Source organism: Lygodium microphyllum, chromosome 13 (assembly GCF_053477565.2).
Source record: "Lygodium microphyllum isolate KBCC chromosome 13, Lygodium_microphyllum_v1.1.10, whole genome shotgun sequence".
NCBI lineage: Eukaryota > Viridiplantae > Streptophyta > Polypodiopsida > Schizaeales > Lygodiaceae > Lygodium > Lygodium microphyllum.
The window spans coordinates 133,750,758-133,822,846 of record NC_141147.1 but is presented as its reverse complement, the minus strand read 5'-3'; positions in this window follow the sequence as shown (position 1 = coordinate 133,822,846).

Below are 72,089 nucleotides of genomic sequence, written 5' to 3'. Positions count from 1 at the left end.
ATTTCTTAAGAAGCAAACAAAAATAATCTAAACTAGGATTGAGAAATGAATCTTCACTAATTTGAAGGAATGCTTAACCATACCAACCAATTCTAAAGGTGCCAAACCTTTCCAAGCAGTTTGAAGACATACCTTTTTGAGTGCATTAGTATTAGGTTGTGTACTTATCCAAGAGGGACATTCCATTGCATAGACCTCCCACAAGATGAAGCCTTAGAAAAGGAACTATGCTACTTATGAGCTGGAACTTTTGGCAGTCATATACATCTTAAAGATATGGTGTAATTATTTTCTAGGAAGGAAATTCACCTTGGTCATCGCAAACCACAAAATTCTAAAGTGGATATTCATCTAGCTTGATCTCAACATGAGGCAGCAAAGGTGGATAAATGTATTTCATGAGTTTGATTTTGAAATCAAATACCATCCAAGAAAGGATAGTATGGTAGTATATGCCCTAACATGAAAGGCATTTCTAAATGAAATTATAAGGAGTATCTTGTGGAAGGAGATTATTTCTACTTTCATAATACACTATGCATTCTTAGAAACATGGAGCTTAAGAAGAAAATTCTTTGAAAATCTTATCACACTTTGATAGTTGGACAACCAAATTATACAAATGTATTGAATGTAGTTTAAAAAAGATACTATTGTCATAACGTGAAGGGTGAAATACAAGAAATCTAGAACCTCTTGATATCCCTCAAACGGAAGTTCATTAACATGGATTTTTTTGTAAGACTTCCTATAATAGAGCTGAAGGGGGATATGACTCCGTTTTAGTCATATTGGACATGCTTACCAAATTTTTTGACATCTGCTAGGGGGATCTACCTTTAAAGCTTCAGACATCACCAAACTATGTCATAAAGGAGATATTTTAACTTCATGTTTTGCCAAAGAGGATAGTGAGTGATCAGGACACTCTATTTATGTCTAGGTTTTGGACAAGCTTAGCTTCGCTTTAGCATGTTATATCATCTCCAAAGCAATAGGTAAATTGAAAGGGTGACTCAGGGAATTGAGGACATACTCAAGAGCTTATTGTGAAGTAGGGAATCTAAGTGGTGGATTGAATACCTATCCTAGTAAATTCTACTTATAACACCTCCTATCAACAAAGCATTGGAATGACTTCTTTCCAAGAACTCTATGGATAAGATCTCCTATCCTCTCTAAATTTATTGGACCCTATGATTGATGTAGAAGTGCCCATGAGAATTTTTAAAGAAATGCAAGAACAAGGAAAGGCAATCCATCCTTATATTAAAAACACTCAAAATTGCGAGAAAGACTATGTAGATCCAAAGAGATCAAATTAGATATTCGAGGGAGGAGATATGGTCTTCTTAAGGGTTTGACCTAAGAAGAGTTTCCTATCACTATAGAAATTTAAGAAGTTGAGCCCAAGATATTGTGGTCCTTATAATATTGTTAAATGTCTAGAAAGGGATGCCTAACCGTAAAATATTAGTGTTTGCAAGCATTTAGAGTAGCATGCATAAGTTATAGACCTTATAACAGAGAGAAACATTTTAAACATAAGTTCAAGGAAAATGAGATAAATATTATAAGTTTTTAAATAAAACAAGACCAAAACCAAGTCATGCCTATCTACAGATATAACTTGATCATATGCTATCAAAACATGTCCGTACTAGAAAGAAGTACATTGAGGATTAGCCCACAACTACTACAAACTGCATTTTCTATCTCCTTTACCACTTCAAATCGATCATAGATAATGTAAACACTCAAACTATTGATCACACTCTTGTACATCACCAACAAAGGAATTTTGGATTGATATAAGGCAAAAAGAATTGAGACTCAGTGTTGTCCATAGTAATATACAATAATAAAAAGTAGTGAGCTAAAGTTTAGAGCAATCTAAACCACTCATAATTGTAGCTAACTTATCCAAATCAATCCTCTAAGAAAAGACAAGCTATAAACTGAAGTAGATAACTAAAAGGAGGGGTTGGCCACCCCTATTTATAAATTGGCAAACCTTGTAGCCATACACAATTGAGTGAATCAAGCTTATGGCATCCTTAGACCAATATCCTACTCTAATTTAGGTTCTATTCTACTTGTATAGCCCCAAATATCTACCAAAACTATCTAAATCATTCCAAATCTTGTGCAACCTCAATACGAGTTTAGTTGTCCTATTTTGGGTCCCTAAGTTTTGTGCCTTTCCTCTATTTCTAGGTAGCTCTATGGTGGGAAATCATCTATTTTCTCAAGTCAATAAAATCAACCCATCGTACTTACATTATACTTGAAACTTATTTTGTCCCCATGGATTGCCTACACTTCTATATTTCTAGCATAAATGATAGTGAAGAGAGCATAAAATTAGTGAGTTTGTTGAGAGTTTTAGTTATTTGAAATAATTTTTGTATGACCTTCTAGACCTAGAAGTACTGGCTACGTGTACTGAGGATTAGCAAGTCTCCTATGACCTGTGGAGTAAATTATCTTATGGGAGCAAATTTGGGAGATTTAAATCACCATGGCCCTGAAGAGGAAAGTGATTGTAGTTGAGAATGTTCCCATGTCAATGAGAGTCAAGCAGAATTTTGCAACTATGATCACAACCTCTCTTCCACCTCCACCTCCAATTCACGAGGTACCTATTTGAGTAGGATTTGACATAACTAAAATGAAATTAGTTAATGAGTAATAAAAGAAAGTATCAACAGACTTTTTCTTTAAGATCATAGGTCATTAGAAAATCTTAAAAATGAAGATGGAAAGTCAAATTATAACATATTGAGGGATTTATGGATTGGTAATAAATATTGCAAAACTAAACATAATTGCAAAAAACCTTGGAGGGAGCATCCCATACTCCTAGAGTGATAAGCCAATTGATCTAAGGACCTATTGAAGAGTCTTTCATACTCCATTATTTATGTCTAGGCACTTGTGAAACAAACCTTGTATATTCACTAACCAACTAAGGTGGATCAGGAACAAGGGAAGGTGAAAGAGGAAGGGGCACAAGAGTCAATGGATGAAGTAGTGGGATAAGAAAAATCATAAAAGGAAGAAAGTGATAAGGAAAGAGAATTTCACAAATGAACAAAGTGGGATAGGAATGTGTTTAGAAAATAGGATGGAAAGATGGAAAGGAATAAGGTAGGAGATGTATGAAAATGATAATATCATATAATTATTGTTTCAAAGTGTACTTGAAAAATTAACTAGGATAGTAAATTCAAAGAGACGCTAGAAGTTTAGATTGCAATAGTTAAATGAAATAAAATTTTAGTCAAATTTATATGTTTACTGCATTGGCATAGCTTGGAGCTACAAGGCCAAAATGAACAAGCTATGTGAGTGACAATTGTTGACCTAGATAGGATACAACTTAATGATGCAATGTGCCAGGTCAAGTACGGTAAGGTCATCAAACAACTCAAGACACAATTCAAAGATAGATCCTATAAAATGCTCACTATTGTAAACCTTGTGATTTGAGTGGGATTCTTTTAGTCACCTATTCTTATATAATTGGACAAAGAAGGATGGGGTACTAATCACAAAGGAGACTATATATATACATTCTTGCAATGTCCATCCTTAGTCTTACAAGATTCTTACTTTAGTCATTGATGCTCTTTATTTTCATTTAAAAAACCTTATGAATAGAATTAATTCTCTGATGATTGCAAGAAAAAGGAAATTATGCACATGCTAATTACTGGAAAGACTTGAGATACTATAGCTTTGGTGGCAACAAGAGGATGGTCGCATAGGTTCACAAGGAGATGTATTGGGAGCACATATTGGAGACATGTGAGGCCCTTATATTGTTGTTCTCATACAATTGGATAAAGAAGGGTGTGATACTAATCACAAAGTAGAAGTTATACATTTTTCCAATATCCATGCTTAGTCCTACTAGGTACTTTCTTTAGTTATTCATGCACATTACTTTCATAGTAAAATCCTTAGAAATAGAACTAATTCTTTGATACTTGTAGGAAAAAGGAGATTTTATCTATTCCAATTACTATCAAGTCTTGAGATACTATAGTTCAAGCTAAGTTTGGTGTATATAGGAGACATGTAAGGGCCTTGTGGAGGAGTTGCAAATATCTAACTTCAAGTTACCTACTAATTTATCTTTAAAGTTTTACAAGCACTAGAGAGAAGCTCAAGGAGCATGTATCCAAAGTTGTCGAAGGAGCAGGGGACATCATTATGTCAAAGTATAGGGAGTGTTCATGGCGGTTAGACTATCCACATGTCAAAGCAAACCTATTTGAAAAGTAAACAATAGAAATTGACATTTTGATTATAAGCTAGTTGCTTTTCTCCTTCATTAGCTAACATTGTGTGCTAGTTTGTATTTAGATTTTGAGACAATCCATTAGACGAAGGAGGTGAATGAAAAAACTAAGGAATATTAAGAGGAAGAGGGAGAGGGTAGTGGCATGAGGACACCATATAGGTCTATACAAAGACAAAAAGGGTCCTACTAGTGGCAAGAGGATGAGGTATCCTATATGCATTGGGACGAGAGTCTCATATAAAGAGATTTCCATGAGAGAACAAACAACTAGGGGTGAATGAGAAGAGTATTTGAAACTATAGCAAATATTATCTAGGAGGATATAGCGACCATTTTGGAGTGGCCTACCATGTGGGTATCTTCATTATCCCTTAGGTGACTTTGAGGTAAAGAAATAACATTGTAAGGGAGTTTGACCAAGATATTCCCTCAAAAATAGGAGCATAACAAAATTTTCACAAATGAACTCCAAACTTGTCAACGATTATATTATTAGAACCTATTGCTCAAGAGATTTCCATTAATATTTGGATTGTAAGGGTTTGGGAGTGAGACAATAAAGTTATACCAAATATTTATTTTTATCTAGGGAATATTACCATAATAGTAATATCACCTAGACAAAAGGGAATATTTAGTGTGACTTCATTGTCGCACTTCCAAACCTTAATCAATGGAAAGCTCTTGGAAGTTCTAACAATGCAATCTCCAACAAGTTTTGCATTCATTTGCGAAAATTTTATTGTGGCCCCAATTTCAAAGGGAATATTTTGGTCAAAATCTCTTACAAAGTTGTTTTTCACCTAAAAATATTTCCTAATTTAATATTATTTTAGTCATCTTGCAAGTTCTTTCTATTCCTACTATTGACATCTTCATGTAGGTCACACTATACAATCATTTGCATTGCAAAGTGGACGACTTCTTGGATGAATAGAGAGTGCCTTCACTCATGGGAGGAAGCCATGTGTGACTATGGTCAAGTTGGTGTGGGTGGACTTTCCCATTGGTCTTGGTATAGAGATGATGAAGTATCTAGACTATCCACCATGGAATCATTTATTTGCTTCTCTCTTATTGTTTGTTGCAACATTTGGCAATCTATATGTTGTAGATGAGGATTTGTTTATCATGTGTTATCTCATAGATCATTTGATCGTTATCATAAAGCATGCAAAGAAGCTACGTTCACTCCTTACAAAACCTTGGCCATGGTGGTGGAGCATGGAAATGCTTACAAGAATGAAAAAGAGAAATGAAAATTGTCCTTTTCTATTGAGTTTGACTTGTATTGTGTCAAGTGGCATACCCACACCAAACTAAGTGATCAATATCTATGAGGAAGGTTAAAGCACTCATCCTAGTTTTACTTGTAATGTTAGGACAAGGGTCTTGAGTGGACACAGTTTATAGGATATCTCAACCATAGCTCTAATAGTAGGTAATGGACTATTATGCTAAGATGTTGATGGGCTTAAGGATTCAAGAGATAGTCTACATTATGCCTCACCCTCATAAGGTGCCACCAATTATCCATGGTGATCTAAGTTTTAAGGCCCCCATTATGAGGAGAAGCTATGTGTGAGCATGGACATTGTGTGGGTCCCGACTTGTATGTCAGATGAGATTTATGTGATCAGATGGCAAAAAGGTGACATTTGTGAATCTAGCCTTTGGGTTAGATAGAGTAGTTATGCTAGTAGCAACTCAAGGCACAATGCATCGTGTTGAGGGGTGTGGGAGTTATCAAGGACCCCTATTTTGGGGTTTGGGGGTTGTACGTAGAAGTGGCCCTTGTGATGGACCTACAAACGGGCCGGCACTGGCTCATGCACTAGCCGGACCTCGTCACTACGCACAAGACAACCCCTCGGCCTCGCGGCCAGGAGCGTCTATCAAAATCTCTGCCTTCCTAAACATTGCATTTGTAATACGTTGTAGTCCAACTAATCCTAACCCAATATTGCTCCTCAGAGGGAGTCCCTTTCACATAGCCAAAAGGCTCGAATCACATACACATGGGGTTCCTCCTACGGCTGAATGCCGTCAACCCTTTGCGACTCTCCTACACCTTGGGGATTGGCCCCTCGATGCGCCGCTCAACATTTAAACATTTCGCACAAACGTCGCTCAAGGTACCAAATAAACGTATCCAGGAATGTACCATTCCCTCACTTGACTTCCCCTTTATGATCCCACGACTAGCCTACAGCATAGGAACCTCACGCTCTCAACGGTGGGTCACAGGCCTACTGAAAACAATTGCTATGCATATCCAGGAGCTAACTCTGATACTTTTAATTTCCTCAAAAATGATCATGCAAAGAGGTGGATGCCTAATGCTCAAACATTTTAAAAACCAGCAGCGTGCAAGTGCAAAACATCTCTTTCATGCTTTTCTTTCTAACCGCTTTGTGCTTCGCTGCAACACCTAGCACCGAAGTGATCTTCGTGCTACTAGGTTTTAATTTTTATCATTATTATTACGTCCTAGATGCAATGCATATAAAATCAGCAAATTATTCCTCATGCTCAGCGGCATTTAACCATTTTTTCCACAACTCTACCCTTCCCCGTTGATAGGGCATCATTGCATTCATTTCTTTTAGGGTTTCCTTGTCATTTTATGTGGAGAGAGGAAGGAAACACACACTACAACATATAAACAAGGCTGAACTGAAGCATAACTTCATGCCCCAGCCTTGCTATACATCAACAAACATAAATCCTATTTTTCTATATTTTTCGTAGCCCCAAATGTATTTTTCCCCTATTTTCCATGGTGTTTTTATCATTTTCCCGCCATTTTTTTCATTTTCTTGTATTTTTTAAATTGCTGAAAATTGAAACCAGTTTGTGGGATGTGGCCCTTAGTTCATTTGCAACAAAATTGAAAGATTAGTTGATGTGTATCGACGGTTTTCCCCATTTATACGCCCAAAACCCTTGTTTTTCCCCATTTTTCATGGTTTTCGGGTTTCTTGACATTATTTCGAGCCATGAAATGCATGTTTTTCATAATTTCTGGTTATAAACAGTAAGAACTCAGAAGAATCAGCAACATAATCAAATCTTAGTCCATATGAACGGCATTCCATCAATCAAAAGCATAAAACACTAAATTTTCTTTGTAATTTTTTAGTTTACCGCTTAAACGCGTGTTTCGGGTTTTGTGTCCATGGCTGTAGATTTGGAAAACAGCAACCCTTCATGTCCAGCAACATCACAAATCACCATTCTCAGCCCGTGTAGCAATCCGGTCCATGCCGGACAAGCCTCCATCATTCTTTCTTCTTCCTTCTTCTCCCCACATGATCTTGCCTTTAGAAGAGAGAGAGGGAGGAGAGAGAAAGACTAGAATCAGAAATTCCAAACCAGGCCACCATTCCACGGGCGAAGGGCGGCGATATGATCAGCATACGGAGTGTAGGCAAGGGCCAATGTCAGATAGGGGGGTTGTTTGCAGGCAGGGAGGAGCCATGATCAACATTGAGCGCAAAAATCGGCGCCATTCCTGATCACGTATTCTTCATCTTCATCACGATTTTTTTCATCTCACTCCCCCAAAGTTTCATGTGACATTTTAAGTTGGGCTCCCAAGGGTCATGCCCACTTGGCCAAACTCATGTCCACCTTTTCAAATCTTGACCGGTTTGTGGCCTTTCCCCCGTCCGGACTCCGAATCGAGCTCTGAAAAATCCTGGGCGTCCGACTTAGCATCCCGCATTGGCCAGTAGCTTGTGTCAACCCGCACGACTGTCTGAAAAATTATGAAAAATCACCAAGTGTCGCTTGGGCGCCTTTAAAGCACTTTGGCGCTTAAAATCGTCCTAGATCGAGCCGCCGCCTTTGACAGTGAATATTTTTCCCTTGATATTCATAATTTTTAGCTATTTTTAAGCACTTGCCGTCTCCTAAATTCCGCTCTCATTGGCGACCACGGGATAGGGCGACTCAGCCCGTCGAATCCACGAACATATCTGCACATAAACAACCAAAGAAGCATCAAACTGATACAAAACAATTATCATCATAAAACTCAGCACAATGCTTCCCCTACCCCTAGACAGAACCAAGGCATGACATCCACAAGGAGTAGGCCTAGCATCATCTAATAGAAGATCCGAAGTGATTCACTAACCAACTGCTCCAACACAGCCAAACTAAAAAAACCTATCAAAGAAGTTGCCCTAAGTGGTAGTCTGAACTACTGACCAACTAAAGACAACACAACTAGGAGCTCCTACAAGGCGAGGACTCCTATAGCCTGAGTAAAGGATAGTTTCTTTCAGTACATGTCTTCTTTTAGGATTTTGATTGGATGAACATACTTGGGCATGTAAAAAGGAGGGAGCTGAGCGTAGTGACCCAAGGAGAACAGGGCATCGGTCTCAGGACCTGTCTCGGCACCCAAGAACCTACCAAGCCCTCGCAAGGCGACACTGAATCCTTTTCTAACGCTCACTTTTATTTTCGCTCCAACCTTCCTGGTTTTGATATTATTTTTTCCAGCAAGAAGCCACCCCTAGGAAGACAAGGTATCGGCCCCGGGTCTGACTCGTCCCCAGGAACCTACCAGGCCTTCGCAAGGCAATGATCAACTGCTTATATCTTTTCATTTCTTTTCTTTTCATTTCTTAGAGAGGGGTTAGAACCCCTTTTTACACACCTTCGTATTTATATTCATCTTTTGGGATATTCAGGATTTCTTGGCATCATTATTATTATCTTCTAGCAGGCTTCTCTAACTGCCTCACTACTAACAGGAACTCCTAGAACGGCTGCCTAGCAGGCTAGCAGAACAGAGCCACTAGGGCTTCCTTCTAAAACAGGTCTTTCAATGTCTAACAATGTCTTTACAGGAGGCAATGACTACTCCGACCTCCCTCAAACATACTTAGCCTAAACCTGGGACTTCATGCCTTGGTTGCCGGTCCCCAAAAAAAATAGATCCCCTCGACAAGTACAAATACACATATAACAGGAAAGAAAGGTACTCGTAAAGGAGAAATATCACCTGGAATGGCCACAAGAAGCTTCCATCGCAGCAAAGGCTCCTCCAGGCTCCACAAAATTCCACAACCCGCGAAACCTGTCCAGCACAACACTAAACCAAAACCCAATTAAACGCACCCGCACTAGACAGGGAAATGGCCCTCTTGGCCTAATGAAATCAGACATGACTTTGCTACAAAACTAAATCGGCCCTCTTGGCCTAATGAAATAAAACAATACTATGCATAACATCCTCCTGGAAACAATTATGATAGACATCAAAGCATACCATTCCCAGGGGAACAGGGCTTGTAGCCCTAAACTAGGTGCATTAAATTATGACCTATCCCTCCTGCGTATATCGCAAGAGGTGTTCGCATCACATGTCGTCTAATCAGTCTATGAGTCTGAGATAATAAAGGTAGATGAGTCTCGCTTACCCTCTGCATCACCCAAATCAACCATCGTCTGCCAAAGAGGGCATGTTCAGAAAGCATACCCCACAAACGACCAGGTCCTGTCTCACCATCAATAGATATATCGGGACAAGGGCCACAATTAAAGAAGAGGTCCTCTTCATACGCAAGATTAGCCAATGAATCGGCAAACTGGTTCCAATTTCGTGGAATCAGCTGAAAAGACACTCTATCGAATTCGTCTAGCAGGGCTATGGCAGTATGATGGTACATACAAAGGATCGGGTTCCGTACCATGTACGTCCCATTGAGTTGATTTAAAACCAACTGAGAGTCCCCTTTCACCAACAACTGGCGGATACCACCCTTTTTTGCAATATTCAAACCCATGATCAGGGCTTTGTATTCGGCCATATTATTAGTAAAATTCGCCCCGAGATAAGCAGCTAACTTCATGACAATGCGTCGTCGGGGGTCTCGGATGACAACTCCTACACTTCCTTTTTTGCATGCACCCCTGGACGCCCCATCAAAGTACAAGGTGTACGTCCATAAAGGGTTTACATATCCTGCCATCCTGGACTCTACGCGTAATTATGGTAATCGAAATTCAGCATATTCAACGGGTGGACTGTAGGCTCCATCCCTCCATCATCATTGAATTCAACAGGGATACTCGTCAAAATTCGTAGGCAGTGATGGCAGAAGACCTTGATTTCCCAAATGAATGTCCCGCCTTCTTGCTCAATCACCTTGTATCCTTTGCTCCACCAAATGAGCTTTCCCTGATGATACCTCTGTTCCAAATATGGGTGTTCTAAATAAGGGATCAGACGACCCATCAAACTCTATCACGATTTCCTTGCAGATGTTTGATCAATCTTGCCTAGACCTGCAAAGCAGTCATAGCATTAGTACAATCAGAAGTAATAAGGTTTAATCTTATTAAGATTAACCTTATTTTTAAATTCTATCCCCTCAAGGTCAGCTAACAACACTGTAGATTTATTCTTTCCTATCCTAACGATCCTATAGGGCCCATCCCATTTGGGTTCTAGCTTGCCTGGGAATAATTCACGTCGTCCGTCATAACACAGAACAAGCTGTCCTTTCTTGAAGGTGTACTTCTTGGCTTTAAGGTCATGTAGCTTCTTCATTCGGCGCTTCGCCACTTCTTGGTGCAATAAGCTCTGCAACTTAAGCTCATCTAAATGTGCCAGTGTCGTCAAGCGCTCAAAAAGAGCGTCTTCATCGCTCAAAGAATGATTGATGGCAAACCGAATAGTCGGCAGCTCAATTTCTAAAGGCAAGACACACTCCTCCCCATATACTAACTTGAACGGGGTATGGCCAGTGGCTCGTTTGAAGGTCGTATTATAGGCCCACACTGCCACGTATAACTTTTTATCCCAATCCCGTTTCTTTTCCGACACAATTTTGGACAGGATGCCTACAAGCTGCTTGTTGGTGCTTTCGACTTGCCCATTGGCTTGCGGATTATATGGGGTTGTCTTGTTATGCTTGATGTTCCACAACTCTGTCAAACCTTTGATCACCTTATTCAGGAAATGAGTTCCGCGGTCCGACACTAATTCTTTCGGTGGACCAAACCGGCATATTATTTGCTCTAAAAGGAAACTAGCAGTTTCTTTAGCATCATCTTTCCTTGTTGCACGTGCTTCTGACCACTTTGTGAAGTAGTCAGTTGCTACAATGATGTACCTCTTTTGCGTAGTCGATGACGGAGTAATAGGACCCACAAAGTCTATTCCCCACTTCTCAAATGGAAGTATCGCCATAATAGGGGTGAGTGGTCGTTTCCTATTCTCTCGACTATCATGTTGTTGGCAAATATCGCATCGCTTAACATACGCAAACGCATCCTGGAAGATGGCAGGCCACCAATAACCTGCTCTTAAAGCCTTTTGTGCTGTAAGCCGTCCAGCAAAATGGCCACCGCAAGCAGAATCATGGCACTCTTCCAAAATGAATGGCACCTCGTCAGGCATCACACATCGGCGATAGATGTCATCAACCCCTTGCCGATATAATGTACCTGCGATCAAGGCAAACTTTAACGCTTGCTGCTTAATTTTCCTTTTCTCAGCCTTAGATAGTTCGGATCCCGCCTCTCCCGTTGATAAATAATGCGTTATTGCAGCATACCAGGAGGGAATAGATGCCGTATCTATTTTAAATATCATCTCCATGCCACTACCTTCAGCCACAGATTCTTTCGGCTCCCCAAAGTCCACTAGACATTCCACGATGCCTTGCAACCTTGGTGGCTTACTCTTGATTTCATAATCAAATTCCTGCAAAGTGATCAACCACTTCGCCAGACGATCAGGCGGCTGTAGCTTATTCAGCAACAATCGAAGTCCCTCCGCCTTCGTATAAAGCACGACTTTCTCATAGAGAATATAACGCCTGAATTTCTTGGTCCCAAAGACCATCGCTAGACACAGCTTCTCCATGTAGGTGTAATTGATTTCGGATACCCCCAGCTTCCGACTAGCAAAAGCAATCGGGTGGTACCACTTCTCTTCCCAAATTTGGGCTAAACAGCAGCTGATACTATACATGGTGGCTGCTGAAAATATATAGAACACCTCACCTCTTTTAGGTGCTTTTAAAACGGGCGCTCTTGCTAGCTCTTGTTTCACATCCTCGAATGCTACCTGACAAGGGTCACCCCATACAAACGAACAGCTAAAGGACAATAAATTTGTAAGTGGCAACGTTCTTTCTGCTAAGGCGTTAATGAATCTACGGTAGTAACCGACCGAAGACAGAAAGCTATGAACTTCTTTCGGAGTGCGTGGTGGACCCATGGCAACTATAACTTTGACCTTCTCGGGGTCTGTCGCAATTCCTACCGAACTGACCACATGACCCAGCAATAGCCCATAAGGTACTCCAAAAGCACACTTCCGTGGGTTTAGGGCGATGCAAAATTGTCTACAGCGCTCAAAGCATTTTCTCAAAATGATCAACTGCCTTTCTCTCACGGTGGCAGCCCCTAAGTCATCAATAAACACCCTCAACTCTTCAGGGGATATGTCACCGAATGTCTTATCAGCTGTTCGTTGCCACGAACCAGGCGCATTGCATAAACCAAAAGCCATCACGTGGTAAGCAAAAGTGCCAAATACAGTGATAAAAGTTGTTTTCAACTTGTCCTCTTCTGCAATTGCCATTTGGTTGTATCCTGCAAAGCAATCCATAAACGAATATATCTCCCTACCCGCTAATTGATCCAAAATCTGGTCAATAAATGGCAACGGGTAGTAGTCCTTAACTGTCTGCTTATTCAGCTCCCTAAAATCTACACATAAACGGATTTGATTATTCTTCTTCTTTCTAATCACAACTGGCGAACACCATTCCGTGTGTTGCACAGGAAAAATCAAACCCGCTTTTCGAAGCTTCTCTAACTCCTCAAACAGCCCGTCCCTCAATTCGAAAGGCATACGCCTTACTTTCTGCCGTACAGGACGACTGCCCTCTTTCAACGGAATTGTATGAACAGCAAGACTGGGAGGGATGCCTCTCAACTCATCATAACTCCAGGCAAAGATATCACGGAATTCCTGGATCAAGGCCACATAGTCCTCCCTTTCTGCTGAGCTGAGCATAGAGCCTAATTTGATTGGCCGCGAATCATCAAGCGTACCAAGGTCTAGCTCGATAACATCTGCATCTCTTATACGATCTTGGGCCTCTATCGGCTCGTTCAAAGTGATCTGATAGATGTCCTCCGTGGTGGATCCCTCTTTGGACTCATCACTCGATGATGTCTCACTGCCAGATAAATCTTCTAATGTCTCCAATTCTGTAGAAGATAGAGGAGCTCTTTCACTCTGCGGGGACTCAGGATAAGCATCAACCACCACACGCTGGGCACCTCTGCCGAATATCAATCGACCGGCGGGTATATCCACTTGGCAATCCGCTTGCAAGATCCAAGGTCGTCCAAGTAATACTTGGTAACTTGGCCGCCCTGCAAAACGAATCACCCTAAAGTCCAACATGCATTCTACATTTGCAACAGTGACATGGACCTTAGTAATGCAGCCTTCCGGCTGTCTCAAACTGTCATCTGCCATTCTGAGAATTGTGGAAGTATCTTTCTGAATCGCAAGACCCAACCTTTCCATCAGTTCAGAACTCATAATGTTAACAGATGATCCCGTGTCGACAATGGCATAATCTACTAATATCCCATCGACATAGGCTGCAACCCTTGGGCAATGCTTCTCAGCATGCTCGAACCAGTCATCACCAACTCGCGCAATACCCAAAGGTTCTACAATATACCCAGTACGTAGAATCTTTCTAAATTCCTTGCGTACTCCTGGGGAAAGCTTAATAAGCTGTAAAAGATTCACATCCGGCTTGACTTCGCAAAGAGAGCCCGCCAAATCGAATTCATGATAGTTCGAAAGAGCTCGCTTTTCACGCCAAATCATCCGCTCTTTAGGTCGCTGCACTGGCTTTATTGCCTCTTTCTTAACTTTCACCTTCTTCTTTGGTGGTTCCTTATCGGCTTTACTCTCTACGGGCTTCAAAGGTCCCCCTTCTAGGGCAGGATCCAAAACTTGCGTTCCTTTGTCGCCTTGTTTAGGGTTTCCGTCGACAGGCTTATCCATGTCGGCTTCTCTACCCTTTTTACCTCTTGTAAGGACAGCTCGTAGATTAGAGGTTTCAGCATCATTAACGCGTACAGCCTCAATCAAACTAACCCCACTACCACTTGGTAGTTCTTCCACCGTAGTCTTTGGTCGTTGAAGTATTTGTTTAGGCCCATTTTCTGGCTGGGAGTCATTTCCTTGGGCACGATGATTAACAGGCCCTGGTTGCCGACTACCTCGCTGGAGGGAACTGATCTTACTCCAGCAAGTAGCTGCTAGATGGCCAGATTTTCCACAAATGTCGCACTTAACATTTGGGCAATTTCTTGGATAGTGCTGCCCGCCACACCATTTACAACTAAACCTCGAAGGTGCACCCTCCTCAGGGTATCTACTTCCTATTAAATTTTGTTGTTTTTTAAGGAAGTTGACATCAACGGCTATTTGTCGATACTGCTCCGTAATCATGTCGGTATAATGCTTCATCATGTCCTTAACCTCGCCAAGAACATTGGAAGAACTCGACTCATAGCCTTGGTCATTTCCATGTCGTTCAATCGGCCTAACAATTCGATTAGGCACAGGCTGTTGAGCTGCAGACATGGTGTTAGAATTGACCGCCTGGCCTCCACTACTTGGAGCCATTTGACTGCCCGTAGGCATCGACATGCTAGGGGGAGCTGGTAATAAAGGGACATTCTGTATCATGTTCCCTCTCCCATTAGGGTTAGCCATCGCTATCCCTTGGCCACTACTGCCATTGGCTATTGCCATATTGTTTCCCAATACTAAACCCATGTTCGAATTGCCTCTAGAAGCATAGGCTGCTTGTAGTCGGGATTCCACCTCTTGTGCTCGTGTAATGGCAGTATCTATATCCCCCAAGGGGACACTACTCAACTGCAATTGGATATTAAAGTCCAAACCATGTAGGAAATATTGCAATTGGGCAGCTGCGGGGATAGGAATAGAGGTGTCCAACTTACGGAAGACCTCTTTTATCTTCTTCGCATAAGCACGAATATCCTCGTGTGGATCTTGGCGGGTCACGTTGAGTACACGCAACCAATATTGCCCACCCCTTTCAGGGGCAAACTCCCTTCGAAAAGCTCCATAAAATGCATCAATGTTCAATATGGTTCCGGCTTCTAAACCATGATACCATATAGCAGCTCTTCCTTTGAGAGTCATGTTGAAGAACATCATTAAATGCCCTTCTTCTTGAATGCGACAGTTAAACATCAGCTTTTGAAACTCCCTAATGTGGAGTTCCGCATCTTCCTCAACTAGCCCATTAAAAATGGGTAGCGGGTAACCTAGAGCCGGCAAATCCGTTGTTCCTGCTGGAATTGCAATAGGCTGTGCCATGACGAGGATTGGATTTGCACTAGGAATAGGGAACGGTGGGGTTACACCTCCCGCAATTGACGTGGACTGGCTTATGGAAGGAAGGGGAGCACTAGAGCTTCCACCTTCTCCTAACTTACTTCTTGTGGTCCTAAGACCACTAGATCCACTCCCTCGTAAGGGTTCAGCACCGCTACGCTTAGGGGAATATCTCCTAAAAATTTCAGCACGTCGCCTAGCTCTTTCGTCTCTTTCTTGCTTTTGGATTTCTGCTAGACGATGCTTATCAATCAACAACGGATCAAGCTCAGTATCCTCTGGCATAAACTGCTAGTTGGTCCTTAAACAACCAGGATTCGAGAACCGCCACTTTTAAGCAGCTCCCGGCAGACGCACCACTGATGGACCTAAAAACGGGCCGGCACTGGCTCATGCACTAGCCGGACCTCGTCACTACGCACAAGACAACCCCTCGGCCTCGCGGCCAGGAGCGTCTATCAAAATCTCTGCCTTCCTAAACATTGCATTTGTAATACGTTGTAGTCCAACTAATCCTAACCCAATATTGCTCCTTAGAGGGAGTCCCTTTCACATAGCCAAAAGGCTCGAATCACATACACATGGGGTTCCTCCTATGGCTGAATGCCGTCAACCCTTTGCGACTCTCCTACACCTTGGGGATTGGCCCCTCGATGCGCCGCTCAACATTTAAACATTTCGCACAAACGTCGCTCAAGGTACCAAATAAACGTATCCAGGAATGTACCATTCCCTCACTTGACTTCCCCTTTATGATCCCACGACTAGCCTACAGCATAGGAACCTCACGCTCTCAACGGTGGGTCACAGGCCTACTGAAAACAATTGCTATGCATATCCAGGAGCTAACTCTGATACTTTTAATTTCCTCAAAAATGATCATGCAAAGAGGTGGATGCCTAATGCTCAAACATTTTAAAAACCAGCAGCGTGCAAGTGCAAAACATCTCTTTCATGCTTTTCTTTCTAACCGCTTTGTGCTTCGCTGCAACACCTAGCACCGAAGTGATCTTCGTGCTACTAGGTTTTAATTTTTATCATTATTATTCCGTCCTAGATGCAATGCATATAAAATCAGCAAATTATTCCTCATGCTCAGCGGCATTTAACCATTTTTTCCACAACTCTACCCTTCCCCGTTGATAGGGCATCATTGCATTCATTTCTTTTAGGGTTTCCTTGTCATTTTATGTGGAGAGAGGAAGGAAACACACACTACAACATATAAACAAGGCTGAACTGAAGCATAACTTCATGCCCCAGCCTTGCTATACATCAACAAACATAAATCCTATTTTTCTATATTTTTCGTAGCCCCAAATGTATTTTTCCCCTATTTTCCATGGTGTTTTTATCATTTTTCCGCCATTTTTTTCATTTTCTTGTATTTTTTAAATTGCTGAAAATTGAAACCAGTTTGTGGGCTGTGGCCCTTAGTTCATTTGCAACAAAATTGAAAGATTAGTTGATGTGTATCGACGGTTTTCCCCATTTATACGCCCAAAACCCTTGTTTTTCCCCATTTTTCATGGTTTTCGGGTTTCTTGACATTATTTCGAGCCATGAAATGCATGTTTTTCATAATTTCTGGTTATAAACAGTAAGAACTCAGAAGAATCAGCAACATAATCAAATCTTAGTCCATATGAACGGCATTCCATCAATCAAAAGCATAAAACACTAAATTTTCTTTGTAATTTTTTAGTTTACCGCTTAAACGCGTGTTTCGGGTTTTGTGTCCATGGCTGTAGATTTGGAAAACAGCAACCCTTCATGTCCAGCAACATCACAAATCACCATTCTCAGCCCGTGTAGCAATCCGGTCCATGCCGGACAAGCCTCCATCATTCTTTCTTCTTCCTTCTTCTCCCCACATGATCTTGCCTTTAGAAGAGAGAGAGGGAGGAGAGAGAAAGACTAGAATCAGAAATTCCAAACCAGGCCACCATTCCACGGGCGAAGGGCGGCGATATGATCAGCATACGGAGTGTAGGCAAGGGCCAATGTCAGATAGGGGGGTTGTTTGCAGGCAGGGAGAAGCCATGATCAACATTGAGCGCAAAAATCGGCGCCATTCCTGATCACGTATTCTTCATCTTCATCACGATTTTTTTCATCTCACTCCCCCAAAGTTTCATGTGACATTTTAAGTTGGGCTCCCAAGGGTCATGCCCACTTGGCCAAACTCATGTCCACCTTTTCAAATCTTGACCGGTTTGTGGCCTTTCCCCCGTCCGGACTCCGAATCGAGCTCTGAAAAATCCTGGGCGTCCGACTTAGCATCCCGCATTGGCCAGTAGCTTGTGTCAACCCGCACGACTGTCTGAAAAATTATGAAAAATCACCAAGTGTCGCTTGGGCGCCTTTAAAGCACTTTGGCGCTTAAAATCGTCCTAGATCGAGCCGCCGCCTTTGACAGTGAATATTTTTCCCTTGATATTCATAATTTTTAGCTATTTTTAAGCACTTGCCGTCTCCTAAATTCCGCTCTCACCTTGGCTAGGGGTGGTAAAGAGAATATTCCATGGCTGACTAGGGAAGGTTCATAATATGGTCAAACATACCAACTAGACTATCTTCTCGGGCTATAAAAGGAAGACATCCCCAAAGCCATTGTCAATCTATCTTTCATCCCGTTAGAGTTTTTCCAGCTACCCTTAAGCTCTTTGCCTATCATATGTCTAGATCGCCATCTAAGCTTCACAGTGGAAGTGCACGGGTGGATAGAGCCATCTTTGTATCAGTTCATTTGAAATTAAAGTAGTCTTTATTCTTCTCATATTTGTTATGTGTTCTCTACTTCTTGCTCAAAATTTTTTTGTTGTGTCATGTAATATTTATGCAAGGCACAATGGTATATGTACAAAGGATAGGCAATATGTATGATTGAACTTACTAAAAGTCAAACTAAAAATAGTTCATGGGTCTGCCTAAAGAGGCTAGTGTGGTGCTAAAAAAGGCTATCATCTTGAGTGGTTAAGAAATTTCCTAAGTTCTTTGTTTGTTGAAGGTAAGGCATCAACACATGTATGACACTGGTATTAGAGTGAGGCTATAGCAAAAGATTAGGGAGTGCATGACACCATTGAACGACAAGCTATAGTGGCCCCATAATTGCATGACTATCACATTGCCTCCTCTTGTGGCTTACAACTAAGACAACGACCAAGGTGTAGACCTTGGCATACTTAGCAATGAGGCTATGAAGGCTTCATTGGCACCATTTCTTGCATGTGAGGTGGAAGTGTTTGCTTGAAGACAAAACTTCTAGGAGATCACCCATTCCACTATTATCTACACGAGATCTACACCCAAGTACACTTAACTACAAGGTAACTAAACATAAAGTTAAGACTTGGAGTTGCGGGTAAATATCGATGAAAGTTTTCAAAAACCTATTTGGAAGGGTATAAAGAGATTTTTAATTACCTTTTGAATATTTCTTGGCATGCAACACCTTTGAAGTTCTACTATATCACTCCTATAGTCTTGTGAATTGTTTCACTATGAAGATATTAAGGCTAAGTGGTGATTTTTCTCTCTTAGTTTCAAGCATCACAGCATATCCTCACCTTCACTTTCAGAGCACAATAAGCTTGTAAGCATGCATGATGAAACCATGAGTGATGTAGATACATTTGATGTTCAAAGAGAGGGAGAGAGATAGATATAGGATGGAGCCATCTAGAGCAAAGAGTAGTGTACGCTCATTCGTTTATCATTCCATTATGCAAAAGAAGAAGACTCATTATCTAACACTAATGTGAAAATTAAGATAGGTCATTGACTGAATATACAGACAAACCATGGTTGAGTCAAACCAACTCATGTATTATATCACACATGACTAACAACAGCTAGGTTGCAACTATCTAACTAGGGCTAGTCTTTGAGCTTGATTCTTAACATTTCCCCTCAAGATCAAGCCAACTACTACACTCCAAGTAGCTCTCTGAAGTAGACAAATTTATCTCTACCAAGTTATTTGGTAAAGATATCAACTACTCAATCTTCAATCTTCACATGAATCAAATCTCTCTTCCCTACAAGCACGATATCCCTAATAAAGTGATAATGTATTGCAATGCGCTTTGATTTAGCATGGTAAACCAGATTGCTAGCAAGAAGCACGCTACTCATGTGGTCACAATACAATGTGATTGATCTATCCTTTTGTACACCCAAGTCATTCTCAATAGTTTCAGGAGCCAAACTGCATCACATGTAGCTAAGGTTACACCTCTATACTCTACATGCACAAGAGAGAGCATATGTAGGCTGCTTTTTGCTACTCCAACAATTGATCATACTGCTTCCAAGATTGAAAGCATATCCACTTATTGAGACCGCTTGTCATATGAACAACCAGCCCAATCTGCATTGGTGTATCCACTTGTTAATCATCTATCATATGACCAACCAGCCCAATCTTCATCAGTGTATCCTATCAACTCAAGAGGCTTTTCAAGTTCATAAAATAGCCCATGCTCAAATGTACCCTTAACGTACCACATAATCCTCTTGACTACATGAGGTTTGTGTGGCTTCTAAATAAAATGACTAATCAACCCCACTAAGTATCTGAGGTTAAGATGCCTAATGTTACGTAAGATAGATAAGGCTACCTAGCATCTGCCTTTACATCGTAGCATTCTCTATCTCACTACCAACATCAATTGCAAGATTTACATTTTGGTCTAATGGGGTTTCCATGGGCTTACAATCTAGCATTCCATATTTGAGCAACATATCTTTTGCATATTTCTTTTGTAGCAACCAAATCCCTTGAGGTGTAGTCACTATCTCAAATGCAAAGAAAGTACTTTAGGTCTCCCAAATCTTTCCGTTTAAATTCAGCTTGTAACATAGACTTAATTTTAGCAATATCAGAATCATCATCCCTAGTGATGATTAAATCATCAACATAAATGACTAAGAAGACATAACTTGTATATGTCTTCTTCATGAACATACTATGAAATCCAAGTTCCTATAGGTAAGAGTTGGTCCTAGCATTCCATGCTCTTGGTGCCTGCTTCAAACCATAAGGTGCCTTTTTTAGCATGCATTCATGATTAGGATAATCTGGATTTGTGTAACCCTTCGGTTGCTCCATGTATACTTCCTTAACTAGATCTCCATTCAAGAATGCATTTTTAACATCCATCTGCCAAAATTTCCATCTTTTAGATGTTTCTAGAGCAATGATAGTTCTCATAGTTTTCATTTTAGCAACGAAGCTAAAAGTCTCCTCATGATCAAGTCCATATTAATGTGCATAGCCTTTGGCAACCAACCTTGCTTTGAATCTCGCCAAGAACCCTTTTGCTTTGCATCTCACTTTGTAAACCCATTTGCAGCCAATGGGTGTTTTACCTTCAAGTTTCCTAACCACATCCTAAGTATCATTTTCAGCCAATGCAATATACTTTTCATCCATAGTTGTGTACCAATTTTCATCAACAACTACTTCACTAAATTTTGTAGGCTCTTTGTAACCCATTACTTTTGTTATGTAAGCAAAGTGTCTAGCTAAATATCCAGTGTAAGTCAGCCTATTAATAGGCTTTTTTACTCTCTATGTTCTTCTCAACTATGGTGCACTATGATACTCCCTCTCATGAGGTGGTACATACTTGTTTTGGCTAACTCTATGCATAGCCATTGATAGTATACTAAGCTCACTATCCAAACTGTCACTCCCAGGTAACTCATAACCAGAAGTAAGTGGCCTAGTAACATATTCAAAAATTTTCCCTTTTTCTTTATCCAATCTTCCTCCATTGACATATCCGTGTACGTGGACATAGAACCATGACTACGCAAGTGGCTTTTTGTCCATGGACTAATAGTAGAGGATGTGTCTTCTATAGGCCCACTAATAGTTGTACTATCCATAGTATTAATTTTAGCATGAGTACCATCTGTTGGTCCATAAAAAATAACTAGATTTTGTTTGCCATACCAAGAAGCCAACTTATTAAACACATCTCTATTGAACAATGTTTCACACATAGAAGGATTGTAGCATTTGTATGCTTTCGCATCTCATGCTACATAGCCAACAAAGACGGGCTTAGTAGCACATGCACATAGGAAACACATCCAAAGACTTTTAAATGGTTAATAACATGTTTGTGCCCATACAATTTCTCATATGGCATAACGTCATGAATACCACTTGTAGGAGTTGCAGTCACAACTACTTCAGCCCCAATAATTCTTCTCATTTAGCATAGCTCTTGTAACTTTCGTAAGCTCACTATTTTTCCTCTCTGATACATCATTCTATTGCGATGTGTAGTTAACTGCATGTAAGCTACCTTTTGATTCCATGCTTAGCCAAACACCTATCAAATTCATGAGAGACATATTCACCTCCTCCATTTGATCTCAAGCAAGATATTTAAGGGCCAAGCTCTTTTTTAGTGTGACTTTTGAAATCATTAAAGACATCTAATACTTCATTCTTTTTCTTCAAAATATACAACCAAGTGTACCTGCTATAATCATCAATGAAAGAGACATAATACCTTGCACTGCTAAATGATGAATTATGTGCTCTACTGCAAATATCTGACTCCACTAACTACAATGGTCTAGTGTTTTTCTTAACATGTCTAACAAATGGAAACCTATCTTGTTTTTCTAACTGGCAAGCTAAACATACGTGTCTTTAAATCCATCTACTTGAATCTCGAAAGATCAAGTACAGTCACTTTCTATTGCATAGTTTTCAAGCCGCTATATATTAACATGCCCAATGTGCTTATGCCAAGTTTTCAACATCTTTGATTGCTCCACTATCACAAGAAAACATGGTTTCCGTTAGTTCAAGAATAGTGGTATCCAAAGTAAACATTCTGCCATTTTGTTTAGCCTTCACATCAACTTATAGCCATTCCCATATTCTTCTATGAATATTTGTTGAATCTAACCTGCAAATTCTGCTCATTTGTCCAATAAACAACAAACTTTTGGTAATAGATGGTACATGAAAAACATCATAGAGGCTTCTTTTCTTCCCATCACGTATGACCAAAGGTACACATGTATGCTTAATGTCATTCCAAACTTATAGAAATAGATGTATCAAAGGCCTTGTAAAACCATTCAAGGTAACTACACCCATATCATCATCATTAACCTTCAATCTAATGGAAGCAAGCTGATTACCAATGGTTTTAATTTCAATGGTATAAGCATGTATGCTTTTGCCATTTCTACCCATGTTATTAAACTACTACTTGAGTTGAATTTTTCTTGCATATGTTACATTCCCATAATTCTTTACAAGAATTTTCCATGCATTCTCCAAAGACCACAATCAATGATCTACATGGCATAATATGAACCAATGTAGGACTTTACTTGCTCTTTCCATCCACCGTTTATGAGCTCTCTACTACTCAGCATTAGGATTTCTATCGAGGAGCAATTTTGGTTCAGCTTCATGTAGACTTGTACATAAGTCCTAATGACCTCTTCCAATAAGGAAGTTCGTCACTCTAAACTTCCACAATGCAAATTTCTTATTATTCAATCCCCTCCCCCCAATCTGAGTAATATTGTCAGTACATGTTGCATTTGTCATGATGTTGTAATCAACTATTCATAATAGTAAAGGGGTTGTCCACTCATGCAATAACAATGCCTTCAAGAAGTCAGCAAGGACCTATCACAATTTGCTAACTACACTTGCAATTAATTCACAAGTAGGATTTCAATAAGCATCAATTGCTTAAGACATGTAAAAGCAAGCAAGTTGGGTGTACTTCAATTTCAGCTCACTGTAAACATGCATTCACTTGTTCAAACAGACATAAACCAAAGGTCTTTAGAATATTTTTCAATAGATTCTGCTCATCATGCAAACTCTTCAATGATTCAAATACATTTGTAGCTCGTACCAGCCCTAATATACATCAATACATCACCTGAAGTATTTGAAATGAAATCAAACACTATAGGCATAAATTTTCCCAACAACCAAAATAGGTTCCAGCCTTGAAATAACTAGCAATAAAAATTCTGCATTAACTCAAGTATTTTAGCTCCATAACCTCACAAGACATCTCGTAACCTTTTCCGTATCATTTGGCAATTGAGACATATCCATACGGGCATCAATGGTAGCATAAATCTCATGTAAACATGGAAGACAATATTTTCACAGATAGTAACTAGCAAGGGACCTATTATAACTACCAATAGACTTCCTCTAAATTGAGAAAATAATGCCCAAGTCATCTTACACGACATCCCCACGTGTCCAAGGATTATCCGATCATGAATAGGCATCAATATGAGCTTCATTGAACTCCAAGCAGGGAGATATATGTTGTCTCTATATGTATTATAGTAGACCTCCCTATTTTAATAATCAATGGGGAGCTCAAATCCAATGCCAAATTCTAACGACCAATGCCAAGAAGGAAGATAAGCAATGCCAAGAGGTCCAAAAGATATTTCACTAAGATCAATGCTTGCCAAATGATGCCAAGAGTACCAACAACAATGCCAATGATCTGTCTAGATCAACTTGAGAGGCAAGCGCAATCTGCATATTTACTGCAAGGAATGATGGTGACCCCCCTGAGCCAAATGAGCTCAATGGTGCACTCCAGGGTGCTCAACTAAGCCTCCATAATCCTTGGAAGAGGCAAAAACAAGCCTAAAGGAGGTTGGGAATGAATGCTCACCTCAAGCAGGAAGAACCATGGTTGCCAATGTCTTTAGTTTTTTTTTTTTACATGCTAAAGGTTGAGTCAAGCTCCACAAATCCTGCTCTCTGCAAAGCCTGTTATGATACAATGTTCAAAAAGAGGGAGAGAGATAGTCACATGATGGAGCCAACCAGAATAGAGAGCAATGTACCCTAGTTCTTTCATAATTCCATTATGCAAAAGAAGAAAACTCATTGCCTAACACTACTATGAAAAATAAGATAGGTCACTAACTGACCATATACACAAACCATGCTGCTTTTAACACAGAACTTAGAGTTTTTAAAGGAACTAGTACAACAACACGCTTGGGGCATTCCATGTATGCCTCTTGAAGTATCAATAGGGCTATCTCAAGGCACGGAAGCCTTTGGCTCTCTTCGTACACATGAGGTTAATAATATGTTAAAGAACATGAAGCCATTTGTATTCTAGTGAGATCATAACAAGGATGCAGTCAATCTTTTTTTTATAAAAGTGGAGTGACTTGCATCAATTACATTATACACTAGATTCTATTAGAGCCCTTGAGGCAAGCCTCACACACGAGGGCAAGGCATGCCTACAAGTGGAGGATGAGTCTTGATGCCACTTCCTGGGATAAGTATCAGATAGAGGGTCTAACATTAATCCAATACATCTCCAAATATAGAGAAATCATTCCCAAACTTAATATCTTAGATGATTTTCAAAAGATTAGAGCATTCATTCGAGACTTGGACAATGAGTACAAGGCCAAGGTGAAAGTCAATATCCTGAAACGCTAGAAGTAGCCATCAAGAGTGCACATATTTTTTATGATATGTTAGATAAGAAAACATTTAGATATGCATTTGCACATTCAAAAAATGCATCAGCATTAGTAGGGAAGAGAAATCTCAATGTTACATCCAAAAATGAGAATACTAAGAAGCCAAAGGTGCTAGAGGGCAACTCTCAAAAGCGAAGAACTTTGAGAACACGTAATGCTTCAATTGCTTAGGCCCTCATGAAAAAAAGGATTGTTGAAAACTTCAAGGCAACAAGCCTAATAAGAACAAGAACAAAGAAAACGCAGTGCAGATGCTTCCTTTGGAAGCTTGTTCGAAATATTCCCATGTACAAGTTAGCCATTAAATTGATGAGCATGGGTATTTCTTGATTGCTATGCCATGGAAACCCACCACGTGCCTTGGTCCATATGCATGGTATGATCAATGGACAAAGAGTCTGTATTCTCTTGGATGATGGTCAACTCACAACTTCATTAACTATATGTTGGTTAAGAAGCTATGTTTGCCCCAAGTACCTAATACTCATACTTATGTCATCTCTCCCATGAATGGGGATGACAAGGATGTGTAGATAACAAAAGTACATGATGTTGCATTAGAAGTGAAAGGACATACTATGAAAGTAAAATTTCAAGTTATAACTACATAAATAAATGTGGCATTGGGCCAAGAATGGTTGTACACTTTGGATGACTCATTAAAAGGCTGTGAGGAAGGACGATTCAAACAGAGAGAAGGAGGCAGTGAACATCCTTGCTGCCGTTGAAGGAAGGCTGTTTGACTGTTGTCGCCGTCGAAACCGTCAGTTGCTGCCGCTGCTGCCATCGAACCATCTGCCGCCTCCATCCTCTCTTCCCACGTGGCTCCTAACCACAGAAGCTTCAAGAAGCTTCTTGAAGCTTCTAAGGGGGGCTCCTCTAAGCTCCCCTTCCCGTGGAGCCCCTATAAAGGCCCTTCCCATTGGAACCCTCCAAAAATCCAATTACCTCCCTCGTGCCCTTTTTTTTTACACACCCTTTTACCCCCCTGGTGTTAAAATTTCCCCCACAATAAAAAATAAGTATATGCTTTCTTGTGTGGATTAGTTATCTAATCAACTTAAAGGAGCACAACACTTTACAAAGATTAACTTGAGATCAAGGTATCATCAAGTGCAAGTACACACAGAGGTTGTATCTAAAACTACCTTTCCAATATATTTTGGCCATTATGCGTTTTTGGTTATGCCCTTTGGTCTAACTAATACTCTTGCCACATTCATGACTCTTACCAATAGTGTCGTACATCTATATCGTGAAAATTTTGTTATTTTTTTCCTTGAGGATATCCTTGTTTATAGTCAAACATTGGGAAACTTGTTGCTTAGCCTTTGAATTGCTCAAGAAGCACAAACTTTATGCTAAGAAAAGTAAATGTGAATTTTTTAAGACAGAAGTTTACTACCTTGGCCATATCATATCTGAAAGAATGTATTAAACTGGATTCAAAAAAGGTCAAAAGTATATTACAATTGCCTCATCATTTAAACTTAGAGAAGTTACAAATATTCCTTTGTTTGGCAAGATTTTGCTATATGTTTATTACAAATTATGCTAAGATAGTTGTTCCTATGTCAAACCAATTGAAAGCTCAAGGTCACACTTTCTCTTGGGGTGAGAAACATTAACAACATAGTTTTGATAAACTTAGAGTAGTTATTATTGTTGTTCCAATCCTAACTATACCAAATTTGCACAAACCATTTGTGTTGGAAATTGATACTTTCATACACACTTTTATTGGTTTGAAATGCATAAGAATATAGAGAAATATGTTATTCAATGCCAAAAGTGTCAAGTGAACAAAGTGGAGTGCCTAAAGATAGGTTAGGTTTTATATCCTTTAGAGATTCCTAATGGCAAGTGGAAAAGTCCCTCAATGGATTTTATTGTTGGACTTCCTACTACTAATTGTAGTCATGATATGTGCCATTTGGGTAGTAATGGATAGACTCACTGAGATGTGAAGCTTTACTCCAACAAAAACAACCTTAAATTAGTACAAATAATTTTTATTAGATCTATGGATTGCTAGCCAATATTATAATCAATTGTGATCAGATACCTATATTCAAAAGGTTAGATACCATGTTTAATCTAAGTAAAATTGATCACCCTCAAACAAATGGGTAAAGTGAGTAGGTGAACCAAGTTCTAGAAGATATACTATGAGCATATATAAACCAAAAAAAAAGATTGGAAATATTATTTAGCCATATTAGAGTTGGTTATAACAATGCTAAGCATTTGACTACAGGGTTTAGTCCGTTCATGCTTATGTATAGATTTCTCATAGATTTCAATCTTGATCACCAATTATGGTGGAATTAGTCAATGAGAAAATCCAATATGTCAAGGAATTTCTCCAAGATCTTTTTGATATGCTAAAACTAGCATGTTGAATGTAAGTAAGCTCAAGTTTGTTATGAGAAATATGCTAATGAAGATAGATGTACAGTCACTTTTGAAAAATGTGATAAGATCCACTTATGTGTTCCAGAACATTCAAAAAGTTTGAAGTTTTGATCGGTTCCTAAGTTATCTCCATCGTATTGTGACCCATTTACAATCCTTATAAACGTATTGGTAAAGTTGCATATAAATTATATCTATCATCCTCTAGCAGAGTCCATCTAAACTTTTATGTTAGCCAATTGTAAAGGTAGCTTGGTAATGATGATACTTTGGTGGACCAAGAAGTGGTAATAGAAATTATTGAACCATCAAACCCGAATGGATCTTGGCTTTCCATGAGCAATGTACACCTTATCATATTCGAAAACAAGTCTCGGTCAAGTGGAAAGATAGACTTTTGGAAATAATGTCAAAACAAGGGTGTTGTGAGCAGCAGGTAATGGAGTATTATGCTAAGGCGTTGATGGGGTTAAGTGGTCAAGAGATAGTACACATTAGGGCACAAGGATACATTTACCAAAGGGACAAAGGGCAAGTAATCAGTGTGGATGGACTTACTAAAAGTCCATCTAAAAATAGTCCATGGGTCTGCCTAAAGATACCAATGTGGTGCTAAAGAGGCTATCATCTTAAGTGGCTAGGAGGTGAGCCGAGTTACTTAATTCCATAGTTGAGAAGCTTGCTTAAGCAAGCTTGCAAAAAACACACACACACACCCATGAACAAGCTTTGCCTTGTCATGTAATCAAAATGACATTTTATAAAGTCTCACGACATATTAAACATGCAATATGAATGTTCTCACATTAGTTGGCTAAGCTTGCTACTTGTCATTATCTTTGGGGGGCACACCTCAAAAGATTAAGTATACCACGTGTGATAAAAAAAAAGCTTATATTCTTTGACAAAAAATGGATTAATGTACATAATTATATTTATGGAAGGGGCTATTTTATTGTAACTTGAAGAAAAATCATGAGCTTCTTGAAGAAGTAATTTTATTGCCATAGTACATGTAAGTAAAGGGGACTTTTTAGTACCCTTTGAATGCACATGATATGAATGGTTTCTTATAGGTGCACCCCAAAAGTCGTTATCATCAAACTAATGTCTTCTAAAGCTTCTCAACATATTAAATATGCAACTCTTATTGTTAGTTATCATTCTACATGTTTTTGTTGTGAAACTATTGATTTCGCAAGCCAACTTGATCTCAAAACGAGAACAAAACTTTTAGGCTAGAGTGCATAACAAGAAAGGTTTATCTCCATGCACTTCTTTATATAGCTATATTACATGCTTACTCAACATTGAGGGAGGATTATGATATTTATAACGGTCAGTGACTTATTTATGTGGCTAGCTTATGTGCTTACTCAAGACCAAGGAAAAAACTACGATAGTTGATGTTAAGTTTTTTAGTATGATAAACATGTCAAAGAAACTTAGAGGATTGAAGATCTAGTAGCACGTCACCATCATGTAATTTGATGTTGTTACATATTTCTTGTGGTCAAGAACATGGAGCTGCAAAAGTTTCTATTGAAATCTTTCCATTTCACCTTTATCTAAAGAGTTGAATGCTCAAAGGAATAATTGGAGTGGGACCTTGATGGTTGTTAAAAGTACATTGAAATTCTTCCAATTCATTTATTTATGTTAAACAAATAAAGTAAGTGCACCATAAAATATCTTATAAGATCAAGTGGTAGTTTCTCCCTTTTAGGGAAATCACGGTATTAGAAAGGACAACTAATAAGTCTCATGAATTTGAAGAAACTTTGTATAAGGTAGAATTTAATAGTTTATTCGAGAATTGGCTCCTTAGTTTACATGGTAGTAGAAAAATGCTTGGGTTTTGTAGTTATATTGCAAGATTTGTAGCACTACACATCTTTATTAGGTAAAAATCAAGAGATGGAGACCCAAATCTATAAACTAAGGAGAAGGCATCTGTAATGTTGACAAGGAATTGAAGGGAAGAAATGGAGACTGCTGGGGAGTGTTTTCAGAGGGGTTAAGGTGGGTGTAGCTTATAGGCAATTGTCAAAGAACATGAGGAAAAACTCATCAAAACTTTATCTCATTGTGTCACATGAAGTAGCGGTTGGTTTGAGGGCGCAATCAGAGGAATGCTAGGTGGAAGTCAATCAATGTTACTACAAATATAAAATGCAAGCACCATGGCATCGCCTTGCTCATGTTTAAGTGAAAGCTGCTTTGCAGCAGCAAAGGTGATATATTCTCATTATGTTTATATAATAGGTGGTTATATATATGCTCAAGGGGCAGTGCCTGACAAGAGATCACACCGAAATTGCTATAATTGTGTCAGTTAATTTGAAGGCAAGTATGGCGAGAATTGGCTCCGAGTCATCAAATTCTTTTTCCTCATCATCCTTATCATTTATGTCTTATCTTTCTTCTAGCCAATTTGAGGATAATTCAATGCCATCATCTCCATGTAGTGATGGGTTTGTTGCGGCGGTGGTGCCATTCGCATGGGAGGAGAAGCCGGGGGTGGTGAAGCAGCCTCAGAGCATCAATCTCATCGACGACATTCACAAGAAATTAGCAGAGGAGGACAAGTCCGCTTCATCATTATCATCATCATCATCTTCTTCTCCTTCTGGTTCACGTACTGTTGCTGATGATGGTGCAGCTGCTCTGCTCAAAGGACCGCCGCAATCCCAATATTATTCTCCACTCCTGAAGCTATTCATGGAAGACTCCGCAGATCAAGATGTAAAGTTATGGCCCCTGCCGGCACCTCCAGGCAGGAAATCGGTATCGTCATCACCATTACCTGCTGTTCCAGCAGTATCGGCAGCTATGGCAGCACCCCCAATCATTCCTGAGAATAAGGTAAATCCACAATCCATTGATGACGATGCCAGCGCCATGATCAATGAGCCGCCCCTGCATCATCATCCGATTGATACAACTGCAGGATTGATCAGCAGCAGCAGCAGCGACGATCAGTATATTAATCAGATCATGATCAGCAGCACCCCCAAACTGAATCAATATAGTATAATGAGCAGAATATTGCTGCAGCGCCGAGACGACACGACCGAGAACGACCCGTTCCTCCTTGCCATGAAAGCTTGCGCCAGCTCGGATGAGTATCATAACCAAGCTCGTATTAATGCTCTTATGGCGCCCCCCCGCAGCAGCGCTAGTGCAAGTGCTAATACTGCGCCATCAGACGTAGCACCTACTTATAATAACTACTCTGTTTCAGATTCTGCAAAGACAAACACCAATCGTTTGATAAAGTCAATTCCTACCCCGCAGCGGCGCCATCATCGTCAGTATTATCATCATCATGAGCCCGTCATTAACAGACATGGCAATAATCCAAGGAAGAGTAGTGCTGCAGCGAAAAACTCGGTCCCCCATGGCTGCTTCATGTGCAGAAACGTTGATCACTCTGATAGCATAGTCCATTACAAATACTACTAGACATATTAAACTTTTAGTATACACACTTACCCACCCCCTCTTCCTCTTCCTAGCCCATTATTGAAGTTGCTAGGAACTTCGTAGCTTTCCCAGCACATGTATAACTGGCTTTTCCTCGCATACATATGCTAAGATGTTCTCCCTCATACCTTTGTCCTTAAGGATTACTTAAGTATTCGTATGTTTATGTAGATATTTGCACCTGCAGCCTAGCCTTCCTTAGGCCAGATCCTTAATGAATGGCATATATTATATAAAATTTTATTTTCAATTTGCTTGTTGATCTACATGATGATTCAATTTAGATTATGGTTTCAAAAATTAAACTCTCTCATAACATTCCAAACCACATAGCTATTTGGTGTTTTATATGAGCCAACGAATCTTGTGAGCATGGATTCAAAGTTAAGATATATAGCCTTTTGCATACCTAATTTGCATTGCAAAGACAACATATATTTGTTGATGCCCTTTAGCTTTCAACAAAAGGACACAATCAAGAGCCATTCGTATTTTATTTGATAAAAGAGCACCACAATTTTAAATATGGTATTGAGTTGTCCTTAGGGGAATTTTCTAGCGTCACTTCTTATCTCACCAATGAATATTTTGATCTTCTAGAAATATAAAATTGCTCATTCTAATCATAATGTGTAACTTTTCTATATATTATTTAGAGCTTTGCCTTGGGGATCCCAAACCAACCACAGAACTCCCAAGCCTACATGGCACAAGGAGGAGAGATGAGAAGAGTTTAGTGGCAAGGTTGTTCCATCTATGTGTGTGCGTGTGTGCATGCAACTTAGCTTGCTATGTCAGTATATGCAAGAGAGTCACAAACATTTCTACCTCTTATTGTAGTATTATCTAGCCAAACTCTAAAGGCCTGTCAATGCTACTGTTCCTAAAAAAGTAATGTTGCTTATTCAAAGAAGAAAAAGAAACAATAGAAAGAGAATAATAAGAATAGGTCTATTTTCCTACTAGAACTCTACCCCATCCCCCATGTAGATTCCATCCTATCACCTCATAGGTAAACAAGCTATGCAATGTGCACATGTGGCAAGATCGGGCCTCAATTAACTAGTGACTGTTGTGTACAAGTATGTGGAGGCTACAATTACATCCAACAACCATTGCTACAAAAGTCGTCAAGAGTAGCACACAGGAGTCATGGAGAATAGCTAGCCTATGCTCAGATGGGAGAGAGGTACCAACCCATGGCGAGGTTAGCTTGAAGTTTAAAGAGGAGCTACTTTGACCATACGTTATGTTTCTCAATTTTGGTGCAGCTATCGATAGAAGCTCACTACAAGGGAATGGGGCAATAGTGATGGCGGTTTATAACGAAAAATAGTAGCCTGGTTATCCACGTCGCTATAAGCATCACTATATGTGTCACTATTAGCATCGCAAATTTTGATTTGGGATGCTAATAACAAGGCATATAGCGACGTTGATAGTGACGATTTTAGCAATGTTGATTGTGACCCAAACAGTGATGCCACTCTGAGAAAAAAAAAGCACTGGAAAACCTAAGTGCAGCATTTGCTAAAATCATTTGTGAGAGTGTGTTTTCTTTTTTTATTTTTCTTTATAATGAAATGCATTGAAAGAGAGGGAGAAAGGGAGGGAGAGGAGAGGAAGGAACTTGGGGAAGCTACTATATGTATATCCTCTACATCACGTGCGTTCAAGCCCTATTTATAAATATGCTTATCTATGAATTTTCTTAAATAAAACATAATCCTTTTCTATTTTATTTGTAAATAACCCCTTTATATTATACCCTTTTGTATATAAATAAATATATATATATGGTATTTTAGGAGGATGAGTGAGGAAACGACAAGGGAGAGAGGAAACAAAGAAAGAGAAAGAGCAAAAGAAAGAGAGGGGGGAGACAAAGAGAAAGGGAGAGAGGAGGAGGTGGAGGTCACTATGTGTAAAAATGTGTGTCATGTGAGTTCAAAAAAAGGGAATATTAAAAAATGTAAACTTACAGATTTACATTCATAGAAGGGAATATTTTAAAATGTATAAATTTATTTACATAAGGGGTTTTTATATTTCATATATAGATTTATTACAAAAGGGTGTTATTAGTTTCCAAAATCGACCTAAATTTTGTATAAAAGGATATAATGAATCTCAATGACTAAGTGTATTACCCATGTTTTTTAAGGTGTTATGCCAACTTTTCCAAGTTGCAATCTTATGAAGTCTAAGTAAACATACTTAGTTCAACTTGATAGTGTCAATATATACATGGTGATTTGATTGTATGTAAACAAACATAGAAAGAGTAGCCAAGTGAGAGCCAAGTGAGCCGACTTGCTTCTTGTTTCTCTTTGAAGAGGAACTACATTTTTTCTATGGATGTGGAGGGAAAGAAACTAGCCATCATTGAGACGAAGAGGGGACTTAGCTCAACCACAAATTCCAAACTAGAGTTTTCTCGGACACATGCGTTGTTCAAGAGCTAGTGGCAAGGACCATAGTCCCTTTACACATTGGCAAGCATTACATTCTCAAGCCAAGAGGAAGGGCTTTCTTTCACACATGTTTGTTGAAAGTGCCCCTATAAGAAAGCATGGATTTACCATGGAAGTTGAAAAAGTATTGAGTTAGTTGCCTATGTTGGGGTAAAGGCACCTCCGTCGTGCCACCTCGTGTATTACTACACTGACAGTACCCGCCATTGCACACTGCAGGTAGCGGGCGCCCGTCTCACCGTCACAATTATTCTTTATTCTTTCAGTGACTAGTGAATAAAGGAAGGCCCGGTCACACATTGTGACTGTTGGAGTTCCCATTTGTCTCTCTCTCTCTTTTCTTGCTCTTGCTCTCCGCCATAGCTCGTGCATGGTCTTTCGATCCTCTCATCCCTTTCAACTGGTATCAGAGCTTGGCTTCTGATTGCTTGAGCTCTTCTCGTGCTTGCTTAGCTTCGCATCGACTCCCTTCTTGCATTGGATCTCCATCACGGCAGCCATATCCAATCTCCCCGAGCTCCCGTCACTCCCCGGCTTCCCGAGCACCTTCCCGGCCTATTGAGGCATCTTCAAGGCACTGGTACTGAGGTATTCGATCATTCTTTCAGGGTTTTATTTCAGTCTACAGGTTGCAAACAACAAGGGCAGCCATGGCTTCAAACCCTTGAAGCTTATTCCCCTCATATTGTGCCTTACACCTATCAAGGCTCAAAGAGGCTTGTCAAAGGCCTTTGATAGGCCCTTCTTGAGCCCCCCATTACCCCCTTTCAGCCCACGTGGAGTAGCAGCAAGTTCAGCACCAATAGGGCAGATTGCACCATTTTTCCAAGTTGTTAGCACTTGTCTACTTCAGCTCCACACTTGGCCATTGCTTCTTGCTCTCTACCTTGATCAAGAGGGCTATTAGACTTCATGTTTGATGTCATTCAAGCTTTGGGAATTGGTCTTGATAATTTGGGGCTGATTTCTTCAGATTTGGGACTGTCATAAACTGTCATAACAGGCTGAAAATAAGGCAGCAACATTGGCATTAGCACTTGTTGCTTACACTCCATTTCGGTTGTGCTATTTGATGCCCGTATGCGGCCTACTTGATGCCCGAATGTCTTGGGAATGTATGCATTCGATTTGCCCATGATTTGGCATTGTTGTTGGGCTGGAAATTGACAGTTTTGGACTATTTAGAGCTGCTGTACATGAGCAGGCTGAAGCTCATTTGTCACATGTATTGCTTCTCTATTGATACCGGATATATGCTATGGGTTATGCCATGATGTATTACACTTTGGGGATCGACTTCGAACTCATGATCGTGATTCCGGAATGCTTTTGAGCATCGCATTTGCTCCATTGTTATTGGTTTGTCATTGGCAGTTTGGTCGACTTGACTGGCATTTGGGCCGCTTATGCCTATTGTCTGTACTTGACGGATAAGCTCTATGCATTACATGCTTTGGTCTATGGTTGATGCCTCTTAGTTCGTCCATGCTTGACGGATATTTTGGAGCTCCAATTTGGATGTTTTGAGCACTTCCGACTCATAGGGATATTGACTTTGTGTTGCTACTGGATGTATTGACTTGACAGAGATCTTGCCATTGGGATTATGTCTTGCTTAGTGGTTGCTACGATAGTTGCTTCATGTATGTCATGCTCTCTTGGATGCTTCTGACGCATTGACTTGGTCACTTGTCACTAGTACTTTGTCTTGGGTTGTTTGAGCTCTTTAGCTCGCCTGTACGCCGTTTGTGCCAGTGGGAGCATAATGTATGCATGACCAACTTTGAGCAGTTCATGTCTTGGAGCAGCTTACGACTTTGAGCAGATTTTTTTTGAGACTTTGGGATTACCCTCCGACCTTTGGATGTTGCATTGATGTATGTCTTGGTCTCCGGATTGCTTATGAGCTGAGTCTCTTACTTTGGATCCGCTTTCATTTTGGGCAGACACCTATTTGTGTCAAGTTTTGGCAGTTGCAGGTACATCTTGCCTAAATTGTCTGGGGCTGTGCCTCTTACTGGCAGATGCTATTTGGCATGTCTCGGTGTTAAGCTCATGTATTTTCACTATCATTTGGCTTTGCTTTGTCCTTTTCAGGCTTTGGACCTAGCACTGTCTAGTTGACTTTGGATCCAATTTTGGGACAGTTTGCTCTCATTATTGCAGGTCTGCAATTTATTACACCAAGCATTTATTGGTGGACTGAGCTATATTTTTCATGCTGAAATGTCCTGATTTGGTGTATTGTACCTCTTACTTGGTGGGTAGCAGCTTCTCAGTCAGTTTCTCAGTCATTTTGCCTTGGATTTAGTGGTTTTTTGGCTTTATAGCAAAAAATAGCAAGCTGTTTTTGAACTGTCTCTACATTTACAGCTTGCATTATGGCTTCGTCTTCGACTGATAATGCCATATTTAATATCACGAAGTTGGATGGTACCAACTATGGCTATTGGAAGAGCCAGATTTGGCAGGTCTTGGTGCAGAAGAACCATGTAAAGCCACTTCAATTGAGCGGGCAGCAGCCTGGAAGTATGAGCAATGATGACTGGTTTGACTTGGATGCATACACAATCATACTCTCTCTGACTGAGCAGGTTCATTACAATGTAGTGGATGAGGCACAGACTGCATGGCAGTTATGGGAAAAGATCAAGAATCTTTATGATAAGAAGAGCCCAGCTAGTCAGATGTATTGGCTCAAGGAGCTCATGGATCTGCGCATGAAGAAGAATGCGACGATTTCTGCTCATTTGAGCCAGTTCCATGTGATCTTGAAGAATCTGACATCGCAAGGTATCACATTTCCCGATGAGGTGACCCCACTCTTTTTGCTTGGGACTCTTGGAGAGTCGTGGGATGTCTTTCGTACTGCCTTGTGTGCTCCTGCTACTGAGCTGAAATTGTCTTGTGTAGAAAGTGCTCTTCTGCAGGAAGAGATCAACAGGAAGAACTTGGATGCCTCTCGTGTTTCTGATGCTTTGACAGTTAGAGGCAGGAATGACAGGAATGACAGTGGGAATGGCCGTGGCCGTGACTCTCAGAAGGGTCGGTCCAAATCTCGTGGAAAGTCGCGTAGTAAGTCACGTGGGCGCAACGCTAATGTCACTTGCCATCATTGTGGGAAAAAGGGCCATATCAGACCACAGTGTTATGAATTGCGCAATGAGAAGCGCAAGGACAAGGGGAAGGATAAAGTGCAGGAAAAGTCTTCTGATCGCTATTGTACCTGTGAAGCCCAATGTAAAGATCGAAGAGATCAATGTTACGCAAACTGAGGAGCCATCTGACGGTGATAAGTTTATCTTGGCAGGTAGTTCATCTGACAGCTCACAGTTGACTGAGACTCCTAGCATATATGCACAGTGTTGGCTTTTGGATTCAAGCGCATCTTTTCATGTGACACCTTATCGTCAGTGGTTCCACTCCTACCGCACTGTATCAGGGTCAGGCAGGCTTGGAGATGACAGGTCTTTGGCTATTGTGGGCAGTGGTGACATACAGTTGCAGTTTTCCAGTGGCAGTTCTTTTGTGCTCAGGGATGTACGTCATGTACCTGCGCTTACGCGCAGCCTTATGTCTGCAGGTCAGTTGGATGATGCAGGGTTTCACATTGGTTTTGGAGACTCTGCCTGGAAGATTACCAGAGGCAGACTTGTACTGGCTAGAGGTGCCAAGGCTGGCAGCCTCTATCCTCTTGTAATGGATGGTCCTACGTCGATCATGTTTTGTCAGTGGGTTCTATCCTACATGTATCACTTTGGCATGCCCGTTTGGGGCCTATGTTTTTGAAGGGAATGAAAATGCTTTCTGGTTTGCAGTATCTTCCGCCTTTAGACTATGCATGTTTTGACTCATGTGATCATTTTCTTTATGGTAAGTAGAATAGGTCTACGCATAAGAAATCGGGTAGGCCACGCATGAGTGAGCCCTTGGCTTTGGTGCATTCTGATGTTTGTGGGCCCATGCCTTGTATGTCTATGGGTGGCGCGAAGTACTTTGTTACCTTCATTGACGATTTTTCTAGGAAAGTGTGGACTTATCCCATAAAGCAGAAGCCCGATGTCTTGGCAGTCTTTCAGCGTTGGCTTGCTCTTGTTGAGAACCAGACTGGGTATAGGCTGAAATGCCTTAGGACTAACAATGGGGGAGAATATATCTCACGTGCTTTTGAGCAGTTGTGTGATGACAGGGGTATTAAGCGTCAATTGACCGCCCCTTACATCTCACCCCAGAATGGTTTGGCTGAGCGCATGAACAGGACTATTCAGGAGCGTGTGTGCTCTATGCTTAGCCATGCAGGCCTACCACAGAGCGTTTGGGCTGAGGCAGTTAGTACGGCAGTGCATGTCATAAACCGATCGCCTTCTAGTGGTTTGGATTTCCAGGTTGTAGAGGAAGTTTGGGCTGGTAAGTCACCCTCTTATGCGCATCTCTGTGTCTTTGGATGTGAGGCATTATGCCATGTGCCCAAGGACAAGAGGAGTAAGTTGGATCCAAAGAGCATTAAATGCATCTTTCTTGGCTATGGTGATTCAGGAGAGATGGACTATCGCCTATGGGATCCCCAGGCGCGGAAAATAGTACATAGCCATGATGTAGTTTTCCATGAACACAAAATGCATAAGCAGCCTAAGAAGGTGGTTGAGATCCGCAGAGTGATCTTTCAGGAGGAGCCTTAGGCTCTAGCACAGCCAATAGTACAACCCGCAACAGTTCCTACACAGGGCCAGGGTGTTGGACAGGCAGTTGGGCAGGCAACAGAGCCTACGGTGAGACGGTCTACTAGAGATAGACGTCCACCTGATCGCTATGAGCCCTCTATGCAGTATGTCTTGTTGATGGATGCAGGAGAGCCTCTCACCTATGATGAGGCTATGCGCAGGGGTAACAGTCACTCCTGGGAGAGGGCTATGCAGTCTGAGATGGACTCCTTGCATAGGAATATGACTTGGGATCTTATTACCTTGCCTAAGGGCAAAAAGGCTTTGCCATGCAAATGGGTGTACAAGCTGAAAAGTACCCCTGGGCACCCCAAGCCGGCCTATAAGGCTAGACTTGTAGCTAAGGGTTTTAAGCAGGAGCATGGAGTTAACTTTGATTAGGTCTTCTCTCATGTTGTCAAGATGACTACCCTACGCTTGGTCTTGTCCTTGTTCGTGCAACTTGACTTGGATCTTTATCAGATGGATGTTAAGATTGCATTCTTGCATGGGGATTTGCATGACGAGATCTATATGGAGCAGCCTAAGGGCTTTGCAGAACATGGCAGGGAGCACCTAGTGTGCAAATTGAAGAAGAGTCTTTATGGCTTGAAGCAAGCACCTAGGGAATGGTATCATAAGTTTGATGCCTTTATGCGATCATAGGGCTACAGCAGGAGTGCTATGGATCCGTGTCTTTACACGAAGAAAGCCCGTGACGGCAGTTTACTGATTTTGGCTCTCTATGTTGATGACATGCTGATAGCAAGGAAAGCTCATGCAAAGCTTGATGCTCTGAAAGCTCAGCTCAAGAAGAGCTTTGAGATGAAGGATCTGGGACAGGCTTCACATGTTATTGGGATGCGCATTAAGCGTGATAGGCATCAGGGGCTTTTATATCTCTCACAGTGAGAGTACATCCATAAAGTCCTTAAGTGCTTCCGCATGCAGGACGTAAAGCTTGCGGGCTGTCCTTTGCCTTCTCATGTGAGGGTTTCATAGGCCGATTGTCACAGACAGATGATCAGAGGGCTGAGGTGGCCAAGATCCCTTGTGCATCAGTAGTGGGCAGTCTCATGTATGCCATGATAGCCACTCATCCAGATATTGTGCATGCAGTTGGTGTTGTGGCGCGTTATATGGATACACCTGGCAAGAAGCATTGGGATGCCGTGAAAGGTATCATGAGGTACCTGAAGGGCACTGCAGATATGTCTATATGCTATGGCAGCCAGGATACAGGGGTCATGGGTTACACTGACTCCAACTATGCAGGACATGCAGATAGTAGGAAGTCCACTTTGGCTACGTGTTCACTTATGCTGGAGGGGCTGTTTCTTGGATGTCCAGGGTGTAGAAGTGTACGGCTTTGTCTACCACTGAGGCCGAGTATGTTGTAGCCACTGAGGCTTGCAAGAGGCTATCTGGCTAGGCCGTCTTGTTTCTGATCTTAGACTTGATGATGTTCCTACACTGCATTCGGATTCTATGAGTGCCATTCAGTTGGCTAAGAATCTGGTCTTCCATGCGAAGATGAAACATATTGAGGTGAGATATCACTTTATTCAGGGTGTCGTGGAAGACATGTCTATTGACCTTGTCAAGATCTCCACTAACATCAATCCTGCAGATCTGCTCACAAAAAGCCTCACTACTGAGCGCTTTGCCTTCCTTAGGAGATTGATGGGCATTGGATGAGATGTTGCCTTTCCTCATCCCTTGTACCTATGTACATTTGTACTGTCTTTTCTTTTTTTTTTCTCTCTCACTGGGGCAGATTCTCCTTTAAGTGGGAGGTTGTTGGGGTAAAGGCGCCTCCGCCGTGCCACCCCGTGTATTACTACACTGACAGTACCCACCATTGCACACTGCAGGTGGCGGGCGCCCATCACCATCACACTTATTCTTTATTCTTTCAGTGACTAGTGAATAAAGGAAGGCCCGGTCACACATTGTGACTGTTGGAGTTCCCATTTGTCTCTCTCTCTTTTCTTGCTCTTGCTCTCCGCCATAGCTCGTGCATGGTCTTTCAATCCTCTCATCCCTTTCAGCCTAATCACAATGTTATTACTTTTGGTGCAATGATTTTGGCTTATATGTAGTAGGAAAACCTAGATAATGGTCTACAATTTTACTTCAAGCATGAGGAAGGCTACAATCTGATCAACAAACATTTATTGAGGTCATTAACTCTTCTCTTCCATTACTTGCATTTTCTTGAGAATGCATTCATTAGAATGGCACATAAAGACCTAGAGTTCTTATTAAAAGAGCACTTGAGATATATCCCTTACAATTGTGGAAAATTGGACCAACAAGAAGGTAAGCACGATGTGTTATAATTTTTCTCAACTTTATTTATTAAAGGTAAGCACTTTCAAACATTGGATCACAATTCATGATGGGAAACTTATGGAATCACATAAGTGCAAGGGAAGATAATTTGTTAAAGGACATGAATGTATACGCCAATTAATTTCCCTGTAACCTTAACAATCCAAGAGGGGATGGGGTACTAGCTTTTTGGGGTTTGGGGCAAGGGGGGAGGGGCATTTGAATTTTAGGGTATAAGGTTTTGACTAAAGCATCTTGAGATTGTTAATATCAAACTAAAATTACACACACACACGAGAGAGAGAGAGAGAGAGAGAGAGAGAGAGAGAGAGAGAGAGAGAGAGAGAGAGAGAGAGAGAGAGAGAGGTGTGTATTTAAGTAATGCATTTGTCCAAGAGAGCCAGTGTAAGAGTCACAAAGACTTTTCATAGGTAGGAATCATGGTGCAGCATCTCACCTACCATTGGTACCACAACTATGCCACCAAGTCAATCAAATGAGCCAGTGTAAGAGTCACAAAGACTTTTCACAAGCAAGAATCATGATGCAGCATCTCACCTACCATCGGTACCACAACTATGCCACCAAGTCAATCAAATGAGCATTGTAAAAACTCCAAAAAGGAGGCATGCTCTTCAATATGACAAGAAATGTGCCTTTGGTCCCAAGTGTGCTCTAACTAACAAGTGCATACATCGAGTTCCACATTTGTGTCTTGTTGTATAGAGGCTCTCGTCTTAGTAAATACAAGAGGATAATTAATAGAGCTTATGGTGGTACACTTTCTATAGAGGTAGTTCATGAGAGAATTGTTTGTGCCTTTCTTGTGGAGGAGCAAAAGATTGAGAAGAAGATTTTGAAGATACAAAATTCAAAGAAGAAGTAGGCCAGCAAAGGCTCAATTGCGCATGTGATGGTAGATTGACTCAATTTTTGTAGTTGAATTGAACTTCCAAGCCTCAACACATATAGGCATAGCACAAGTTCCTACTTTGATCGTGCCTCAATTGTGCATCATCAATCAAATGTCATTTTTAATCTAAGAGCTCTCTTTTGTCTTCAAGTTCTAAACAAATGTATTTGATGGCTTTGAGAGGTTCATCATGGTGGATAACTTATGGAATCATGTAAGTGCAAGGAAAGGGGGTACTTTTCAAGATTTCATAAGCATATATAGTAGGGATAGGCCCCCATTAATACTTTTCCAAACTGTAGAAATAAGGGACAGGTGGGTATAAGCATGGGAGGGGGGTATGTAGGCTATGATGATGGGGGCTATGGGGGCATCATTGCATTAAATCCCCATTTGCTCTCTCTCTCAACTCATAGTACATGTCTCATTCTCTCTAGACTCTCTCTATCTTCCACATGTGTGTGTTCATCTCTCTAGACTCTCCCTCCATCTCTCTTTCTCTCTGCACACAACCTTTTCTGCCTTCCACACCCCTTCTCCCCCAGGCAAGGGTTCCTCACCTCTCAATGCCAGACTCACATCCCACTCCCTCAATGAATATAGCAGTAATGGCAAGACCCCCTCCCCTTCCATGTACCTAGCCTCGCAATAGGCCAAGCTCTACTACCACATCGGCCGGCACACCCTGAAGGCGCTGTGGGTTGTCGCCGAATACGTAGTCACATGGCAATTCGTGCAAGATTGCGATAGGTTTGATGATGATGACAGTGGTGAGGATGACTAGAAACCTAATGATGGCATAGGTTTTAGAAGTTGGATCTTGATTATAAGGTCATTTGCGTACCAGAGCCAATGACAGACTCTGGTTGAAGTACTTTTATGACCAATTGTGCATTGATTTTGTGTCTCTAGGAGTGTGGGCACTCAAATTTTCCAATGATGAGGGCTACCAAGACTTTGTGGTTGGTTGAGGTTCAAAACTACAGCTTTGAGAACACATACATGATGGAATCTACTGAAGAGAACAAGAATAAGGTCTTTGGCAAAGATTTTATGGGATGGGTGAAGCCTTACAGCTTTTGGGACTACACATGGTTGCCAATATGACCCAATTCTATGGCCAGCATGATGTTGGAGGTCATGGCTTCTACCTCTCTGTGTATTGCTTGTTTGGCAAAGGAGAGCTTTTATTTATGTCCTTGGAATTACTTCTCTCAGATGGCTCTCCATCTATCCAAAAAATTGTTATGGTTGGGTAATGTGTATTCTTACATAGTAACATGGTAGTAGGTACTTCATGTGTGTAGCTCATGGAAATCAATGAGGATTCTTTGCACAACCAGCTCTCTATTATTCATTTGCATGAGATTTTGTTCATCTAATAGCCTAGCCACTTAGTCATCAATATCATCACAATCACAACCTCCAAATGATGTACCGCTTGTTGAGGATTGATATTTGTCACCACTTATTTTTGTCCTCACCATTGTTCAATTTAACGTATATCCTCTATTAATGGTCATCAATGATCTATGGATTGTGGTATTTGCAATAGATTATGTAGGATGAATTATTCTTCTCAAGTTGCCTAAGATGTTGAGGTTTGATGCAAGGCCTCGAGGCTTGATGTGCAATTACTAACTCGACAAAGAGGGAGTCTATGAAGTGGACAATAAGATCGATGTAGCAACAATTGATCTAATCGGCTTGTCTAATTAGGAGGGTAGGAGGTCATATGAGATTTGCAACAAGGTGGCCAACCATTAGATAGAAGGTGCATCCTGGGATTGTCATACTATCAAGAGGAAGAGACAGAGGTAGACTGCATCACGAAAATACAAAAAGAAAAAAGAGGACATGATTGGGGAACCGGGCCTTAATCACTAGTTCATGGCCTAGTCAATTTTGCATGGAGTAATGAAGATAAGCATGCATCTAGTTCATAGTGTGATGAGTGAGGAGTAAATCAAGGCACATCATGACTACTTGGAGTATCAACACTTATGTGGGTAGCCTTGACTTGTTGACCCTACTACCAAGATAGTTGGCATATGAAAAAAAAACACAAAGGTGTTGCATGCAGCCAAGCATCATCAAGAAGAAGAGCACAATGCTTGGAAGCTTGAGCTCGTGGTTAAAAAGGTGTAGTCAATACTATGAGGGGTGCACCGAGTGGGGGGGTGGGGGTTTGGTGGGGGGGGGGGGGCGCCAAAGGAGGGTTGAAGAGAGCAACTTATGGCTACATGGAGGCATTTTGCATGGTTCTTCAAAGTGGATGCTTATCAAGACATCCATTATGCATAGATTGAAGAATCCCATAGTTTGTAGGATTTTTCTTCCATGTTGAGATATGAAGTAATATAGGAAAACTACAAATGAAAAACTCGGAGATATGCTTGGAATATGGAATCCAAGACAATCGTGCACACAACAATAAGTCATTGGTTGTATGAGCATTGACATCGGATCTCTTTCTCCAATAGGACTTTCTTTGGAAGATTGCAAGTGAATGAGTGATTGAGGAGGAAGCCCAAGAATAAATATGCAAAAAATATGCTTAAAATTGGATCAAGTTGACCAGCTTCAAAATAGCCAAAAATAATAGTTGGAGAGCTAGAAAATGTGAGGCAACTAAAATCAAAGGCAAATAGGTTGGCACCCACTAACCAACACAAAAAAATAAATGCACAACCCAATATATACATACAGACTCACTCATGAGCTAACTAATCTCCTAATATTCTCTCTTAGATCATGGGTAATCTAGTACTATACATTACACAATGATCATGACTCATCATAATACATACAACAAGGAGCATCAAAGTAGGACTATGGATATCCATGTAGTGAGTGGCTAGCCCACCACCAATATGCCTTGAAGAGAACGTGATGTTGATGCTAACCATTTCATAACCTAAAAATAGTGAAGTATCGTATCAACTCTCTATGTCTGTCAACAATGCCTTGTAGTAGCATACAGGATCATCTTGTTAACAAGGCCTCTCAGCATATGTGACTATGGATTTCCCGCCTTCAACAAGATTGCCAAAGTGTACACTTAGGTGGGCTAACTAGGAGCCAATTCCACTCTTGATCAAGAAATAGCCCATGGTGAACCTCAATGTTAATCCCAGCTCCAAAATTTTGAAACCTGCTAGACCTCAATTGATGTGGAGGAAGGGGCATTCCCCTCTAGACCCTTCGCACCTCTATAATTCTATAGATGAGGCTCATCTATCCCATCTCACCACTCTCTCTAACACTCCAGAGTGGTGAGAGATGATTGCATCACTTGCACTAGAAGGTAGCTAAAGGGTCCTTCATCAAACTCCGAAGGGAGCTTATAGATTACAATCCCTAGAAGATGTGCCTCTGGAAGAGCCGATTGAATATATTGAAGTTGATCCTATACCCATGTCACATGAAGCAAGAAGGATTTAACAATATCTTTAGGATTGAACTTCATTTGTTGGAGCTGTCCATAGACAGTCACTGCACCCATGCTTGATGTTGTCTTATACAACATCTAAAGCGTATCCCACACCTCTAAAGTGGTCTGACAGGAGGTAACTTTGACACTGGTGCATTTAGCCACCTTTGTCCCAATCTTGGAGGGTGGAGGTTCAAGATCCTCTGATTGTATCTATCCTCACTAAAATTACTAAAAATTTTTATGAAACCTTAAGAGATAGTTTGTTATTAATTCTATGATAAAACAAGTATTTTGTATCTATTACATAAAGATCTATTAAATTCTTCTGTTAAAAAAAGTAAACTTACAATAAGGGATCTATAAATTATGGAATAAAGTCATAGTAGGGTCAAGATAATGTCACAAAATAGGTCACATAGGGATATATAAAACATGCCATGAACACACCTTATATATAGGATTTATAGATAGTGACCCCCTCCCCCCAAGGACAGAGAGGGAGAGGGACAGGGACAGGGACAGGGACAGGGACAGGGACAGGGATAGGGACAGGGACATGGACATGGACAGGGAAAAATAGATAGAAAAATAGAAAAAGAGAGAGAGAAAAAAAATAGAGAGGGAGAGAGAAATAGGGAAATAATGAGAGAATTAGAGTGAAGGGAAAGATAGAAAAATAAAAGGGGAGAGGGAAGACAAAGAGAGGTAGGGAGAGAGGGTCTTTCAATATCCTTCCTTTTTAAGTTTTTTATTTTCTATCTTTGATTTTGATTGTAATGAGATGCATTGAGAGAGAGAGAGAGAGAGAGACAGACAGACAGACAGACAGACAAAACAAGGGAGGGAAAGGAAGAGAGAGATGGAGAGAAATAAAAAATGGGAGATGAAGGGGGACAAACAAAGAAAGGGAAAGAGAGAGAGAAAGAGAGGTGGGGAGAGCAATAGAGAGGGGTATAGATATAGATGGACAAAAATAATAAGAGGGGGGAGAAAAGGAATAGAGAGAAGTACAGAGATGGGGGGAGAAAGAGAAACAATGAGAGAGAAGGGGAGGGAGAGACAAACAAAGAAAGATGAAGGGAGGCAAACAAAGAAAGGGAAAGAGAAAGAGAAAGAGGGGTGGGGAGAAAAATAGAGAGAGATAGATAAAGATACAGAAAGGGAGAGAGAAAAGGAATAGACAAAGGGAGATACAGGGAGGCAAACAAAAAAAGAGAAAGAGGAAGAGAAAGAGGGCTGGGGAGAGAAATAGTGATCGGGATAGATAAAAATAGATAAAGGTAAAGAGAAGAGGAGAGAAAAGGAATGGAGAGAAGTAGAGAGATAGGAGAGAGAGAGAGAGAGGGGGGAGAGAAACAAAGAGAGATAAAGGGAGGTAAACAAAGAAAGGGAAAGGGAGAGAGCAAGAGGGGTGGGGAGAGAAATAAAGAGAGGAGACGGAAAAGGAATGGAGGAAAATATAAGAATGGAGAGCGAGAAAGATAAGTAGAGGGTAAAATGGAGGAAGATCATCAATGAGGGAAATAAAAACATATTGTTTGCTATAACATAGACCAAATGGAGAACGATGATGGTCATGACATCCAAGATGACGAGGCACATCTTAATCAGCATGTCCCATGTCCTTGCACTCAGTGCAAGCTGGCAATTAGACAAAAGTGTCACTTATTCATAGACCGTGTGCGACACTTCAACAAGTTTTAATCGGAGATCATTGACTAGGTAATCTCAAACTTTGAGCAAATGGTAAGAAATGTGTGTATCAATCATGCTTTACATTCGCAAAGTATTTGAATATCACATACAAAATAATTAGACATGCTTTGAAAATGTCTACAGAGAGGTGACGCTCCATTTCAAGGAATGCACCTATTGTGGCCCGTCAGAAGAGTTCATGGGTGTGAGATGAATGGAGTGCATTGGCTAACTGCAAACTACATCTTGATACTAGAGGAGAATTGAACCTTTCAGACCTTCCTCCAATCTTGGAGCCTGAGATGGAGACAATGATCAATACATTACTGCCCATGGATGTCAAGTCATCTGATCCACTGAGAGAGGAAGCATCAATACCATTGTATGATGGGTACCGAATATCTCGCTTAAAGATTATGCTTGTGCTCCTAAGTGTACAAGCAAAGTACGGGTGGAGCAGTGCGAGTGTGACCGAGTTGTTCAAGTACATTCTATGCTCTGTTGATTTTGACTCCATTATAAAAAATGCTTTTTGTGCTCTTCAAGGGTGCTTCATTTTTTTTTCACATTGCTAAAATATCACATATTATCACATGAAAACATGATGCTTGAGTTCCATGGGCTCGAGGAAGTTATTATATGTATATCCTCTACATCATGTGCATTCAAGGTCTATTTATAAATATCCTTATCAATGGATTTTTCTTGAATATAATATAAACCTTTTTTATTTTATTCAAATTCTAAATAATATTTTTATATTACACTCTTCTATATGTAAAAAATGTATAAAAATGGTGTTTTAAAAATACCTTATTTTGAACCCATGTGATGCACACATATATTCATGAGTAACTTACTCGAGGTCCCGTGATGTAGACAAAGAGATTGGAAGCCAAGAATTTTCCAAGAATGAAGTGGACTCCACTTTTTGTGGTGACCTATGTATAGACCTTTTAGTGTACACTGAGCTAGCCACAAGAGCTTTACATAGAGCCATAGGCCAGATCATATTTGCATCCGCTCGCTCAATTCATTGATAATTCACTTTTAAGGGTACTTTAGTATATGTGTTTTGATTAGTAACCTTTTTTGCTGATTTATGTTGATGTGCTTTACCTAAAGACTTATATTGATTATGCTAACATCGTTTTAATAATATCTAGAGAGCAGGATGAGTCAAGGGATGACCGATGAGGAGCTACAGGAGATATGTATATGTATGTCTTCGGATCAGATGATCCGCTTTAGAGATATGGTGGACCAAGAAGATGTAGATACTGTGAGCCCATGGTCGGTTCCAGAGAGAATTGCTACTCCTCGCTCTCATACTGGTTCCAGAGAGGGTGGGTCAGGTGGATGTTACGAAGGCATTGATGCAGTGCCTCCATCTTGTCGTTCTGGTGGACACTTGTCACATCTGGAATTCATCACACCTGTAGGGGCATCTACTCTCATGACTCCGGTTTTTGCTCAGCTGTCTGCAGCAGCAGATGGCACCCCCTATGGGTGCCACTCCAAGAGATACTATCCATATGTGTATACCAAATGTACAAGGGTCTCTTGGTTATGCCTAGGAATGTGGTCGCAAGTGGAAGAAGGTGTACCTTAGACATACCCCAATAGGGTATGAATACCTCGTAGATGACAAGATAGGTGCTCCGATCATGAATGATGAGGGGAGGAGGATGATATCTTGCATGAGAGAGTTTGGCCAACAAGTATTTAGACACAAAGTTCTAGACCATTGAAAGAATATACTAAAGGGAAGCAAGGACTATGAAGTGGCATCTTTGCATGAGGAGTTTCCGATACCTATGGTAGCAGAGAGGTTTTCCATTGGGTGGATGATGGAGTGTATGTGTGCACACATGTCACATAGACGATCAGACACACGCAAGGAAATCAAGAATGATGCCTCAAAGCCCAAATGTTTGGACACAGAGGATTGGCAAAGACTCAAGGAGGAGGCCATAGACTCTCCAGGATGATGGTGACAACAAAGTGTAAGGCAACGAGGGTATGATTGGAGCCAGGGACCGTACATAATCTGGGAAGTGGCGGCGGCCACAAGACTTATTTAGAGAACTTTGTAAGTTTTCTTTTGGTTCTTCTCACTTTCTTATTTGGAATATCACCTTGTTTCTAACAATGCTATTCTGTTTTCTTTGCAGTACTCCATCACAAACCACAATCCCATAGGTTTTGAGACTCAATATGCAAAGAGACGTGGTCTCACTACACTTATCAATAGATTGTATGTGTGCAATATCCCAGTAAGTCAATCCTCTTTCTTTTCTATAGTCATTAGTCTTTTGTGATGCATTATCTGTGGTAGACTAATGTCTAATTGTTTATTTTGAAGAGTCCATTCAATGCTCCTTTGCATCGAGATGAGCTTTTAGATGGCGAGGATTTGTAGCGTGTGCTTGGATTTGTGGAGCACACATCATTTTCTTTTTTGGTCTTGTGATCCATGCATGCCTCTTCCATGTAACGTTCCTTATATATATTTATCATCCTTTGTATAAAATCACACTTTGCCATATGTACAAATAGATTTTCATGTTTGTTTTGGACTCTCCCCTCCATGGTTTCAAGTAATTTTATGAGTTGCATCACCAATCTTGTACTTATTTTATGATTATCAATCTTGTGGTTTTAAGTAGTTTTTGTACTTGCCTTGATGAGATTGCGTATTCAATATGTAACTCTTTGCAGAATATTATTTAGCACATAAAATTTTTCTCTATAATCGTTGCTATTTGCATCGCTAATTTACTACACACATCGATATCCCAGTCAGTACATGCATCGCAAAGCGTCACTATTGTCATCGCTATTTGTGTTGCTATTAGCATCGCAAAAATGATGCTAATAGCAACACAGATAGTGATGCTATTAGCAACGATTTTGTAAAGATGCCTATACTAACACTTTTAGCAAGACAAGGGTAAATTTTTTAATGAATATTTTCGTTACTTTAAATGTCAATATGTGGCCTATATCTTGTAGTGGCTTAGATAGGTCATCACCTTGCACCATGAGATCTAGATTACATCTAATTTCTCTCTCTCTTTCTCTCGTAAACTACTCTCTCTCTCTCTCTCTCTCTCTCTCTCTCTCTCTCTCTCTCTCTCTCTCTCTCTCTCTCTCTCTCTCTCTCTCTCTCTCTCTCTCTCTCTCTCTCTCTCTCTCTCTCTCTCTCTCTCTCTCTCTCTCTCTCTCTCTCTCTCTCTCTTTAAGTCTACATTTTTATTAGCATTTGTGTCCTTACTACTAATAAAAAGCATGGCTACCCTCATTTTGGTTCCACTATCTCATGGCAGCTAAGATAGGTCATGCCAAAAGTCTCAAAGGTGGTGCATGCGGATGCATCCACATTGCCCCAAGGATATTTTACTCTATCCCTCTCTTACTCTCAACTTTACTATATGACACAAAATCTTCACACACATGCATGTCAAATGGATGATAGTAGGCTCCCCAAACGGGAATGGGATGCTAGCACATGCCTACAAAAAATGTGGAAAAGTAAAGTGCTTTCAATAGGATGGGTATTGGATATGCGAAAATGGTTTAAAGGGTGGGGAATGGATAGATATCTAGATATGGCATCTGAAGATATATGCATGGACACATTTCAATCAAACCTCTTACGAGAGTATCAAGCAAAACATCAAAGCAGGGGAGCAAATGGCAAACTTTCTTATTGTAGTATGCATATCTATCCTTCATGTTGGGAATCCTAGCCCCTCTTTTCAAAGTAACCACAGTTTGTTCCCAAACTAGGCCCGGTTAACCATCCTTTACCCTAGTTACCTTCAATTTTGCATAAAATTTGATGACGTCCAGCCATTTAAGCCTTTATCCGCCATATCTGACCTTGGATATCTCCATATGTAGTCTCTTACTAATTGTAGGTGTCTTGCAGCACTCCACTAGTCATCACTGTCTTGTACCATTTTTGTCTGAAATTGATTTTGAAATAGGAAAATTGGACTGAAAATGGAAGAAAATAATGGATCAAAGACTCAAGCTCTGATACCACTTTTCAGAGAGAGAACCAGGGAGAGAGAAAGAGGAGAGAGAAGACTGCAGAGGAGAGAGAAAGACTGCAGGAAGAGAGAGAATAAGAGTGACGAGGAGAGAGAAAGACTAGATTTAGAGAGAGAAGGACAAGAAAGAAGGGGAAGCCATAGAAGCTGTGAGCAAGAAGGGAGAGAAAGTCTGTAATTGTATTAATGTGTCAAAAAGATGTGAAAATTTACATCTTCTCTCCTTTTATACCAATATCAGTGTGACGTGGCATAATATCAACATTATTAACACTTATTTGTTATTCCCAACTTCTTACATTGATAAAATTGTATTAGGAACCCAAAGTTTTTGAATGGGTATGATAGTTCTAATTTTTCATATTTAGACAAAAACTTTTGGTAAGTGAAAAGCTTAGGCTATTTTGTTACATATGTCATGTAAAAAATCTCTTAATAAAACAAATAAGTATTAGACATTAGGTAATGTTCATCAACATTAAATTATAATGGGATTTTAATGCTCATAACAATGCCAATATGTTTTCTTAAAGGCCGAGAATCATGCGACACCACATAACGTTGATAGACTTGTGCATAACTAGGCAAGTATCAAATGTCTAGTTAGGCCACAATGAAGACTTTAAGTCACTGGAAAGTTTGAAGGAAATTCTGAGTATTAATAAAAGTGTGAGCAATTTTTATCTATCTAGCATATATGTGAACATATAGGTATATTCAAAGTAAACTAGGGGCACTACTCCATATAGAAGCAATTTTGAGAATCCTCTTGATGAATATATGCCTCCAAAAATTTCAAACTTGGCAAGGATCACTGATATATGTATTGTAATCAACAAGGCAATGAAATATCATATTTATTGGGCTATATTCCAATAAAGTTTCATATTGAAAATAGTGATCAATGTCAAAATTGACAAAATACCAAGGTTTTTACTGTGGCATATTTTGAATTTGGTGACAAGAAATAGCATTGGAGGGGCCAAGTTCTTGCAAGTATTGCACCCCCAACATCTGTTAAATGTGGATATAGCTAGATTCTAGAAGATATAACCATGGGTATAGACTAAAATAGCAAAATATATTACTTTGGCTATCAATGCTTAAGCTTGCAATTAATAAAAATGTCTAGGGAGAAATCCACGAACATTACATTTATATGAATACATATGTCTATATAATACAAGTAAAAATCAATGATGTAGGCATCAATGATGGGTATAGACAAAAGTAGAAAAAATATATTACTTTGGCTATCAATGCTGAGATCTAGCCTTGCAATTAATAAAAATGTCCAAGGAGAAATCCACAAACATTACATTTATATGAACACATATGACTATAAAATACGAGTAAAAATCAATGATGTAGAGATAGCCTTCAAAACTCGAGAGCTATGAGCTTATGAAAAATGGCATTGCTATTACTTGCTACTTCTATTAAAATCTCATCCTTTTGGAGTGGGGTGCTAGCTAGATTTTGCATTTCTATTAATTGTAGAACCATCCAACAAGCTAGGATGTTTGACATTATCGGTAATAATATGATCATCATTACAAATATGACAAATTGAATGCTTCAAGAGTGTAAATTATCTTACATTCCTACATATGTGAAGAGCCTATCAATAACCTATAATGAGAATCTATGCTTTGTCCCATAGGAGATTTTATTTTCTTGGATATTCCCCATAGTCCTCATACTAAAATAGAACAAGTAACCACATTAGTAGCCTAAAAGAAATATAGCAACACACGCCACTTATGACATCCTCTCCAGGATTGCCATTTATGTCTTCTAAGATGCACTAATTAACCCATCTCACTCAAGTTTTCCAAGCATCTAAGTAAGCTAAAACTCAAGGATGAAAATTCATATCAGATTAAAAAAGATAGTAGGCAAGGAAGCTTTTTGTTGGAACATCTACACACATAGAATGCCACTCCAAAAGGTAGTAAATCGTTTTAGAATTAGGAAATTCTATTTTGATTTAGAGGTATCTGTTAATATACTAATAGTATACCCTACTAAGATTGAAGAGGGGAATGATGCAATGGGAAGCAATCATCATGAGTATATCAAAGGGCTTATATGTGTGGAATATATTGCCACCATAAGTTTCATGGCTTATCAAAGCCCTTCTTTTCAATGTTTTTTGCCACTCACTCAATTAAATTATTTGCAACAACTCTTAGCTATGATGATGAGGACTAGGAATGTTGTTCAAAAGCTTTCTATGTATTATCCTTCCCTCAAGGAGATTTTAGACTTAGAGAAAAAATAGAGTTGGATTCTCTCTCTATTAAGAAGTTGGCACACCCATCCTCCAATGATTCCATTGTTAGATATGCTCAATGCCCCACCCTCGTAAGGTGCGACCACCAATTATCTATGGTGCTCTAAGTTGTAAGGTTCCCATTATGAGAAGAAGCCATGTGTGAGCATCGATATTTGTTGGGTCCTAACTTGTATGTCAAATGAGGTTTATATGATTAAATGGCAAAAAGGTGACCTTCGTGGATTGGGGCATGGGAGTTATCAGGGACCCCTATTTTGGGGTCCAAGGGTCATGGAAGGGGCTCCTAGGCTAGGGGGTCTCAAGGGGGGCTAGCAGCCCCCTTGCTAGGGGTCCAAGGGTAGCACCCCTAGCCCGACAATAAAGGGAATATTCCTTGATATATTCCTTGGTCAACTAGGGAAGGTGCATAATATGGTTAGACATGCTAACTAGACTGTCTTCTCGAGCTATAAAAGGAAGACTCCTCCAAATCCATCGTCAATCTATCTTTCACCTAATCAGAGTTCTTCCAACTACCCTTAAGCTCTTTGCCTATCATCTATCTGGATCGCCATCTATCTGGATAGAGCCATCTTTATATCAATTCATTTTAGATTTCAGAAGTTTTCTTTTCTAATATTTGATGTGTGTTCTCTACTCCTTGCTCAAATTCCTTTCCGTAATGCTATGTAATTTCTACATCCATAGCTTTCGAAAAAGAGTACAATATTTCAAGACTCATAGTTAGTTCTTAACCTCAAAAATATAAAGTTTAAAGCACGAATTTAGAAAATAGTCTTCTAGAAATTTGCATGTTTGCTTGTGGATGGATAATCTATATATCAGCATGCAACTCAATCTTCTACACAAATCGAGGGGGAAAGGTCATCAATAGGGTCAAGTAGCTTTATGGTTGAGGTGTTTTGGATGCCCTTAAATGATCAAAAGCTTAGAAATGTAAAGCAAAGGAGATGATGAAGGATTTTGGCAAACTTAGAGGTCTATGAAATATCTATACTCTTAAGAATTTCCTTTGTATAGGAAAAATAGCCTATAACAATATACAAAAAGGGTCACATTGGTAATTAAACATATTTGATTGGTCAAGACACCTTTGAGTTGCTCTAGTTGGGTAAGCATGTAATCATGCCAAATTTGGCAAGCATTCTATGCAATCCTCTAATGGCAAAGGTGTTTGCCACTAGTAATTAGAAACGTGGATAAAAGATTAGGTTAGGGCCTATTCCACTCTCTAACCCATCAATTAATTTGATGGTTGAAGCTAGAGGCCAAGCAACACTCTAAAAATAAGAGGAAATTGTGTGATATTGTAGAGGAAAAGCAAGAGGATTTACTACATGCCTTAAAGAAGACACTTCAAAAAGGGAAACACACTCATGTTTTCTATCACAAATTTTTGGGCACGATGATTCTTGGCAAGCAATAGGGACATTTGAGAATAGCCAAAACATGCTTAATCTATCATTCCAGGGTACAGTCACAAAGTTGAGCAATACGAGCGTCGCTTGTCAAACAAAGAAGATTAAGATTGGAAAGGCTAAGTTATGAGGCACAAGAGTGGAAAGGCTAAGTTGTGAGGGAGTAGAAATGTTAAGTTATTAGGCACAAGAGTGGAAATGTTGAGAAATCTAAGGGGAAGGTCACTGAACAAGCACTTGTGCATGTGAATTTAAAGGTGAAAACTATAGAAAATGAAGAGATATTGGGAATTACATAGGATTTCCAAATTCTTGGGAGCTTGAAGAGATTTGTTGCAGATTTAGAGCAACAAGATTGTGGCCAATTGGAGGTGATACATGGCTTGCAAGAACACATGTTGGAGAAAAAGGAAATTTTGATCAGTTCAAGAAGGAGGTCTAGGTTAAGGCCTAGGAATTGCCACAATTGCAAGAATAGGTCAATAGGATGTAGGAGGAGGTTAATAGGCTACAACAAGGTAATTTGAAAACTGAAATGTTAACTAGGTTATTTAAGGAATGAAAAAAGGATTTAGTTGGCTGAATAACAAAATAAATGGAACCTATCATAGAACATTTGGTATTTTTCAGAGTTGAAAATTGAGATGACGATGAAGCATTTGATTCCATTGATGTAGATCAAGAAACAAGTTTTGCAAGACATGAATAGAAATTTATGGTGCAATTATCATGGATGCAGAGGTGCAAGTAGTGAAGCACATGTTGCTATAGGAAGTGTCTAGTGCTTGGTCCAACCCTAAGTATGGTAGTGCTAGGTGTTACGTGTGAGAGAAGTCTCTACTGCTTGGTCCAACGCTATATATGGTAGTGCTAGGTGTTAGATTTGAGAGCATTGCAATCATCAATAGATATTTAGGAGGAAGGGCCATGCAATTTAAGAAATGTATTTTTAATAATTGTACCTTTCAATTCAAGAGTTGCACCATTGATGTCTATTTCGAAAACAAAGCAATATGTGATTTATTGCTAATTCTATAAAGAATACATGTTGCATTTCTATCTCTATTTTTTATGTGATCTATCTTTTGTTGTTAAGGGAGAGAGGATGTTGTTGATATCTATGTATTAAGTTTTCAGGACTTTAAGCATATAGTATTGTTGAACATCATGTAATGTCTTTTTGCACAACATTTTTGGTAGTCGAGTAGGCAACTAGAACAAGTAGTTTCTTTTACAGTCCCATTCTTAGTCCACATGTCTTTCTAGGATGATTACACAAAATAATATTCGAGTGAATAATCATTGTACAAAATAACCTCACAAAATGTAGTCAAAAGGTGAATAAGTACTAAAATTCCAAGAAATTTTATATTGCCTATTTGTTTTTTGCTATAAAATTTGAATGAATTAATGCAACTTAGGCATGGGTTCTTAGAACTTCTAGTAAAGAGTATGTATATTGTGATTATCCAATGGACTATTCCCCATTGAATTCCTCTAACAAGAAGGTTGTGCCTTGGGCACATAGTTTATGCACTATGGAACCATAAATCCACCCATGGGATACAATAAATTTTATATAAATACACAACTAAGGTAATCAATCTATCATCAATAGCTAGGAAACATCCCTTTTCCATAACATGAATTAGTGCAAAATAGTAATTTGCCTAAAATATTCATATTACAACATACAACGTCCTAAATGAAGGAATAACCCCAAACTACACATAATTTTCAGGACTTCTACATAGACATGAAGCATACATTATAATTGACTGTAGGAACTCATTATCGTGAATATCATAAGTCACATGCTTCTTGAATAAAGAATGGTAGCATACGACATCATATTTTCAGGATTGTCGAACAAACAAGTAGCAATACATCATGTCCAACTATAGGAATACACTATCATGAATGTTATAGGCCACATATTTCCTAAATGAAGAACAATAGCATATGACATTAGATTTTTAGGATCCAAAGACAAAGTCTCAAGATCATCCATGAGCAACTCTCTAATATTAGACCATCCTGAAGGAGAATAAATCCTAAAAGATGCATACTTATTAGACTATCCATAAGATACATCTTACAGAGAACCTGATTAATGCACATTCCCTTTTTCTTTACCTAAGAATGCCTATTGGCTACTAATTCTCACATGCATTTGTTAAGATAACATCAAATGCTAGCTAACTATCCTTTCAACAATACAATAATTTTCTTTTACAACTTATAAGGATTGGGAGAACCTAGATTTATAGGGTGGGGATTGGAGTGTTATCTCTACTCGTGTTTGCTAGTGCAACTCCCATGGCTCCTATGGCTTCCACAACTCTTGAGCTTTTCCTCTTTGGATCTTTGAGGAATGTGTATCTTATATGGCTTTGGTGGACTTGATGAGATTCAACTTAGATGGTTTAAGAAACCTTCTTTTTCTCCATCTTTATCTCTCCATATCTCTACCTCTTTTTTTCTCTGTGAATCTCTCTTCTTCTCCCTAACTCTCTCTTTTCTTCTCTATCTCTCTTCTTTCTCCCTATTTCTCTCTCTTGTCTTTTGTAATAGTGCATCAATTCAATGCTGCCATTCTCCCTCTCTTTGTCCAAAAATGTAGCCTTTTATAGGCTAAATGGTGTACCCCTCCTCTCTCTCTCTCTCTCTCTCACTCCATGTCATCTCCAAGGGCATCACCAATAGCTAGTTGATGGAGCCTCCATGGTTGCCATGCAAGTGAGAGAGGCTCATTATAGCCTATCATCATCACGATGAGGACAATAATGACAATGATAATGAGGATTGTGATAATTAATGTGGATTGTAGATGGAGTGGTGGAAACTTACGATAGTGGTAAGCAATTTTGTGCTTTAAATTATTTTATCATTTTTTCTTGAGGTTGGGCTATTAAGGTTTTATCTTTAGCCCTTATTCTTATATAGGGCATTTGAAATATCAACCTTGAGATTCATTGTGCAATAGCGATGAGTGAGGAGTAAAGTTATACATGATTAGGAGTTAGAAATTTAAACCAAGATGTAGTGTCTTTGCACACTGAAGGATCAAAGAAACATATTAAAGAAAATAGAGAGATATTACATCCTCTTCCCCTTAGAGGAACCCAAATGTCCTCATCTCCAAAGAAACTAGAAATATTGCTTACATAGGATGTTCTCATGTCAAAATGAGGGTGTTGAGGGTTGAAATGACTTGATCTTTTGGCTGATTTTGGTTGTTTTTGAGTACTGAATGATTGATTTTTGGTGGATTTTATATGATGATTAGTTGATTTGGAAGTGTTTGAGAGTATTTTGGATAAGATTGATTAGGTTTGAAAAGCTCATGATGTTTTATTGTGGAGATATGATGTTCTGACATGTTCTATTGATATTCTGATAGTGTTTGATTGGTTTAGATTGAGTTTGTTGAGCTTCTGTTTTGCTCTATTTTCTTTCTGTGTATGAGAGGATAGAATGATGTTTGATTAGACCCTCTATTAAGCTTCTGTAGAGCCTCTGTCTCTTTTCTATTTTTGTTATGTATGCCTCTATAGGTGTTTTATGGGATGAATGTGTAGCTTAGGGAAGTTTTCTAACCTTGGAAAGAGATGAATACAATTTCAAAAAAGCTCAAAGAAGTGGAAGAAATAGCTACTAAAGACTCAAGTAAAGACTGAAGTGACAATGATATTGTTGAGCTACAAAGAGACAGTGCAGTGGCTCTGGTGACCTTTCATATCAAACGTAGCTCTTGGGAGGGGTATCCATGACCAAAGAGAGATTATGAATGATTATTATTGATTATTCAATTGTCCTATTGAGAGAGATCATATATGAGAGAGAGTGTGTGAGAATGAAAGATAGCAAAATCTATGCAAAACAATGTATCTATGAGTGAGAGATTGTGAGAGAAAGCTATGGAACCTTTGAAGAAGAATGCTATGTGATTATTTCCATTCAAAGTGATGTACTCTCTTGTGTTTTTGTGATCTTTTGATGAATTCTATGAATAATATGAAGAGCATAATCAATTTTGTTCAAGTTAAAGCCATGGGATATTTGTTTCTATGAAGCTACGTAAAGATCTTTTGTTCCTGGTGTTCTTTTCCTTGTTGTGGTCACATAAAATATGAAGAAAATGCTTGTTGATGATACAATATAGATTTTCTTGTAGTAGATTTTTTGTTTTCTTAGTGTTCCTCTTGGGCTCCATATTTTTGGTGCACAGCCGGGGAAAACTACCATCAACAAGCATCAAAAGGGGCTGAAAATGAAGGAAATGGCATTGTTAAGAGGAGAAGAATTCAATGGATGCTTGCAAAGTTCCTTTTACATAGACATTGAAGAATTGGAAATTCTCACAGTTAAATCCACTTTCTACAAGAATTTCATCCCACAATGGCAAAAACATATTACCATCTTGATGCAGGCTCTATGTGGTGGACTATTTTCTCTCCTTATTGAAGCAACAGAGACATGTGTCTTGGTGGAAAATTGCATGGGGGCAAACTGAATTGCAAAAATAGATAGAATGTATCCATGGGAGATTTATCATTCATTGAAGAGTTTCCAAACATCATCAAGTGGGAGATTGTGAAGAAGCTTCAAGAGTCATGGTCAATTGAAGTTCACACGAATGAGAAGGAAAAGAGTTAGAATCTGTTTGTAGATGCTCAACAGTAGGATACATAGGATGCTTGGTGCACTGACAACCTTCTATTTGTCCAATTAGTAACCCACTAGAAGCTAGTAGACAGAGTGTTCTTCACAACATATACTGTTGAAATCATCAAAATATGGCATTACTACTATGATAATGGTACCATAATGATTGTAGAGGCGACGAACCGCCAAGACCTACGGATCACTTATTGTTCAAGCATTTCAAGTGAACACCTATGGCTGTCTCTCACCTAGCCAACACGCCTTCAACCCTACCGGGGTATAGTGAGCTTACCTTAATGCCCAAACTAGTTGCCTCCTCCCTCAAGCACACCGGTAGTTTCACGATTTGTGATGCAAGCTCAAGTAACCTCAAGCCTCCACCTTCAAGCTCCATCCTCCATAGCCACACATGAGACAAGAGAAGAGAAGAGAAGAGAAGAAGAGAGGAGATGATTCAAAGCTTCTTCTCCTTGATCTCTCACCCTCACACACTCACTCCCTCACACTCTCACTCCCTCTCTCAAGCACACACAAGCAAGCAAGAAGAGAAGATGATGAGTCCACTTTGCCACACATGAAAGAATGAGCTCATCATTCACTTTTCAACTTTATATACAAAACCTAAATCCCTTTTGGGCGTCACCCTTTTTTTACATGGCCAACCATGGCCTAGGCCCTTTTTCCCATTGACCTCCTATCTTCTTAGCTTTCTTCCTACTGCCTATCTACCTTTACAGTTTGCATAGGAGGGAGCTTGGCGCTCTTTTACAAAAAAATTTGGGGGCACCTCACATTTAAAAGTGTGCTTTTGCCTTTGCCTTAGCTTTTGAGGCCGCCCTTGTGCTTTCGATTGTTTTCCTTCCTGCTTCTTCCATTGTGCTTGATTTCCTTCTAGGCCACCTCTTTTAGGTCTCGACTTGCGCTTTTTCACTTTTTCTTGTGATGCGGTTAACAGTACTCCCCCTCTTAGCCTAGTGCCAGTCCCATGGCACAAATGGGTAGTAATTGGAGGTGGGATGGATGTAGCCAGATGGCTTTTTTGAGTTTGTATACAAGCCCTTGCGAGGGATGGTGTTGGATGGAGCGGCCCTTGAAATTGAAGATAAATTTGGGGTGTGTCCCTCACTGACGCCAACCTTGAGTGGATCTATCCCTTGAAATTGAAGATCGTGTTGGATGGATCCTTCTTAGAGAATGGCCAATGGATGGCTCCATTTTTTAAATTGACAATGGTGTTGGATGGATGCCTCCTCACTCCTTCCAAGGGTGCTACGATGTGAGATTACCATGGCCTCCTTATTTCCTTCAAGTTTCCTTACCCCTTCACCTATGTCCATGTAGACTTTTCCACTTGCACAGGAGGAAACCTGACATTTATCATAAAAGAAATTACATTGCACCTCGTTCTTTCCTTGCGAGAGCCTTTGGAGGTTCTCCCTCATCCTTGAGAGAGCCTTGCTAGAATACCCAGTGCTTTTTTTCCTCCTTAAGAGAGCATCCTTCATCCTTGAGAGGACCTCGCCAAGATACTCGAAGCTCCGCCACGTTTGTTCTGAGATTGCCATCTCCTACACTTTGCCTGCTTGAGCAAGATGAGCTTCTTTATTCACTTTTTGACTTGGGCTTTTGTGGTCTTCCTTTGCTTTGTTTCAGCTACATGATGACATGTCGCGTGACAGTGGTCGTGGAAGTTGATGATGATAGGGTTTCATGAGGATTGGTCTTGGAGGCCGAGAGTGAATTGAGTGGATGATGGGCCTCTGAAGTTGGTGGGTTGCATCATTTATATTTACCTGAAAAGAAAAGAAGATGCACTATCTGGGGGCGTGTCTACCTCACTCTGTGGTGCATTGTGCTCATGCTAGTGGAACTAGGAGTTGGGTCCCTCAGGCAAGCCTGGGTGTTGTCCCACACTTGAGGACCCAGCTTGTGCATAAGGAAGGTGCGGTGGGTGTAGCTCAGGAGACATGTTTGGAAGTCTTTCTCTTGAGGTGCCCAAAGCGTGGAGTGGGGAAGCAAAAATGGGCTAGGGATGAAGCCGACAAACTCGGGCCACCGGACTCATCTAACTTGAAAACCCCTAGGTGTTGTGACTGTGGTCAATGTGGAGCTAGCTTATTTTTTCTTATTTCCTTCTCTTTTCATTTTAGTCTTTTTTTTTTGGAGTTACATAGTCGTGATGAGGGCTAATCCTCGTCGTCCGTGTTGGGAGAGGGTGGAGTTGGGGGCCTACGAGATTTACTAAGGAATTGCCAACTATGCATGTACCCTCTAAGGTTTAGGAATACTTGTAGAGTGGTGGTGGAAAGGAATGGATGATTGCAACATGTGAAGTGGCTATCATATATCCTCCAGGAGAGCTAAGCAAAATGAAGGAAGTAGAGCGGCTCGCATCATTGATCTTGCCATGGCACAGCTATCTATTCCATTAGCATCAAAAAAGAGGGGTGGAAGGCGATGCTCTTATGGTGCGGGATCCTGTCTAAGTAGTATCCTAAGTAACCTAAGATAATTACAGGTAGTGATGAAGGCGGGATCAGGAACAAGACGAGAATTTGTCAATGAAGCAAACTATCGAATCATATAGTCCTCAAGCACAAAAACGAGGGTCTCTTCGGGTTTAGTAGCATTAACATTGTAGATCCATGGGAAGTCATACCATCTATGTGGATGCTAGGGTTAAAATCCACTACTACCCTTCTCTAATATGGCATGAAGTTTGGATTATTTCTCTCGAAGGGTAGGGTGTTACAAAAAGCCATCCAAGTGTCCATGTTCACATTAAAAATGTGCCTCCCCCATGTGGGTTGGCATTTGTAGCCTTTCAAAGCCTTGGGCACTTCAAACACTTTATCCTGCCAAAATTATGTGTCCTCAATTCCCCATAGGGTGGGATTTTTCTCTCTCTTCGAGGTCTATTTGTCTCCCAATCGGCTTCCCACATTAATGACCTCTTCCACCACCTTGACTGACAGTACTTTGCGCAAGTTGGCATAGAATCCGAAATTAGGTCGAAGGCTTTCTTGTGGTCTCCTGTTGCTCCCACATCACAAGTTTGGCATTGAAGCTCGTTGTGCTGTCATCCTAGCTTGGTGGGATGGGCATGATTGGCACCACTGTTGGCTTGGCATTCAATCTGCACTTTGCTTGCTCCGCCATTCATTGGCTCTTCCTTTTAAGCTCTACTTTTCTTTCAATAGAGGTGTCTACCTACTGCTGCTTTTCTTTTGGGTGTGGGGAAGGAGGCTATGGGACAAGTTCTTCTTCGTGAGGTCCCATGTCAAAGTGTGTGCTAACCTCTTCTCCATGATGGCCCACGCCTCTTGTGCCCTCTAAGAGAACCCCAGTGCATCAACTTCTTGTGGGGTCAAGATTACTTGCAATAGATTATTTTGTTGCTCTTCAAGGCCAAGGCTGACACCCATGGGTTGTGCTAGCATCTGCAGGCCTGCTCGCAGAGCCCTGCATGCAATCCCTAGCTTCTCCTTTATGGATTCAATGGCCTCCCCTTCCTCCGTTTGAGTGACATCCAACAGTGTGCTCAATAAGGCATGCTAATGGGCTTCGAAACTCACTTGGATAGCCTTTGCTCTACTCTCGACGGCTATCACTTTGTCCTTTTCCACCTAAGCTAGACGGCATGCCAAAGCTTTGACTTTTCTCTCATTTTGGTTTGCCTAGTCCTCTACTCTCTTCTCCATTTCCTCAAGGCTTTCTTCTTGCCTTTGGGCCAGTGTCATCAACCTCTGCTCTTGATCTTTGATCTCTCTTTTTAGCCTATATTGCTCCTCTTACTCCGAGGTTGCCTCTTGCTTCCATTTCTCAATCTCCTCTCGGTATCTACATGCACTTTCTTCCCTCCTTTCCTCTAACTCTTCTATGGCTTTATGGACCTTTTCCATCTCCCCTTGAATATCTTCACAGAGCCTTATGAGCTTGTCATTATGTCATTGCAAGCTAACTAGGGCTTGAGTCTCTTCATCCAACCTTGCCTACCACTAGGTTTTTGCTTCGCGTCCTTGGCTCGTAGTTGCTCCTTCAGCTCACTTATCTCCTTTTGGCGCATGGCTACTTGACGAGTTTTCTCTAATTGTGATGCAACCATGGACTCCTTTTCAGCCCCTAGTTCAAGCATGGCCATCCTCTTATCTTCCTTTGCCTTCTCTAGTTGCAAGAGGAGCTCATTGACATATTCATCATAATCTGTATTTGACAAATCTATCATGGGCCCATAGGTTGTGGAGGTTCCCTCTTCTGCTTCTTAAGGTCTTACCTAGACTTTGTTTGCCCCAGTCATTTAGTTCCTACTATGGGGGTACGCTCTCCCATTCCTTGGGCTATTTGCTTATTAACAAAGTACTATACCTAGGCCATGAGGTTAGTAGCATCCACTTTGGCCGTGGAGCTTGGTGCAGATATGATTGTGGTAGTAGCAAGTACTATGAGGGTAGGAGTGGGATCAATTGAGGCCTTGCCCTTGCTGTCCTTCACTACGGTTGGTGCGATTTCCAATGCTTGTGTGCTTGAGCTTGGATCCTCCTCTCTAGACGGGCTCATGGCACCCAACTCATCCTACATGCATAGCTGATCTATAGATAGGCGTGTTGCCAAAGCCATGTCTTCGTCTTCCTTTTCAACTCCTCCTCTTCTTCCACTACCTTTCTTTTCCTCTCCTCCTCAAATTCTCTTGATTCTTCCTCCACTCCCTCTGACTTTGTTTCTCTCTTCTTCCTCTCTTCCTCTTCCTTCTTAGACTCTCTTTTAGCTTTTTGTAAGTCTACTTTTTCTTTTTTCCTACTTTCCTCCTCGGCCTTCTCTTATGAATCCTTCTTCTTTGGTTTTTTGGGTTTCCGTTGACTAGTTTGTATTTCTTGTTCTTCTTCCTCATCCTCACTCACCGTCCTTTCACTGGAGTGTGGCTATTGTTTGTGGTGTGAGGAGGTGACCTCTCTAGTGTTTCTCTGACTCCTTCTTCCCCCCGTCCTTCTCCTAATGCTTCCCTTATTATGGATGTCAGGACCCCACCAAATCCAATGGTAGAGGCCTTTGAGGACAACACTTTTCTTTTTGCTTTGGTAGTAGGGGACTCTCCTCCTACTAGTCTCCCTCCTATTGCCAGTGCTTTTGCTAAGGACTCAATGGTCTTTCGCACAAAGACATTTAGGTTCACTTCGTCAAGGGATCTTGCTACAATGCTCTCTAGCATAGGCATGTTGATTCGGCTCATTATTGAGTTGTACCTATGACTGGAGAACAGTGCGTGCATCATCTTAGCCTAGAGCTGAAGTTCAAGGTCAAGGATGTCTACCAAGTTGATGCCATCATTTGTATGGACCACTACCTTATCCATCTCTAACATGGCATACACATCTCTCTTCGTCCACCTTTCCACCTTATTAGGTAGGCACAATGCTTTCTCCACCAACTCTATAGTTAACTCGATCTAGACCTGGCAGGTTTGTTCTCTCTCCCGCACTGTCACAGTGTTGCGGTTTTTACTAAAGGTCTGGAGAAATTCCACACACTTCTTATAGTTGATGGCTTGGCCAATTGCTTCCATGTACTTTTGCAAACTGCATTGTTTGACAATCTACTTCACTACTTATTCCTCCATGGCAACATCCTCTAGGTTCAAGGCGTGCTTGGCATCCTCTAGGTTAAAGACGTGCCTAGACTTGAGCTGAACTTGAGCTGGTTAAAGGCCCTCGTTTCCACACCAAGGCCATATTTTGCTTGCTCTTCTTCCGAAAACAACAACTTGTGTTGTGGTTTTTACCAAAGGTCCAGAGAAATTCCGCACACTTCTTATAGTTGATGGCTTGGCCGATTGCTTCCATGTACCTTTGCAAATGGCATTGTTTGACAATCTACTTCACTGCTTATTCCTCCATGGCAATATCCTCCAAGTTCAAGATGTGCTTGGACTTGAGCTGAACTTGAGCTGGTTAAAGGCCCTCGTTTCCACACCAATGCCATATTTTGTCTGCTCTTCTTCTGAAAACAACAACTTTTTGGCTTTCTCTTGGCCTACCATGCTAGGTACCTATCATGAAGCCATGTTCACCATTAGTGCTTTTCAAAACAATTATTTGCAGAGGACAAAGATCATATGTTGCGGAATTGAAATGTTTAACTATAGGATTAAACTTCTCCCTCAAGCAATCCATACATCCCAAATTTTATGACCCTTTTTCTTAATCATGAACTGGTTTTGATTTGTTTCCATTTGCTTTTGAGTTTTATTCTTATTTCCACCTTACCCCCTCCCCTTGTGGAAAGAAGAAGAATCTATCAAGAATCGTGTGATGAGGGGATTTGCTTGAGCTGCTGTGCCAAACACACACTGTATATAGAAGAGGAAGCTCACTCAAGAACACAAGAAGAGAGATGGAGGCCAAAACGTTTTCTTGCTGATTCTTTAGTGAGATGATAACTATGCCAAAAGTGTGACTGCCATGTCTTGTGAGGATATCACCTTTCTAATGTTGAGAATCTCTATCTAGAATTGCAAGAATTGTTTATGTGATCCCTCATTGATGTAGACTTGTTTGGATTCAAGGTCTATACCCTCTTCATAGGTGTCATTTTATTATAGAGCTACTCTAAGTGCGGCCAAATCTGTCATGCATCTATCATATGTTTCACATAAGCAATAGTTGTCGATGTAAAGATAGGAGAATAAATGGGTGAAAGCAAGCATTCAACTTGTCTCAATGTGCCTAGGCATTTCCCTATTGCACATACTCAAAATGAGGTGCGTAAAAAACTCTTTAACCCTTGGAAAATCAATGGCTTTGGTCAATGGCTTTAGTCATGATATCCACCAGATTATAGGACTCTAGAATGGCTTGCATCAAGTTTCTCATGCTATAGTTTTCACCATCAACTTTTTCACCTTGGGGAAGAGTTGGCAGCATAGGGACCTTATGGTCCATGATGGCCTAGAATTCCATGTCCGGCCTTAGGAGATATCTATTTTGCCTTGAATAGTCTTGCACATGCCACAAGTAGTCTCCCTTTGGCTCTGAAAACATGGCCAGTTGTTGGGGCTTCCTCCACCCAAACCTTGAGAAAACTTGCTCCAAACATATGTTGATGTATAACTCTCCTACTTCCAAGCTAAAAGCAAGGTTTGGTGGTACAAAAAATGGGCCAATTTGAGTTCCACATTGGCACATACACCAAGAGTCCTTTGGAATTTTGGAGGGAATACATTAAGGGAAAATGAACTTTAATATGTAAATAAAAGTATTCTTTAGAGTGCACTACTATTCTTTAGGCTAGAATAAACATGGGACCACCTCATGTGAAAGAGGTGTGTGTCATTAATGTGTGGAGTGCCTCAATTTGAACTCATGCAACATTCACACACATACGTGTCACACAAGACATCTGGCTTTCCACGTGCTTGTTTGCTAACTCTACTATTTTGTCCTTGCTCTAGCTTTTCTACATCATTCCTACTCTTAGAGCACTAGAGGCTATTGTAGGGCTAGTAGTGGGCTAGTAGCGAAGTTGCAGGCATTCTTTCCTATTGTGATATGCCATGAGGAAGGAGCAATGCTACTGCTAGTCGAGCCTCATCGAAGCCCACATCAAAGAGAAAGGAGGGCATGTCAAAATACCCCCGAAGCATCAACAAGGATTCGACACCATCACCAAAAGCTAGGTGCAGCAAAAAAACACTCCCAACACAAGGGCAAGTACTAAGCACTCCAAGTCAATTGAGCTTGACTCTAAGCTCTATTGTTTTCAATGTCAAGGAGACCAAGTCTATCAACAAGCCAAGAGGCAAGTGGAGAGGATGATCAATCCAGCTTTTACTTTACATGCAAGCATGCATGCAATCTCCAATCAATCTTGTTGGTTAGTGAATATGGGATGCTTTCTGGTTAAATTGCATGCACATGTTAAATCTTGATAAAGGTTGGTGTCTAGTTTGATTGAAGATTATGCACATGCTGTGATTGTCAAAAGTTTGCAACTTTGCATTCATGTGAATAGTGTTAAAATGATTTAAATTATCATGTTTTGATCTTAAGTATGTACTTTTGCATGTTGTGAAATTCTAGTTATACAAAACCAAATTAGGCATATTCCTAATTTGCATGTTGTTTGAATGCAACTAAGCATGTAAGAGCATATGCAATCTAGTATAGATGTTATTTTCTTATTTCATGAGACCATGCATGCTATGAAATGTGATTATGTAAAATGCATAGAGTAAGAGTACCAAATTTAGTACTCTAGAATACCAATTTCGATACTATGAGATACCACTTTGAAGATGTAGCACCATAAATACATTATACTAGTAAATTGTTAACTTTCAGTAAGTAATTGTTTTGTATATACAAAGTACAAATATGTACATTCTTAGAAGTATGGAGAGGGTATTTCTAATTTCTTTTTGTTTTTTCCAATTTTAGGTTTAAAAAATGGAAGAATATCTTCAGCAAACAAAATTTTGCTTTACAGTAGAGGACTTGCATGAAGAGTATGGGTTCAGTCTTGAAGGACAGTTTCCCAAGGATCTCAACGATGATGATCTACCTAACTAGGCATGAAATATTGCCATGGAAGGCTGAGAATCATAGATGAATACTGCAACATGAATACTCACCTCATGTCAAGGTGGAACATGGTATGCACCCCATATATTGGTGGCTAAGAGCATGCACCCTCTTAATTTGTGGGAAAAGGAACCTCAAAGCATGTATTGCTTGAAAATGGCAAAAAATATCCTTCACATATTACATCTCCACCTTTTATACTTAACCCTAACCTACCCTAGACTAAGGTAACTTACGCTTTATTACAAGCCATCCCAGCCTAAAAGAGCTTTGTTCTCAAAGCTGAATTGGAAACAAATTACAAGGATAGCTTGAGGCATTTGGAATCATGCTGAAATAAAGCTCCATGTTGATGCAGATCAAAGAAGTTAATGAAAAAGGACCATATAAATGGAACAGACTGTTGTAAACTGTCCAAAACACGCTATCTTACAAAATTGGCCATATCTTGAGCTAGAAGTGGTCGATTTCCATGTGCAACATATAGAAATGTAGAGGACAACATGTAGTATCCAGCCATGCCTTCAAAATCAAATTTTGATGATGATAAGACAATTTACTTTCTCATAGAGAAATTTAATGCAACAAGCTATTTATTGCCCTGTTTATGAATTGTCCTCTTGCTTAAGCCATGAAAATTGTTCCAAATATGATGCTTGTTGCCATGAAGACTTTTCGACAAACCCTTCCATTTGACAAGGTATTCCATAAGAATACGGTTCCTTAGAACCTTCTCCTACTTGCCAATAATCTACTTGGGCTCATAGATGATCAAACCATCATCATCCAAGGGAGGTAGTTCTTCAAGAACTTGAATTTGAGGACCCACATACTTTTTAAGCTAAGACACATGAAAGACATTATGGATTCTTGTGTTTGAAGGAAAGTTTAGTTTATAAGAAAGATCCCTGACTCACTTGACAATACGGTGAGGACCATAAGACCTATGAGCAAGTTTGTTTTGTCCTCCTTTAAGAGAAGCATAACGTGACTTGGGAACCTTCAAAAATACCCATTCATCTTCCTCAAACTCCACATTTCTTCTTCTCTCATCTACATATACCTTCATTATCTCTTGAGCTTTATGAATGTTGTCCTTGCATTGCTTCATAAGAGCCTCCATCTTTTCTAACTCCTCACGGGCTTGTGGATTTACATCTTCATGAAACAATGTGGAGGATACTTGTACTTTGTAGCCATATAAAGCTTCAAAAGGAGACATTTCAATGCTCATATGGTAAGTATTTTTGTAACAAAACTCCGCAAGATGGGGCCATTGGTCCCATGCATTTTGTGTCTCATGGCAAAAGTGCCTCAAATAAACTTCTAGCCATTTGTTAACTCTTTCAGTTTGCCCATCTATTTGTGGTGATATACGGTACTAGGAGTCAAAAGAGTCCCCATTGAAGAGAACAAACTCCTCCAAAAGGTGCCCATAAACTTAGTGCTGCAATGGGACATAATCTTCATTGGCATACCATGAAGCTTGAAAATACATTCCATGAATTGTTGAGCCACTTTCTTTGTTGTAAATTGCGTCTTAGTAGGGATGAAATGGGCTGATTTGGTCAACCAATCAACTACCACATAAATGTTATTCCACCCATGCTTAGTTGTAGGCAATCCCACAATAAAATCCATAGAGATATCAATCAACTTGCCTCAAGGAATAGGGAGTGGCTGAAGTAAGCCGTCAGGTAAAATAGATGAGTCTTTATTTTGTTGACACGGAAGACCCATCACATAATCCTTGACATCCTGCCAAATGCCCTTGCAATAGAAACTCTTATGGACGTTGTCAAATGTTTTGAACAGCCCATGATGGCCTATTAAAAGTGAATAATGCATCTCATGCAAAATATGTTCTTTGAAAGAGGATTGTGGTGTCAAGTAGACTCTACCATGATACCATAAAAGACCATTGTGCCAATTGAAATTAGGATACCCTTCTCCTTTACCTTGCTAAAATTCCTTCATCATCTTTGATGCTTGCTCATCAAGCAAATATTCTTCTTGGATGTCATGAATCCAATCCTTATGTACAATTGAAATTAAAGAGATATAACATGCCCACATCTGTGATAAAGCATCCGCCACAACATTTTCTTTTCCAGCCATGTAGGATATTTCAAAATCATAGCTTTGAAGAGTAGCTAGCCACCTCCTTTTTTTAGGGAAATTTTTTGGTTGGGAAAGGAAGTATTTCAGCACACGATGATCGCTCTTCACCTTGAAATAGCTACCATATAAAGAGTGATACCACTTTTTGATAGCATGCAAAATTGCCAACATCTCTTGTTCATAGACATGTAATTGACACTCCTTGTCATCAAGCTTGCGACTTTCATAGGCTATAACTCCATGGTTTTGATATAAAATAGCCCCAACTCCTCTTCCACTAGCATCCGTACATATAATGAATTCCTTAGAGAAATCTAGGCATACAAGAATAGGTGCTGAAACTAAGAGAGATTTCAACTCATTGAAGCTCTTGTCAGCTATGGAGTCCCAAAAGAAAGCTTCTTTCTTCAGCCTATTAGTCAAAGGAGCGGCCACATGAGCATAATTTTTTATAAACCTCCTATAGAATGAAGAAAATCCAAGGAAACCCCTCAAGGAAGTAGAATTCATAGGAGTAGACCACTCTTTAACACATTTCACCTTGTTAGGATCCACACAAATGCCTTGCTCTCCCACAATGTGACCCAAGTATTCCACTTCATCTTCCATGAAAGAACACTTTGACATTTTGGCAAAGAGTGTGTGTCTTCTTCATGTGTCAAAGACCTCTCGCACATGCATCAAATGCTCATCCTTGGATTTGCTATAAATGAGGATATCATCAAAGAATACAAGGACTATTTTGAACAAGTAAGGCTGCAATATCTTATTCATGAGTGCTTGAAAAGTAGCGGGCGCATTTGAAAGCCCAAATGGCATGACCAAGAAGTGGTATAACCCTCTTTCAGTCCTAAAGACTATTTTATACTCATCCCCTTCATTCAAATTTGATGATAGCCCGAATGAAGATCAATCTTGGTGAAGACCTTTGTATCTTTGAGCTCTTTCAAGAGGTCATCAATGCAAGGAATCAGGTATCTATTCTTCACCCTGGACTTGTTAGGCTTCCTATAATCAATGCACATGCGAAAAGATCCATCTTTCTTCTTTACCAAGAGCATAGGAGAGGCAAACGGAGATTGACTTGGCTGAATTAAACCCTTTTGCAGCAAATCTTTAACTTGTCTTTCCACCTCTTCCCTTTCAAACTTTGACAAGCGATAGGGAGGTTTGTCGATGGGTTTTGTGTTGGGCAGCAAGTCAATAGGGTGATCTACCTCTCTCTTTGGAGGTAAAGATGATGGTTGCTGAAATAAATCTTTGTATTCCTCCAATAGCTCTTCTATTCTTGGATCCTTTTTCTTTGAAGAAGATGATGGCTGATTTGGTGGCTAATATTCATCCACTTTCGCAAGCAAAAGAGTGAATATGCATGACCACGCATTGATTTCTTTATGCATCTTCTTCATAGAGATGAGTTCCATTTGCTTTTGACCAATGCCCTTCAGTATTGTATGTTGTCCATTCCATTTGAACTCCATCAGCATGTTTTCCAAGTCCAAAGAAAAATTTCCAATGGTTTTCAACCAATCGCATCCAATGACAATATCTATGGGTTCCATTTCTAAAGTGATCAAGTCCACTTTCAAAGTACATGAAGGAGATAGAGTGATAGGAGTGTGTAGGCATACTTCATTACTTGACTCATAAGCTCCATTAGCCACTTGGATCTTCAATGGCACTTGCATTTTTTGAGGAAGCAATCTCACCCCATGCAAAGATTTGGTATTAATGAAGCTATGGGTGCTTCACGTATCAATCAAAAGGTGAACCATTCTTCCATTGATCAGCCCCTTAAGTCTAAGGGTGTCTTCTCCCTTACAACTGGTCCATTTTGAGATCCCTTTTGTGCATTTTCAACCCTTGCAAAGCTTTGTTTTGCTTCAACCATTGGCCTATAACCATTTCCTCCACTTGGTTTTGATCCATAGATCGTTGGATATGTAGGCAACTTGCTGTAATTATTGTTATAGGTTCCCTTGCCTTCTTGTCTATAAACATCCCTTAGCTGGCTGAAATGAGCTCCAACCCTTGAAGGTTGATTAGGTAATGAATACCCTTCAATTTTTTGCTAAACCCCCATTAAGTCTCTTCTATATTTCTTCCCATACCTTTCAACATATAAAATGGCTTCATGAATTGTCTTGGGTTGCATTGCACCTACTTCCAAAGAGAGGGCTGAATCTAGACCAAATATGTATTTGTTTAACTTGGCCAAATCA